This window comes from Crocuta crocuta, unplaced genomic scaffold (genome assembly GCF_008692635.1).
Source record: "Crocuta crocuta isolate KB4526 unplaced genomic scaffold, BGI_CrCroc_1.0 scaffold316, whole genome shotgun sequence".
Lineage (NCBI taxonomy): Eukaryota > Metazoa > Chordata > Mammalia > Carnivora > Hyaenidae > Crocuta > Crocuta crocuta.
The window spans coordinates 780,505-852,011 of record NW_027529682.1 but is presented as its reverse complement, the minus strand read 5'-3'; the positions used below and the strand labels follow the sequence as shown (position 1 = coordinate 852,011).

General features: G+C 46.1%; 1 protein-coding gene and 1 long non-coding RNA gene across 2 annotated transcripts; one reads left to right on the top strand and one right to left on the bottom strand.

Moving 5' to 3' along the window:
* Positions 1–2,038: 2,038 nt before the first annotated feature.
* On the bottom strand, positions 2,039–3,280 carry LOC144230718 (uncharacterized). The gene is made up of 2 exons (XR_013334848.1): positions 2,624–3,280; positions 2,039–2,240 (listed from the first exon to the last, which is right to left on the bottom strand). It is a non-coding gene; the product is annotated as an uncharacterized LOC144230718 (long non-coding RNA).
* An 18,686-nt stretch (positions 3,281–21,966) lies between these two features.
* UBASH3B (ubiquitin associated and SH3 domain containing B) lies at positions 21,967–63,817 on the top strand. The gene is made up of 15 exons (XM_077763052.1): positions 21,967–22,084; positions 24,656–24,722; positions 28,355–28,408; positions 28,968–29,154; positions 30,481–30,679; positions 34,007–34,176; positions 39,306–39,514; positions 42,947–43,079; positions 44,378–44,498; positions 45,103–45,225; positions 46,467–46,559; positions 48,218–48,362; positions 55,650–55,756; positions 57,869–57,978; positions 59,448–63,817. The coding sequence occupies exons 1-15, from the start codon at positions 21,967–21,969 to the stop codon at positions 59,583–59,585; spliced, it is 1,974 nt and encodes a 657-aa protein (XP_077619178.1). The 3' UTR covers positions 59,586–63,817.
* The last annotated feature ends 7,690 nt before the right edge of the window (positions 63,818–71,507 follow it).

The following is a 71,507-nucleotide window of genomic DNA, read 5'->3' as shown; positions in this document are numbered from 1 at the left end:
TAACTTGCCCACGATCACCCCATGGCACAGCTAGGATCTCAACATAGGCCACCCTACTTGAGGGTCTGTGGACTCTGAAGCATCGTGGCAGGCGAGCTGGGTGCTGCCCCCTGCAGGCGGTGGGGCAGCAAAGCAGAGGGCAGAGGGGGCATGAGGCCAGACACAGCGTTAGTAGGTCCATCTTTGTTTTTTGTAAAAATGGAACTGCATGAATTTTAAGTGAAATAGACGCTATATAGACACTTTTTTTAAGTTTATTTTTATTTTGAAAAAAGATACAGAGAGCGAGTCAGAGAGAGGAGACAGAATTCCAGGCAGACTCCACGCTGTCAGCGCAGAGCGCAGAGCCACATGCCGGGCTGGAACCCATGAACTGCCAGATCATGACGAGAGCCGAAGTCAAGAGTCAGACTGACCTAACCAACTGAGCCACCCAGGTGCCCAATACGTGTTTTTAGCCTAAGTCCTGTTTTAGTGGGAGATCATTGTATAAATGAGACAAGAGGTTAGGGACAAGAGACCTAACTTAAAAGCCGGTTGTTCTTAGAAATTTTGATTCCTACTTACTTGAAAACAGCTACTGACACCCTTGATTTTCAGTCATCAAAGTCAATCCCAACAAGGTAAAAAGTACTTCGAAGTCGTTTACTCTTTTCACCTTAAAAATTATCAAATGTGCCCTCCAATTAAAAATCAAGAAACGAAGATGGGCTTTAACCTCCAGTTAGTTTAAGGATGAAAAGTTGTGACAGAATTCAGATTTCTACAAAAAAAAATAGCTGTTGAATATACTCTCTGGTCACAGAATATTTTCATGCTGTGAGTTTTGCTTTGCTTTGTTTTTTGCCTCAGAGTGAATTTTAAGAATCATGAATTCGACTGTAGTACCAATACATTCATGAAGCGTTTCAGAAAGGAAATGAACCCAAACAAAGAAATCGACCACAAAAATAGCATACTTGTGCTGGTTGTTTACTAATAAACAAACATCGGGTTCACGGCACTGTTCAGCTGATGTGTATAGCTAGGGACCGAGCCCTTCACTTTTAGAGCTAACTCCATTCATATAGTGGTTTTTCAACCTCCCAGTACCCAGGACCTACATTAGTAATCAAATAGTCCAGATTTGAAACCTTGGTTGGACTCCCAGTAGGCGTGCTGATCTCTTTGGCTGATGAGACTCTGTGACGCTTTGCTTGGAAAAGCACAGACCTATCGCAGGGAACCCAGCTGTCCCCCTTCCCTCCCTCAAGGCCCCACGAACATGAACTTGCTGAACTTGGGTGGCCAGGCTTTTGGAGTGAGCAGCCCAGTTTCTTTCCCTCCCACGGGTTCTGCTTCCTGGACCCTTTTGCTGACCGGCGAAACCAGCCAGCCTTGAGCAATTCCTTGGTGGGTGACCCAGCCCAGTTCTTTAGGACAACTTCCCTAGGACTACTGTCCTCCCCTCTGGCCCAGATCTCTTCTGGAACCGGGACCGCATTCACCACCCACACAAGCTAGGGTTTAACCTCTCCTGTCAGACACCAGAGCACAACCTTGAGAAGCTGCTCCCCAGCCCCGGCAAAGACAGTGATGACAGACCCTCAGAGTCGGTGGGACCCAGGGTCTGTCTAGGTGTCCGCTTTCTCACTGTCAGTCAGCCAGGTCTCTAGGGTCACGTCTCTGGCCTCAGGGAGCCCTGAAGCCTCGAAGGGTCAGGAGAGGCTTTCAAGAAAAGGATGGGACTTGGAGAAAGAGAGATTTGGACGGCATTCCAGATGGGGGCGGGGGGTGGGGGGGAAGACAGGCCAAGGAACAGAGCAAGAAACCCTCCCGGGGGCAGGAGACTCTCATTGGAATCCTGAAGATCTCCAGGAAAGGAAATTCCAGGGCATCCCCTGAGTCGAACCCATCCTTTTTCCTGTGACCTGCAATGTCCCATTTTATGGGTCCTGGCTGCTCAATCTGTGAAACCTGAAAGGGGAGGGCGCTGTGAAAATGAGGTTGTGGTCTGACGGAAATGCTAGCCTGGTGGAAAAATCCAGCCTGGTCTCAATTTGTTTTATTTTTATTTTTATTTTTATTTTTTTGGTCCCCTTCTGTCTCCTTCCAGCCACACACATGCTATCTCCTGATTTTATTGTCCTGGGTTGGCCGGGAAGGGCATCCTGGGGACACCCGTCCTCTGCCCTCCATGGCACCCTCTGGCAGGAACACAGCAGCTTCAGTGAGGGCCGGTTTCCTCTACAAGGTCACTGCTGAGGGAGAAAATGGTTTTACCCCTTCTCTCAGAGAGCCAGAGAAAGCGAGAACAAATGTCATTTGCCCCCAGAAATGTCCTGTAAATATGGCTTCCCCTCAGTCTTTCTCTGCAAGTTGTTGGCATCAGCCCCAACCACCTGGGGCAGTTAAACTGTATAAATGGACCTACCCCCTCTTGGTGCCAGGCTGTCTAGGATGTGTGTGTGTGTGTGTGTGTGTGTGTGTGTGTGTGTGTGTGTGTGTGTATGTGGTTTGCTGCATGTGTGCTTGATGGAGGAGAGATGGGGTAAAGCAGAGACCTCCCTGGCTCAGGCTGTGCCTGGTTGTTCACCAGCCCACGGGTGTGCTTTGTGCCCCCTCGCCCTTCAGCCTGCCTTACCTTCACTTTTCGCCCTGGCTGTTCTGGCGTTCCTGGCCATCGTAGACATGCCTTGGTTCAGAGCCAGGTGGGAGAGAGGACTTGGGACTGTCTTTGGAAAGAAAGAGTTGAGGTCAGAAGGTCTGCTTCTGGAACGCTGACGCACGTGGCTTACTCTCAGTTTCCACCTCTGTAAAATGGGCACGCCGTTCGCCACCTCGGAGGCCGTCCTGAAGACTGAAGGACATGCTGATTGGAGACAGCTTTGTAAAACATCAGGCGCTGCCAGGGTTTGAGACTAGAAAACCTGGTAAATTGCATGTTGGAGTGGAGTGGAGACGGGGCACCAGACAGAATATTCCACTGCAAAGGTGCGTGGCTGAGTGAAGTAGCAGAGGGCCTGAAGGTCGAGGGACAGCGGCACACAGGAGTCAGTCCTGGAGGGCTCCTGAGGAGGTGGTTTCCAAAGAAGGGGCTCTGCGTTGGCAGGCAGGAGGGCATAGGGTGCTCCTTTCTTCCTCGCAGAAAACCCCTGGCCCAGGGAGAGATGTGTCTCCGTCACCACCTGGCCAGCTGGATAGTCAGACCCAGGCCCCGGCACAATGCAGGCCGGAGCCCTTCCTGTCCTTGGAGACCCGACTCCGGCAGGCAATATCTCCCGCCCGAGTCCCGCCCATGCACCTGGGCCCCTTTGCAGCAGCTCTCCCTTCACCGACACCTCCCCCCTCCCCACCGAGGCTTCCTGTTTTGAAGTCAACCAATAAATGGAAATGTGAGTGCTGTCACTTTAACAGCTCAGGCTGTGTGTAGGTGTGCACACGTGTGCACGCCCCATGTGCATGTGTGTGAGCCTGTGTTATGGGAGTAGGAGGAAGGTGCGTGAGGATATATGTATGGGCGAAGGGACAAATGTGTGTGTTTGTGTGTGTGAGCGTGTATTCTGTGTGAGTACATAGCCATGGGTTGTGTGTGATCATATATGTGTGTGTGTGTGTATGTGTGTGTGAGCATGAGTGCATTGCATGGCCTGGCAAAGGCGGCTGAGGCAGAGGGCTCACCCTCACAGGGGATGCCACTGCAAAGGGGCATGGCTGAGTGAAGTAACAGAGGGCCTGAGGGGCAGGGACAGTGGCTTGCAGGAGTCAGTCCCTCCCACTGACTGGGGGTTTGCCCGCCCAGCAAACCTGGGTGCCTGAGAGACCAGAGGAAGACCCACTGTAAGATCAGTGTCTGCAAGCCTGCAGAGGATGATTGCAGAGGCCTTTCCTGTCAACTGGAAAACTCATCTCTCAGCTTGTAGAAAGATCTTTTTATTAATTTATTTTTTTAACGTTTATTTATTTTTTGAGAGAGAGACAGAGACAGAGTGTGAACGGGGGAGGAACAGAGAAAGAGGGCAACCCAGAATCCGAAACAGGCTCCAGGCTCTGAGCTGTCAGCATAGAGCCCAATGGGGGGCTTGAATTCACAGACCACAAGATTATGACCTGAGCTGAAGCTGGATGCTTAACTGATGAGCCACCCAGGTGCCCCAAGATGTTTTTTTTTTTTCCCCAAGTTGTAAAGCAGAAATAATTTCTTACCAGTCCAAAACTGGCTTCCTAAAGAACTAGAGCATAGTAGAGTGGTTTCAGCCCCCTCACTTAGAGGGCAGGCAATGGGTCTAGACCCTTTCTCTACCCCAAGTACCTACTGTAGTTCCTGGCAGCCAACAGGAAGTATTTATGGGGTGCTTACTGTGTACCCCATAAAGGCTATTGAGAGTCAACACAGATCATTCTAACATCTCTGCCCTCAGGGAGCTTACAGTCCCTGGGGGGAGACCATTGCAATCCCACAAATATGTATGTAAATATGGCAGTGCTCTTGGCATAGGATGAAAGAATAAATTGTGTTTCTTTCCTTAGCTTTTTAGTTGCGGCTCTGGCTTTTTCTGGCTATTGGCAGAGGGAAGGGCATAATCAATATACCTTTTCATACTGAATGTTGTCACTCGGATAATATTATTGACCCACAGTCTTTCGGGAAAAAAAAAAGTTCCCCCCCGTGAGACCATGAACATGGGTAAGGTGTCTTTCGCCTCCCACGCCCCCTTCCTTTAGCCCATTGTTGGCCACCTTGGACCTACAAGTCCTTTCCCTCTTTTCCACACTGCTCTTCCTTCTCCCTTCTTGTCTGGATGGCAGATTCCACTCATCCATCAAGGCCCAGTTCAAGTCCTGCCCACTCTGGGGGCAAAGTTAATCTGTAAACAACCGTGTACATGCATCACTGAGCATTGTGATTGTCTTCCGTCCCACCTGAGCTCCTTGCGGCCAGGAATTATGTCTTGTCTATCACTGAATTTCCCAGAGCCTGGCACACAGCCCAGACCTTCTCAGATGCTGAGCACATGTGGGATAGATGAATGGATGAATGAACGTTCCCTCTCTCACCTTTATGTAATGAAGGGCACTAACCAGAGGCCTTTTAGAATAAGAAGTGTAGACCAAGGCCCAAGGACCATGCAGGAGATGGAGTCTGAACAGTGGTTGATGCTGGTTCTGAGTTCCTTTCACACTTTTTAAGGGTGTTTAAAGATCATCCTTATTGGGGCGCCTGGATGGCTCAGTCTGTTAAGTATCTGACTTTGGCTCAGGTCATGATCTCATGTTCGTTGTTCAAGCCCCGTGTCGGGCTCTGTGTTCACAGCTCAGAGCCTGGAGCCTCCTTTGGATTCTGTGTCTCCCTTCTCTCTCTCTGCCCCTCCCCTGCTTGCTCTCTGTCTCTGTCTCTCTCTCTCTCGCTCAAAAATAAATAAAAATTTTACAAAATCTTTTTTTAAAAACGATCATCCTTATTTATTTATATTTTTAAATTTATTTATTTGAAAGAGAAAAGATAAGGAAGAGAGAAAATCCCATGAACCATGAGATCATGACCTGAGCCAAGATCAAGAGTTGGACATTTAACTGACTGAGCCACCCAGGTGCCCTAAGATTATCCTTTTTTAAAACTGAAATATGGTTGACATTGAGAGTTATCTTAGTTTCAGGTGTGCAACATAGTAATTGGACAATTCTGGACATTATGCTCACCACAACAAATGTAGTGGTTACCATCTATCACCGTACAATGTTATCACAACATTATTGACTACATTGCCTGTGCTATACTTTTCATCCCCGTGAGTGGGCTTCCTTCACATATTTATGAATGATCTGGATATTGAAGTTCAGAGTGAAACTTCCATATCTGTAGATGACTCAGAGCTCCTTTGGTAGCGAAGTACCCTGCCAGCGAGGTAGACCATTGAAGGAACTCCTAAGATAGGAGTTGACATGCAAATGGGATAGGGCTTCAATGTGAACAGATTTAAGGCATTGCATTTAGGCAGAGATTATCTGAGATATAAGACGGTGCCTCTCCATGGTTAGCATTGGCAAGAAAGAACAAGGACCTGGGAGTCACTCCATGCAATGAATTTTAAGTTCATTAGACAGAAAAGAGGATATTTCGGGAAACTGCGGGGTTCCAGCGGCAAAAGCAGATCCGCCTCATAGAAAGGTAACAGGTGTGGGGGTAACAGCAGGAAAGGTAGCTAGGCTGATGGGAGCCAGCACAGGGGGCTGGGGGTCAGCAACATCATGGCATGATCCAGGTTAGTATTTTAGGAAGATTGTTCTGGCCTCAGTGGGGGTGTGGGCCAGCGATTGGGGAATGGAAGGGATGGGGAGCAAAAAAAAAAAAAAAAAAGGGCCAAGAGAACCTCTAAAATCATCCAAGCAAGAGCTTATGCACTGAGAATAGAATGAATGGATGGATGGACCCAGAGTGACTTCGGGGGTGGAATTGGCCTGGGGCATCAGCCAGTAAGCTTTGGGAATGTTAGTCTAGACATGCAGGACACCCTAGGGGACAGTGCTGAGCCAAGCACCTAGAAGCGGCCTTAGCTGGGAGGGGAGAAGGGCACTAGCAGCATGGGTCCTGGCCTGAGCCTGGCTCTGTGACCTGGCTGGCCTGAGCCCTCCCACCAGGAGCGCTGGGAGAACAAAATGAGATGACCCATGGCTAAGTTCTGTGTAAACAGTAGGGTCCGCTGCTGGGTGACTTGGGCTCCTGCACAGTGAGGGATAGAAACCAATGCTGGAGAAGTTCCAGAGAAGGGCATTGGAGTGACTAAGAGGTTAGACAGGTTTCTTTATAGAGACGTGATGAAAATATTGGAGCTCCCCAGGCTGGAAGAACACAGGGAGTCTGCCAGGGTTAGGCTTCACAGCACAGGAGCAGACAGAGACTCAGACCAACTGCCTGGGTGCAAATCCTGACTCTGCTCCCGGGGCGCCTGGGTGGCTCAGTCAGTTAAGCATCCAGCTTTGGCTCAGGTCACCATCTCACAGTTCGTGGGTTTGAGCCCCACGTTGGGCTCTGTGTTGACAGCTTGGAGCCTGGAGCCTGCTTTGGATTCTGTGTCTCTGTCACTCTGTATCTCTGTCTCTCAAAAATAAATAAACATTAAAAAAAAAATTTTTTTTAAGCCTCCTATTAGGGCCCCTGGCTGGCTCAGTCAGTAGAGCATGTGACTCTTGATCCCCAGTCATGAGTTGGGCATAGAGGTTTACTTAAAAACAACAACAATAGGAGCACCTGGGTGGCTCAGTCAGTTAAGCGTCCGACTTTGGCTCAGGACACCATCTCATGGTTCATGAGTTCGAGTCCCGTGTCAGGCTTTGTGCGGACAGAGCCTGGATCCTGCTTCAGATTCTGTGTGTGTGTGTGTGTGTGTGTGTGTGTGTGTGTGTGTGTCTTTCTCTGCCCCTCCCCCACTTGTGTTTGCTCTGTCTCAAAAATAAATATATTAACTTTAAAAAATAAAATAAAATCCTCCTATTGCCTTGGCCAGGCTACTTCGCATCCCTGAGCCTCCATTTCTTTATTTGTCTAAGGGATGATTGCCCTGAGCTGACTGTTGTAAGGATTGACTGACACAGGAAGGTAGAGAGCTTCATGCAAGGAGTGACTCATGAGAAGCACTTCCTGTCAGCTTTCATGTTAACTGGGAAGAGGGAGTCTCCTCAGTGAGTCCCCAGATCGTGGAGATGAGGGAAAGAAGGCATCTCTGTGCTTGAAGAAATGCACGTGGCATATAAGAAAAGGTAGAGCACTCACACACAGTGGTTGGCAACTGATGAAATCCTCATTCCAGAAAGCAGTGGGTAGCTCTGAACCCCCATCCTGCAGGTCAGAGGATGGCCAGAGGCGAGGGGCTACCACCCCATTCCCAGCAGGCCCACACCATGGGTCACTGGTCAGCAGGTCACTGGCGCACCCTATTTGCCACCTACCAAGTTCTTGGCTGTCACTGAGGGATGGAGCCACGGGGAAGAAAGAAAGGAGGGAGGGAGGGAGAGCCCTCAGCTTTCTTTGCTGCCAGACAGCCTGGGACAGCTGCGTGTCCTCCTGGTCCCCGAGTGGTCCCCACACAGCGCACACCCCAGCGACACGCGGCGGTATGTTTCTCCTCTCTGTGGGAGGAATAGTCTTTGCTGACACATCAACAGTCCCAAGGTCGGATCCCTTGTGGCTTTCGCTGTCACCAGAAACCCTCCCCCGAGCTACAGCCCAATCATGCCCTGCATATCTTTAGTCAGTCTAATTTGTAGGGCTGGCAGCCTGGAATGTAGTTAACTGCAAATGATACTAATCTCTGAACCGAATTTCAGAGTGAGGCTGCTGCTAAGGCTGCCATAATTACACGGAGCAGATACTCATTACACATTTACTCAATGCTAAGCGCTGCACATATTGGCCACACTCGCCCAAAGCCTGGAAAAGAACCACAATTGTTTGCATGTGCATTTGTGCTTTTACATCTTATGTCTGCAGTGTTAACAGCGAGAGTTTACGGAGGGCCCCCGTGCGCCGGACACCGTCTATGAAAGCCTCCACACAACACTCGAAGTATTACTACCATCCTCTGGCGCCAGGCAGGAAAACTAGAGGTTAGGTCTATGCAGTAAATGTTAACGAGTGAGTGGTAGGCCAGGATTCAAATCCAGGTCTGTCTCTGGAGGCCATGGGTCTGACCACTATGCTGCCCACCCCATCTCTACACTGTAACAAGAGCTTTGTGATGTCATTATTATCCTTCTACTTTTATGGATGAGATAGCAATGGCCACAGAGGTTCCCTCCGAATCTCGGTTAGTAAATAGCAGAGCGAGGGCTCAAAGCCAGAGCCTCCGAGAACCCAGTGCTCAGTGTCTTTGTTAGCATGACTCTCGTCCCTCAGTCAGAATGCTGGTCTGCTAATGAAACAGGCTTGCCAGGATGGATGCTCATTACCGAGACAGGGCTCATCTGCAGGGCCCCCTTCCTGGCCTATTGCTTGGGGCTGGTTGGGAGGGGCAAGGTGTTTTCTCCACTCGCAGGCATAACGTACCCTCAGTTACAGCCAAGTGACATTGTTTTTAGGTTTTACCTAAGCCCCCATTCTCCACCAGACTGACATGTCTGTTCCTCTTGTCAGCCTCTTGGGAAGGTTGGACTAACAGACAATGGTGTAAACCTGCTTTGAGGCCCTGGGAGGAAAGATAGCGCAGAAACTCATGTTATATAGTAGCACTGAGAAAAGCACATTAAGCACTATGTCATGATTGAGGTAGAGTTGACTCTATCTCATGAGTCAACTCTATGAGGGACAGTATTTCTGTGCCTGGCAGGAGGGGTGAGGACCTGCAGGTAGGAGGAGGAGTTGTATTTTGTGCTCAGGTTATGGGCCACTGCCGTTCACATTTTTGCCTCCTGCTTTGGGAGGAAACATATAATCTAGTGCAGCATTTAGCCACAGGCAAGGAGCCTTAAAGTTACTCGCAACAGCATTTATTTCTTAGTAACCCTGTGAATTATATACTACATTCTATAGAGGAGGCAACAGGATCCCCAAAATGTAAAATCCCAAATTCTCTTGCACTGAGGAGCATCTTCGAGGAAGCCGCCTAGATGCTTCTCAGCCGAATACCCTCCACACTAAGAAGCTCCTTCTCTGTCCCTCTGTCCTTCAGTCCATCTATCCACATGGAAGGTTGTTTCAGTCTGAAGCCAGTTGTGGCCCATCGGGGAGATGCTGGCAGCCTGGCTGTCATCAGGCTTCAGAGCCACCAACAAAGTCCACCTCCTGGTTCGAGCCTGCCCTATAATTAGGTGTTCTATTTGGGCCCTCTGTTTATACTCAGCTGGAATTGTTGTGCTGGCGTGGGCCTCACACAGGCCACGGCTGCTGGGTGTAATCCTGACTCCCCCTCTTCCCCCTCCCGGGGGAGATGGTATTTATGATGAAGGTGCTGAAGTCTGGGGCCACACACCCAGGCCTTCTACAGGGGCTTGGGAGCCTGGGATCGTCATCTGGGATGATCTTACCTCAAGACAAAGCTCTGCTTTTCCCTGGAATACCGTCTTAAGTCCCTGAGCTCCACGTGACAGCCACCATTGCTATACCTCCTCCTAGACCAATGGGGGTAGTCTCCAGACAGATAATGGGAGTCCTAGAGCTTTGATCCAGGGTACGAGCAATTGCTACAACCAAAAAAAGTCTGGTCTCTACAGTAAAGCCTCAACTAACCTAAAATTTTATGTTCTTTTGACGGACCAAAAATGTAACAACCCCTAAAGTATAACAAATGGAGAAAAGAATTAATTATTATTGTAAACACGAGGTATTTGAAATGTGTGTACTAAACCATGGAATCCACTAAAGGAAAGAAACATAGTCCACCATACAAAGCTAGTTGGATGGAAGTAATGAAGGGGGTCATTTGGAGAAGGCAAATACTCTTAAAGGCTGAGGCAATGAGACTCAAAGGCAACTTGAGGTCAAGGTTAATAATACAAACATCCAACTCTTTACAGTTTTCCTGGTGCTTTCTGTTATATTATCCCATCTGGTTCATACAAACAGATCCTGGGAGACAGTATTATTAGTCCCATTTTATAGCTAAAGAGACTGAGACTCAAAGGGGCCAACTCTCCCCCACTTGCCTTTCTGAATGCAATCTGGACTAGAGCCTGGGTTTATCTTTCCCAATCCTCTGCCCCTTCTATTACATTTGACTACATCTTCTCTTAGTGGTGGTGGTGCTCATATCCCTCCTTGGGAAGCATGAATGGTTGCTCAGAAACTTCTTAGAGAACAAACACTGGGAACAGTCAGTTTCTTAGAAATCTGCTGTGAATTTTGAATTACTAGCCAAATGGTGCGGACGCTATACCTTATTCTCTGCCCCATCCAACCTGCTGATCCACGAATTCAATATATGCATCCAGCAGATTGAGTGCCAGTTATGTGCCTGGCACTTCCTAGGTACTCGAGATCCAGAGTGACCAAGGCCAAGTCCCTGCCAGAATGGAGTTTACATTCTGGAGTCACGCGTTCTAGGACGGTGAGAATGCTCACGTCTGCGCTTGCCAACATGGCTGCTATGGGCATGTGAAATGTGGCTGGTGTGACCAGGAAGTGAATTTTGAGTTGTATTTAACACGTGGCTAGTGGCGAGCATGTTGGCCAGCACCGTTGTCATGGGATGCTTTTACAGGCAGTGGTGAGGGGGATTCCAACTGGTGAGCTCAACTGCCGAGAAAGGCAAAGCAAAAGGGGAAGAAGGCTTTTTCGTGGAACAATGGAGCCTGCCCTTCTGGTGTGTCGCTGTCACCCCAGAAATGGAGCCGACCCCCTCTTAGCTTCCTCTCTTCTTAAGGAAACTGTCTTGCTGATAAACTAAAAATAGCACCTCATTTTCCTGAAGAATTATTCTCTTTGGGTCTTAACCACTGAACCCAGAACAGTAATTAGAGGAACCTGACCAGCACGGCTGATGGGCAAGCGGCTGAAGGGGTCAGACAGAGCCTGAAGGGCTTGGAGAGAGTAAATGGGGTCTTCAGGGCGGGATGAAGCAGAGTCGGGGTTGGGATGCCCCCTCAAGAGTGTACTTGAAAGTGGCTGCTTTGTGGCGGCTTTATAGTTGGCTATTGTAGGAGTGACCTGGGCTTTGGTTTCCGGTGTCAGTTCCCACCAAGGACTCTCTCAGGACCTGCACCCTCTCTCGTGATCAGCCTGCACCTGGCACCTCTGCTTTATCCCTTTATCCTTTATGCCTTGTAAGGTGGGTGTTTTTTTTTTTAATCTTTATTTTTGAGAGTGAGAGGTGGAGTAGACACAGATCCAAAGCAGGCTCCAGGCTCCAAGCTCAGAGCCCGATGTAGGGCTTGAACTCCCGAACCATGAGATCATGACCTGAGCCAAAGTCTGCCGCTTAAGCAGCTGAGCCACCCAGGCGCCCCTGCCTGGTGAGGTTAAGCACACAGCCCAGCCATCCCAGCATCTTTGCCCGGTGGCTAGAGGAGTATCCACAGCACATACAGGCTGTTAGAACTGGAAGGGCCCCTGCCATCCATCTAATAAGTCTCTGCATTTTTCCATGGTCGCTGGAGAGTCAGGGGACTTGCTCAGGGGCACACGGTGACAGAGCAAGAACTCTAATGCTGAGCTCTGTCCTTCCCCCCAGAATCTGCACAACAGACCATCCAGAGGTGGGAGAACATCTAGGTCATGGTGGAGGGAGGGGTACATGACAAGGATTTGTCCTTGTTCCAAGTCCTGGGTTCTATGTTAAGCTCTGCACCAACTCACCATGACCGCAAAGAAGCCATTTTTCTTCTCTACACCTCAGTTCCCTGCTCTATAAAACTGGTGAAGTTCAGACAGCATGATTTGTCCCCCTTCCCAGTCCAATAGGAAACATCGCCAGTGAAGCCACAAAGCTCTTCAGCATATTTCATGAAGTTCATACCCACTATCACCCCCAACTGCAGATCGCTATTGTGGAAAAACAAAATTCCACTGAGTAAATTAAAAGATCTAATCATGGGGCACCTGGGTGACTTTGTCTCAGGTCATGATCTCATGGTTTGTGGGTTCAAGCCCCACGTTGGACTCCGTGCTGACAGCGCTGTTTCAGAGTCTGTGTCTCTGGAGTTGCTTCAGATTCTGTGTCTCCCTCTCTCTGCTCCTCCCCTGCTTGTGCGCTCTCTCTCTCACTCTCAAAAATAAATAAACATTTAAAAAATAATTTAAAAAACTAAATGGGAGACTCAGATAACTTTAGGTAGCAGTTGACCCTTCAATGGAAAGAGTCGGAACATTTTATACCTTTCTCTTTTTAAAGACAAATAAAGATCAGGCTACGGGTCGAGGGAAGCAACTAGGGTTATAGAGTGGGGCTGCCCCTGGTGATGGTCTGGTACCTCGGGGGCTTTGCCAACTGTGTTCAGAAGAGCCTACAAGGACAACAAGAATCATTCTGCCGAGAAGGGCATGCCCTCCACAGCTGAATAATACCAAAGTGGTTCTCAGCCCGGAGCTCCTTATCTCTCCCTCCCACCCAGAGCAGAGGTTATCAGACAGGCGGGAGGCGAGCCACTCGGGGTCCTCTTCTGAGCTGGGGACAGTCATTTCAGCCTTTGTCAACTGAGGCTCGAGGTACTATGATTCTAAGACTGGACTTATATGTAGAAAAAAGAAAACAGACCAAAAGGCACTGTTGTAAATCAGTGGTTAAAGACAACCGGGGTCTAAACGTAGGCAGCTTAGTGATAATCTGCTTTTGGGTTCTTGACTCACTGGTTGAATTTGATTGTCGGTTTCCTGGGTTTGGAGATAATCGCAGGAATTGTCTGCAACCAAACATTGCGGTGCCCCTCTCTCGCTGTCACCACCGAGGGTGCTGGACACAGGAAACGGGCGTTCCTGCATGACTCATGAGCTGGTTAGGGAAGAGCGTTGGTTAATGAGGATGGAAGGAATCAGGCCCGGCATTCGGGCCAAAGCAATACCATGTGTTGGCATAAGAGGACTCAAGGCTGACTGCATTCGGGGCTGCCATTTGAAGGTGGCAGGAAGAATGAACTGTGTGAAACATTCGTCTGCGCTTTCGGCCTTGAAACCTATGCAGTTATGCACAGATGAGTCAGGTCTCCTTGGTGCTCCAGACACGCCAGGCGATGTCTCAGTAACTGGAACCAGTGACTAGATTAGATTCTGGCATGTTCAGAAGCTGAAGCCCTAATGACTGTCCTTGGCTTTAAAAAATACCTCAAACACCTGCCCTGAAGCTAGAGAAGGTGTTGTCATGGGAGCAAAGGAGCCTAGGCCAGTTCCGGACACATCGTCTTTTCTGGAGCCTCCTCCTTTCCCTGCCTCATGCCTCCTGCACACCTGTCATTTCCAGTGTCTAGTCCCTAGAGCCCAGGGAAGGGGGCATGGTTGGCTCTTTGCACGCTCCCCCTGCCCTCACATCATGGGTGGTTCTAAGCCATTCTCAAAGGTTGTAGCGCCCCAGTGTGGAGGGCTGAGGTAGGATCTGGGGCAACCAGGGGTGGAGGAAGTCAAAGAGGGGAGTGGGACCTGGGTCAGGAGGGGGAGGATCCAGGCAGCAGACCTGACTGTGGAGCCCAAGGCAAGCTGAGAGGTTTCTTATATGTGTATCATAATGGGATCATGGGAATGGCACCCAGCACCTTGGTTGTATTCTTTTGGACAGGAGCAGGTCTTGGGTCTCATCCACACACTATGGGAGGGGGTTATACAAAGGAGCAAATTGCAGAAGGCAGAGATTGCTAGAGCCTATCTGCCATGTGGGATATCCGTACCTTTAACATCTTCATGCAGTTTATGCTTTTAAAAATAAAAAAATGTATGTAGGAGCACCTGGGTGACTCAGTCGGTTGAGTGTCCCAGTTCAGTTCAGGTCATGTTCTTGTGGTTTGTGAGTTCAAGCCCCATACCAGGCTCGCTGTTATCAGTGTGGAACCCGCTTTGGATCCTCTGCCCCTCCCCTGTTCATACTCTTCTTTTGTTCTCTCAAAAATAAATACATTTGGGGGGCACCTGGGTGGCTCAGTAGGTTGGATATCTGACTTTGGCCCAGGTCATCATCTCGCAATTCATGAGTTCGACCCCCACGTCGGGCTCTGTGCTGACAGCTCAGAGCCCGGAGCCTGCTTCAGATTCTGTCTCCCTCTCTCTCTGCTCCTCCCCTGCTCGTGCTCTGTCTTTCTCTCAAAAATAAATGAACGTTAAAAAAATTTTTTTAATAAATACATTTTTTAAAATGTATTTATAACCTACTCTGTGCCAAATACTATAACAGCCGTTGGGCTACGAAGAAAATAAGAAATGGTCTCTGCTTCAAGTAGCTCACAGTCGACTGTGGAAGACAGATGCTTAAGTAGAATGTAGAAGGTGCCATGATATAGTTATGTCCAGGGTGTTTTGGGCCAGACCAGTCAAAGACCGCTTCCTGGAGGAGATGACACCTATATAAGGTGTTAAGGGTTAGTAAGCAGTAGCCAGGTACCTGACAGTAGAATTGGCCTTGCAGGAAAAGGAACAAACAGGAGAAAGGTTTAAGTGTGAGACAAGAGTTGGGGAACAGAGTGCTTGAGGGTGGAGTAGAATCCGTGAAGGGCTTGGTGTGTGTGGTAAGTAGTTTATACGTGTTCTTGGAGATGAAGATCTTTAAGAATTGAACAGCAATGACTTCTACTGGATCCCGTATGGCAGCAGGTGTCTACAGTAGCCAATCCACTTTGCTCTGAGTCCCTGCACCCTTACCGGCTCCTCTCTCTGCGCCTTCACATGGCATATATAACTGTATTGATCCTTGCTTCATTCGGTGAACTCCGAGAGTGCCCACTTCTCTTGCTAGCTTGCATTTTGGTCTCCACAAATATCTTGAAATAAGGGGTCAGCAGAATGAGATTTGACCTGGGAGAGATTGGCACTCTCTCCTCCATGCCTGCGACACCTGTAAGACTCAGTGGTAAGCCTTTGTCTTACGTTCTCCTTCAAAGTGCACCCAAGAATCCTGTGATGATAATCCATCCTCCTGGTAGAATTCTTCAAATCCAGGTCTCACTGTTGTTTCCCTACACATACTCCGTTTGAAACTGACCTCATTCAATGGAGGGAGAGACAAGGAGTGGATGGGGGTGTGCGGACAGGCATGTGAGTCTGAAAATAAGCCCTGTTCTGACCTTACTTCATGGGAATTTGTTGGAAGCAAAGCTCAAATGAAGTCAGAAGATGGAGTTCTGGTTGGGCCTTGGTACTGATGTGCTGGGTAACTGTGAACCAGTTATTGATCGGAATCTTCCGCAAAAAGGTTAGATTACATCACTGTGAAATAACTTAATGGTTATTGGACATCAGGGTTTGTTTTTTTTAAATTTGTTTTAATGTTTATTTTTGAGAGAGACAGAGCATGAGTGCAGGGGCAGAGAGAGATGGAGACACAGAATCCAAAGCAGACTTCAGGCTCTGAGCTGTCAGCACAGAGCCCAACGTGGGGCTTGAACTCACAAACTGTGAGATCATGACCTGAAATTGGAAGCTTAACTGACTGAGCCATCCAGGCGCCTTAAATGTTTATTTATTTTTGAAGAAGAGACAGACAGAGTGTGAGCAGGGGAGGGTCAGAGAGGGAGACACAGAATTCGAAGCAGGCTCCAGGCTCTGAGCTCACGAACTATGAAATCATGACCTGAGCTGAAGTTGGATGCTTAACTGACTGAGCCACCCAGGCACCCCTGGACATCAGTTTTTAATATGCACATGTGCCAATTGGCAATTGTAATTGTATGATCATTTATTTTGCAAACATCTGTCAATATCAAACCCTGTGGATGCAGCTAAGGTATTTGGGGGTGGGGGAGGAATTAACAAAATCAGAGTCCCTACTCTTGATAACTGTATTTTGGATTTTCTGTCCTGACTATTCTGAGCCCTGCCTCTGCCACTGACAGCACTTATGGTTTCTTTCTTCCAGGAAATGTGAATGCCTCGCATATAGCTGTTCACTTAGTGTTAGCCTAAGCACATACAAGGAAGCAGTCTGTGAAAGAAATTAAATATTATGTTCTTATAAAAAATTAAATACGACCTGTTTTGATCCCAGAACTGTCACTACCTGAATGCCTTAAACAATGTCCTTAATCTTCTTACACCATAGTTTCATCATGTTTAAACTGGAGGCAGTAATACCCACCTCACCAAATGGGCTTCTGGATCAAGTAAGACACCTATAAATTGCACAGCACATTCTAGGCACTCCATTTATGTTCACTTCCTTCTCTTTCCAAATATCCATCCATCTGGGTTTTTAAAAAATATTTATGTATTTATTTTTGAGGGAGAGAGGGAGTGTACCAGTGGGGGAAGGGCAGAGAGAGAGCGAGAGAGAGAGAGCGAGAGAGAGAGAGACACGGGATCCCTAGCGGACTCCACACTCTGAGCTGTCAGCAGAGAGTTTGATGCAGGGCTCGAACCCACAAACTGCAAGATCACGACCTGAGCCACCCAGGTGCCCCTCCATCCATTTGTGAAGTGGTCCTATGATAAGCTCCCTTATGGGTAAGGGCCACGTTTTCCTATTTTTGTGTTCACAGGCCCGAATGCGGTATCTGGCAACAGATCTTGCCACCATACGTGCTTGTTGAAAGAATGTTGAATTGAATGAACAAATGCATGAACCGTCAGGTGTTGGGTTTTATAGAAACGTTCCTATGAAAGACTGTCACCGTGCCTCACCTCACCACCATCCAGAAACAGCAGCTGCTGCTGGAGCTGACATCCATCCTCTCAGGAGGACAAGTGGCCCAGTGGCTGAGCACACAGTTGAATACCATGCCTTCCTTTTTTAGCAGAGGGACCAGACCAAGTCCACGGTCCCACTAAACCTCACTTTCCTCAGCGGCTCAGTTAGGGAGGCGATGGCCCCAACCTCACAGAGTTGAGTAAGAACCCAGTGAGCTCATTTATATTTACAATGTGTAGCGCGGTGCCTGGCGTCTAGTACACACTCAGTACCTGGTAGCTAATACACTGCTTATGTGGAGAGGCACAAAATGGTGACTGTGACAATGGTTCGCTCTGGTCTATGTGCTTGCCCCTGACCCACCAGTGTTGAAATAGAGCCTCTTATGTAGCTTTGAGTTGAAACCATTTCAGAAGCACTAAATACCATCCATGTTTAAGTATTTTTAGCTGATTCTACGGGGCTTAGGGAGAAAGGTAGTAGAAATGGGAGAAGAAAAAGATGCCCTCAGCAACCTGAAATGACTCCTCATTTTCATCTGCTTTACCCAGATTTGGGGGAATGGGGGTCGTGGTAAAGGAATGGGGCTGCGCCCTCTCTGTGTTTGAAATCCCACTTGCCAATTGTTGGAGCACAGATCTGTCCTGTTGCTTCGCCCCCTGAGGCCCCCGGGTGACCTCTAAGCTCCAGACTAGGAGAAGGGGGTCAGAGGCCCAGTCACAGCTCCACCCTATGCCCCTGTATGAGCTGAACACATCTTTTCACCTCTCTGTTGTCTCCTTTTCTTTTTCTGTGAATGAAAATCATGGGGCACCCAGTGGCTCAGTAGTTGGTTGAGTACCCGACTCTTGATTTCGGCTCAGGTCATGATCTCACAGTTCGTGGGATCGAGCCCCATGTCCGGCTCCATGCTGACAGCGTAGAGACTGCTTGGGATTCTCTCCCTCTCTCTCTGCTCCTTCCCTGCATGAAGCTCATGCGTGTGCATGCACTCTCTCTCTCTCAAAAAATAAGCTTAAAAAAAACATAACAACAATGATTAGTCTATTTCTCAGAGCTGTTAGGAGGATGCTTGAGTGATTACATAAAAGTCTTAAAAGCTTCTTTATTACTGTGGCACTGGTACTACACACCATTTTTATCAGTAAGCCCCATCCTTTTCCTGGGCACACCCTGTGTTGGGCACATCTGGAAGCACTTCTGCACTGGGCAGCCAGCCTGAGAGGCACCGGGGGCCGCCCGTGGCTCTAGATTCACCTCCTGCCATCCACAGTGCCCCACAGGGATACACCCTCTTTTATACGGTGGACACCTTTGCCTTCAGCCAGCTGGACTTTCCTCTGCAGGGACTCAGAGACTTCACACAACAGACACTGCCTCTACAGGGGTGCCTCATTTCCCCGGTTTTCTAAAGAACCCATAACCTAAAAACAGAACCTTCTGGACTGAATACAGAGACTTGCCACCTGAAATGTGAAACCGAGCCAGGCACAGCTAGATAGGGCACTAACCTACACTCCATTCTCAGGTATGTTTTAGGAGAGGAAATGGGTAGGAACACATACAGAAATGGTAAAGTCCTGGAGAGGGGGCTGGTCATAAAAATAGAAACATGGCGGTGTTTACCATGCACCTGTTATTGGCAGGGGACTGTGCCGAGCATAGCTTACTATATATATATATATACTTACTATATAACGTTCATGATACGTTCAGTCTGTCTCTGGGATCATTGGGTCCCTTGCTGGCTGTGTGTCCTCAGGCAGAACAGTGGCAACCTCTGATCCTGTTTCTTGGGGAATAACTATGGTTCATCATGTACAGTGGATTGAACTTTTGAAACTTTGATCTCGTTCTCTTAGGAAGTACTTCAGGCAGAGAGAGAAGAGTGGGTCTCCGCAGCCCCACAGGGAACACTAGTGACTTAGGATCTTAGAGGAAGAAGGGGAACGCCGGCCAGCCTCTCCCCAGTGCATGATCGTTGACCCCTGCCCCCCGCCCAGATCTGCCCCTCCTCTCCTTGGATAACTTCAGTGGGTGAAAACTGCCCCCTCTACTGCTCAGAGCCTCTCAGGGACTCCCAGCTTCTCTCCTGAGCCCACCTGAAATCCCCTGCCGGCCTCCCCTGCCTCCTGGGTGGTGTCCCCCTCTCCGGTAGACTTCCTCCACAATAGTCACACATCACTGGCCCATTTCCCCGTAGCACCCTTTCTTGTGTTATTGCCGTATCTGGAAAGCTTTCCTTTCGCCTCAGATCCCATACATTACTTCGAGACCATGCTAGATGGTTTTAGGACATTTTTAGCAGAGAATGACTCCAGTTCTTTGGATGCCCAGTCTTGAAATATTCCCATTAGCACGGAACTTACACGTATTCTGGGAAAATTGGCAAAGTCGTTAGATACCGTGCATAGGTGTATGTGCAGGTGTTATTTTTAAGTGCCTAGTAGATGCCGGACGCTGTGCCGAGCTCTTTAGATACAGGATCTCATACTGCTAGGGATTACCATTCTACCTTGCAAGGTGTAGGTACTGTTATCCCCACTTAAGAGACTGGGAAAATTAATATTCAGATAATTAACTTGTCCATAGTCCCACAGCTAGTAAGCCCCCCAGAATGTGTTCTTTTTATACTACAAGCACGCCACTTGGGTCTGTCAACAAACTCTTTGGTTTTGGGGGAAGGCACGGTATTGTCCAGATCCTAGGAGACTTATAACAGAGGCAGAAAACAATGTGTTTTATGATGTCACCACCCAGGGTCTAATGGCTGTTTTCCCAATCACAAGCTGCAGAGAGGCCAGGATTGGCAAGAACAAACCAAGGCCTCTCCATCTGGGCTGCTGGGCCCTGCCACATAAACACATCGGGGAACCTAAGTGGCATTTTCCCTGCTAACCACCCCCTGAGGAGAGCTGCTTAATGGGCTCTTGATGGGTTGGAAAAGAGAGTCTTGTTAATAGAAGAGAAAGAGGGATGTCACTGCAGGTTGGGTTTCTTCAACTAGAAGGCCTCCTTAAAGCTCCCCAATAGCTCAGCAATTCCCCCTCCCCCGCCTTCTCTGATGAGCCTTCTAAAAGAGCCCACAGCATTTTCCTTCCTGTTGGCCAGCCCTTTGGTGGTGGCGTCCCCAGCCCCCTGGCAGGCTTGCTATCGCATTGATTGTTAGATGTACAGCTCTCAAACAGGCCCCAGCAGCTGAAAGCCTGGGCCATTAGCCCCAGCTAACTGAAAGGGTTCACCACCAGGAGACTGATTCTGAAATTGGGTCTCTATGATCAATATATCTTCCTCCATTAGGTTCATTTCCTCCAAAGGAAATGGATAGGGCCATTATAGTTTATGTTTATTGACAGGCCACTCCACTGGCCTTCTTCAACTTCACAGGGAGGAGGTGGAGCCTTTGGAGATGAGGTTGTTCATCAGAACTGCCCAGCCTCATGCAAGGCTCCCTGACCAGCCTTAGTACCACAAAATAGCTGGGATTCCTGGGGCAAAAGTGACAGAATATGTTATTTTGTTATGTAGGAAAGAGCGGTCAACCCTACCAGGTACAGAAAAGGTGGACTGAGTCTGGGCACAGTTGGAAAGAGTCTGGACACATGGAAAGAACTCTCCGAGCACAGGGGCCAATACTTTCTATAATCAAGAGACATTGTGGAATACCCTTAAGACTTATGAGAACAGGAAAGATTCCTTAAAAGGTGCAACCTTGGAGGAAGTACAGCCTTGTCTAGTCATGAGGAAGAATGGACCAGCCAGTCTCGAGATCCTTTGCAACCACAGAATCATGGTTTATTATTTATGGTTGCTTCTAAGGACCTCGTAACACTTTATAGAAGTCACACCTTTCTTTCCCAAACTCCCTGAGTGGGTGTTCATCACTTTCTCTTTGAAGATGAAAAACTAAAGCATCAAGTTGGGATGTAACTAACATTGGGGAAAGAGCACCTGAAAACCTGTGCCCATGTCTCAACTCCTGCAAGGACCCACTGGGGCCACAGCATTTGGTCAGTCCTTGATTTTACTTCCGCCAAGAGGGTTGGGCTAAAATAACCACCTCTGCCCCCTCCTTGGCCTTTGTGGGTCTTAGCTGCTACTCAGATGTTCCCCCAACTTTCATTTGGCTTCTGACCATCAGTTGTCGTTGGGACCAAATCTGTATGGATCTTATTGGCCACTGGTAGCTGAGAGGGTACTTCAGTCAGAAAATGAAGTATCGATTAATGGGCAGTGATGGATGACAAGAGCTGTATGTGAGTTCAGGGTATCAAGTTGGTTGCTCTGTAAGCATCTCCCATCCTTGGCCCCTAGAGTGTCCGGACTCATGTCTGCTCCATATTCTGTGTCCATCCCATCCTCACACCTTTCTGCTCTGCATGTGGACGATACCCCTTCGCTGGATCAACCAAACCCAACAGAAGAGAAAACAGAAGCAGGCTGATTATAGTTTGAGGCAGAAGCAAACCTTCACCAGAGGAGAAGGCTAGAATCTGAGAGGAGTGGGTATTAAGCAATAGCCCAAGAAGCAAGTCATTTCTGATGCATAGAGAAAAGATATTAAGGTAGGGGGATCTTCTCCTTTATAGATTAGCAGGGGTTTGGGGAAGGGATTTTTTTTTTTTAGTCATAAAAGCTTTCTTCATGTCTAGACTTGCTCCTTCAAAAAATAGGTTTGGTTTGACTCACTTTTATGTGGAGGAAAAGAGGGAAGACTCTGCTGATTGAGCTGAGGTAAATGCACAAGAAGACAGATGCTAATATTCTCAGCATCTCCACCTCCCTCTTCTACCAAGAAACCCCCTTCCGACCTGGAAGGCAGGAGCAGATGCCCACGGCCATTCCCAACCAGCAGGGTAGGGGCCACTCCACCCTGGGCTTCCAGAGAAGAGGAATTTTGGAGGCAGTTTGCAGAAATGCTTCCCAGGGCCCTAGGCTCAGGGCGTCAGCTATTCAGTATACTTCTTTCACTGATTCAGAGCTCAGCCACAGCCTGTGGAAGCAACCCCTGGATTGGGAAACCACAGAGATGACCGAACAGCTGGCCTATCAGGCGAGAGCTGCCCAGTTCCAGGGAGGCTCCTTAACAACACTGCTTTCACCATTTTTCATGCGGGTTTAAAGCCTGTGAAGCACCCAGTGCCTGGAAGGCCTCCAGTCATTATTGACTACTTTTCGCCTGCTGGGCCAACCTATAGATACAGAGTCACCTGCTTGGCTCTATTCTCAGGATAGCCGTCAGCCTCAGGCAAGTCGTTAAGCCACCTCAAATTCTCTGCTGAAGGTCTGCACTGTGGAAGACATTCTCCACACAGCACAATAAAAGCCTCTGATATTTCTACCTAAAACCACACTACAAAACAGTGTCTATTTTTCAAATATACCCTAAAAGAATCCCTCAATATTGTTTAGGGGGACCAGTGGTCCCTTGATAGGACTGGACTCTCTGACCAGGAAAAATAGAAGCTAGGTTCTCCCTAAGTTTGCTCGCTCCCCAGTCTAGTGCAGATCATTAAACTAATTCTGAGGAAAGAGAATAAGGTATCTGGTTAATTAGGTCATCGTTTAATTGAATTCAAAGTATTAGATGTGGAAAATTTAAGAACTGGTATCCTGGAGGTTGAAAACTTTTTTTTTAACCCTACAGCTAGCATTAAATATTTCTAATGTTTGAGATTATCTTAGCCAATGGAGGAACGATAGAATTTTCATTGCATGGGGAGTTTCATCCACTTGGAGGATTATAGACGTGACCTCCTGTCTTCTCTTTTCCTACATAATGAAGTTTTCGGTCACAGGGAACCAATGTAAGAGCATATACAATCTGTAGGCCACAAGATGTGCTGACCAGCAATGCAAAGCCAAGGACAGAACAACTTCACTTAATTGGAAAGCCCCGCTTCATTGAATCAAGCTCTTACTACTTTGAGGGAATATACTTCCTTTTCTAGTAGTATATATGTTGCTTATTGTTTTATTGTGAGCTGTCCTCTGCCTACCTTTCCAGCTTCTTGAACCTTCTTTCAGATCTACCATTTTGCTCTAGTGTCCCCAAGCTAATTTCCCTGAATTCTTTGCCTTCATACCTTAGCTCCTATCATTCTCTCCATGTCAAATGCCCTTCTCTTTTTCTGTAACCAGCTCTTGCGGTACCTCTAAGATCCTGGCGAGTGTCATTCTTTCAGGACATATTCCCAAACTTTTCTGACAACATTCCTGTACCATCTCAGTAATAAATACCTCATAGTTCTTTTTATTTAGCTGTTGGATCCAAACAACATAATGAGTATTTATCCCCTAACAACTTAAGAGCCATGTGAAAAATACACAGAACTGAAAGAAAGGGTTTAAAAAATTTTTTTAGTATTTACTTTTGAGTGGGGGTGGGGGTGCAGAGAGAGCGGGAGATGCAGAATCCGAAGTAGGCTGTCAGCTTCAACACCATCTGTCAGCACAGAGCCTGACTCGGGGCTTGAACTCATGGACTGTGAGATCATGACCTAAGCCGAAGTGGGATGTCTAACTGAGCCACCCAGGTGCCCTGAAAAAAAGTATTTTTAATTCACTCTGAAATGACCACAACTCCTTATTAATGGTGTGTGTGTGTATGTGTGTGTGTATTGGGCATGACACACCTGTTCAAATTTAGAATCAGGTTGGACACTGCCACTCGTTTCCTGCTCCACATTGGTTTTCCCTGGGTACTTCCTATTACAGCAGTTACCAAAGTTCCAGCTTCACAAAGAAATGACATCAAGAGGAATGCAACACAATTGAATCGTGAAACTCCCTCTCTCATGTTAGTGGCTTACGGGATGTCCAACAGATGATGAGGCTGGCTGTGTTTCCCTCAAAAATATAGAAGATCCCATGGCACCTCTTATAGTTTGCTGTGGGGTCCCCACCTCAGGTAGCTTGGCGTACAGTTTAAGCACCCCAGTCCCAGAAACCCCCGTTCCTCTGCTCTGTAAGCCCAGTGATAATACAGTGCCTGACATGTGGCTGGTGTTTGGCTGAGGATGGCTGCAGAGGAGACCGGCCGGAGGGACCAGAACAGTCCAGTCCAGTCCAAAACCTGTGCTTCCGAGAGGGAGCAGGAGTCATCCTGGGACACGGGGCTGGCCTGAATCCACACAGTCAGGCCTCAACCCAACCGCAGGACCCAGAGGCGAGGGTCTTCCCAAAAGGACCCTGACAAAGCTTTATTGAGTGGAGCTTTCTGATCTCAACCATTGGTTTTGTTTTCGGTTTTCATTTGGTTTCCTGGTAAGAGTTGCTGGGGAAGGAAGCGAAGGAGGGAGGAAAGAAAGGAAGGGAGGAGACAGGGAGGAAAGAATGCCCTTTGTCTTAGGCAAACCGGAAAGGGATATTTCCTTTTCAACCTCTTTTAAGACTTGAGGGCCTCTCTGTGACCCTGGTGGTGGCAGGGTCGAGTGGTGGCCCTGGGGCCAGACGGAGCTGGAACCTAAAATCCAGGAGAGCTGAGGGCAGACGGTGAGAGGGATCCCAGGCAGAGTGAAGCAAGGCCATCGGTGGGGTCTGCTGGTTCCTCCCATCTGAGCCAATGCCCTCGCAGATGCTTGCCTGAGTTTCCAGCGAGCCATCGTTTTGATTTGATTGGTGGTCTTCTTCCCCACCATGAGTAGGACAGCAGAGTTTGCATTGTTTTGTTGTTGTTGTTGTTTGGGGTTTTTTTTGGTTTTTGTTTTGTTTCTTCCCACCTTCTGCTAAGAATGAACCCTAGACATAACGGGGAAGGTTAGGACACGGATCAGAGGTGAAATTTGTGCTCTCTGGTAACAGAACTGCAACATTTCCCATGTCCCACCAAGTCCAATCACAAAGGTCTCATCTGAATAATCGGCTGCTATAATCTAACGGCTGGAGCATTCGCCTTTTAAAGTTTAAACCCTGCCTTGATCTGCCCAGGGTTCTCCGACAGTCTGCCAACTTCTGAGTCACCCCAAGGGTAGCAGCTGTTCAGGCTCAGCCTGGTGTTTGGGGTCCTTACCACACACCCCACTGTTCTTGGCATTGGCCCCACTGATGGGCCGTGGAGGTGGGAGCTCTATGGCAACAGTCTTTCTGCGGCAGGGGGGTGGGGAGGAGATGTGCCGTACCACTCCCCGTGTTCAGTCTGTTCTGTGGGCAGAGTGCTGGGAACAGACTCAACCCAAACCGTTGTCAGCCTGGCGGTGCAGGAAGGAGCAGCAGAACCCTGCCTATGGCTCGTGACCCTGGGGAAGTGGGGATTTTACTCCTGTCGCCCAGAGAATCCCATGTCTCTGCTTTAGATCAGTAATGGCTTTCTGGAAACTTTCTCCCCACCGCTACCAAAAAAATAAACAAAAAAAACAAGGTATCTCACTTTCACACCTTGCTTCCAGAAAGTTCTTTTTTTTTAATGTTTATTTTTGAGACACAGTGTGAGCAGGGGAGGGACAGAGAGAGAGAGGGAGACACAGAGTTGGAAGCAGGCTCCAGGCTCTGAGCTGTCAGCACAGAGCCTGATGTGGGGCTCGAACTTACAAACAGTGAGATTCATGACCTTAGCCGAAGTCGGACACTTAACCGACTGAGCCACACAGGCGCCCCTCCAGAAACTTCTTTCAGGTATCCAGCGTGAGCCCTTTGTGCTCTAGCCAAAGCTGATTTTACTTTGGCTCTCGCTAGAGAAGGTACATCAGATACGAGAACCATCCATAAAATTGAAGATTTCTCAGACTTGTCTTCCTCAGAAAGAAGAATTTGGGTTTTCTTAACCTTTCATCAGAGCCCTGTCACCCAAACCTTTCATTATCTTTCTCGATTATATCTTCGAGCCCTCCCCAAAAACTGTTTTTTGAGTTACGGGACCATAACTTAATTAGATCTTTCATTTCAAGAGGATACTCCTGGTGCTTAAGGAAAAATGAATTAAATTGCAGTCAGATATATTTCACTGGAGGAAGGGCCTGGGGAAAAAAAAAAAAGAACTTGGATCCTTTATATAAATAGGACATTGTATCACAAATGAGTTTTTTCTTTTCCTGGTTCTTTGCAACAATGGGTCTTTTTTTGGCAAATTTAATTCCTCAGAGATTCTAACCTAAAAGACCATGATTTGCATTCTTTAGTGGGTACGTGGCTTATGCATCCAAAAAGAAAAAAAAAGTTATAAGACGTGTGGCTCTAATAAGTGGGCACCATGGCAGCAATTAAGCACCTTAAGGTGTGGGGAGAGGGAGTCCCTGTGTTTCCAGCCTTTTTTTTTAATGTTTTTTTTTTTTGTTTTTTTTTGTTTTTTTATTTCTAGGAGAGAGAGAGAGAGAGAGCATGAGCAGGGGAGGGTCAGAGAGAGAGGGAGTCACAGACTGAAACAGGCTCCAGGCTCTGAGCTGGCAGTCAGCACAGAGCCCGATGCGGGGCTCGAACCCACGAACCGCAAGATCATGACCTAAGCGAAAGTCGGACGCTTAACTGACTAAGCCACCCAGGCGCCCCTCCAGCCTTTTCTGCACCAGCTTCTGTTCTGAGGGGTTCAGATGGGTCTGTCTGGCTTGCTTCCGTAATGCTGTTATACTTACCTGTGTAGATGTCTTAATCCTGATCATACGGTGTTCGTGCTCAGAATTTCATGCAGGAGAAGGTGTTTAATTGATCTTTGGGCTGTGGCCACTGCTAGGGCCAGGCTGCTTTGAGCACATTACATTACATCATGACCTTGCAGTTTGTGGGTTCAAGCCCTGCATCGGGCTCTGTGTTGACACCTAGTTCAGAGCCTGGAGCCTGCTTCAGATTCTGTGTCTCCCTCTCTCTCTGACCCTCCCCTGCTCACGCTGTCTCTCTCTCTGTCAGAAATGAAGAAAAAACTTTAAAAAAAAAAATACTCCCCTCACCTGAGATCCCCCTGGGTAAGAAAGAACCTGAATCTGTAGCATATAAGGGATGGGAATGGCCATTTATTGATCACCTCCATGGGGTCAGACAAGAGTTCAAGGGTCCTTATGTACACACCTATGGAACAGATATACTAAGCGGCCACCACCACAACCACCCCACCCACCCACCACTGCCCAGAGGAGTCTACACTATTCAGATCCCACTCAAAATGTCACTTCTTCTGTGAAGACTTCCCTGACCCCGCAGCCCAAGTTCAGTGTCCCTGTCCTATGTTCTTAGGGCTTTCCATGCCTTCCCTTCATTGCACTCACCACCAATGTAATTATCTGTCAAGGTTTTCATGCCAGCTCCGCCCAAAGCTCCATGAGGGTTGGGACCGTAGTTTTGTCTGTCACTGTATTCTTAGAGCCTAGCACAGTGCTGACAAAACAGTAGCACTTTAGGATGTATTTCTCAGCAAACAGAAGTATGAATGCAGAACGAATGGATGGATGGCAAAGCTGGATACAAACACAGAACTATCTGGCTCTTAGAGACCTGAGATTTGAGACACTCTCACTTGCGTGCTTGTGCACAGGGCCTCACTGCTGTCACCTTCCTGTGACACCGCCCCCTCCAGTAATAGAGCTTTGACTCCAGCAGGGGGAGTAATGGAGGCACAGCTCTGGCTACACTCTTAACCTGTTTGTCCCCAGAGGCGTCTAAAATAGTGGGGAGATAAAAGATCTAGCCTGAGGCTGTGGGTGGTGGCCGGAGGTGGGCAGGAGGAGTCACTGAACTGGACCAAAGGGAATGTCCTTGTGGGTTTCAGCCCCAGCTTCTACCATGCTTTGCCAAGGGGCTGCAAATAAAAAAGCACTTGGGGGTGGGAGTGGGAGGGGGGGATCTGGGTCAGTAAGAGTGGGTGAAAAGGAAGGAGGGGATGGACCAAGACATGCAACCTTTAGGGAAGCAAAAAGAAAATTCTAATGTGGAAACTGCTGAAAATAGACTGCAGGGCTGTCGGGCCACATGCAAATCCAGTGCTAATTACACGGAAATTAATTACAAGCCGTAATTTCCATACGCCTTGCTTTGACCCTGGTGGAGGGAGGGGGTCCTGCTGCAGGTGTCTCGTCACCCCCACCCCCACACACCATTGAGGAGGTTCTGACGTCGCCTCCTTCACACTCTCACCACAGCAGTGAGAAAAGCTGATAGGAGGCTAAAAATACTAACAATAGAAATTTGATTTCTTCTTCCAGACAAAAAGCCTTGGCATCCACAGGAGGGAGAAGTGTTCAGGCAGCATGTGACTGGTTGGTATGAAATAAATAAATAGAGAAAATAGCATATAATTAACTCTAAGTGTATGTGGATGAGCAGAGATGTGCAGCCTCTCTCTAATGGACTGGGGGGGGGCGCGGGGGAGTCAAAAGACCGTGTGACAAGCCATGTGACACGTGACATGTTTATCAAGCCTATTGCCTCCTGGGTCTTGGCTGCAGGGCATGCTTCTCCTTAAAGCTGTTTACTTCAAAGCATTTCCAAGATAGAGCCCCTAACACAATATCTGCGCCCCCTCCACTCACTGAAAGATATACCTTAAGTGTATGGGTGCTTCCTGAATCAATTTCAAAAGCAAACAAACAAAAACCAAAACACCTTACAGGACATCACTGCTCAGGGCAGACTCCTTCTGTCTAGAGGCACTCGGGTTTCATCCTAGGAATGGATTTTTCAAGCACAAAAACACAAACCTGTCCGCTCACCGTGCCTGGGGCATGGAGCCTTTGGAGGGCGGATCTGTCTCTTTGGGTTTTCCTTCCCTTCCATTGTTCTCCAGCGGGGGCTCCTTGGCTCCCTTTTCTCTGGCAGGTTGTTCTCCCACGTCGGGGACCCCTTCCTGGATGACCCCCTGCCCCGGGAGTACGTCCTCTACCTCCGACCCACCGGCCCCTTAGCACAGAAGCTCTCCGACTTTTGGCAACAGTCGAAGCAGATCTGCGGGAAGAACAAGGCCCACAACATCTTCCCCCACATCACCCTCTGCCAGTTCTTCATGGTGAGCCACAGACCCCACCCTCAGCTCCCCAGCCCCTGCCCCCGGGAGCCTGGCTGCCGCACCCCAGCCAGCACCTTGTGACCTGGAGTCAGAGTCAGGAGTCCCCCAGGGAGCTTGCAGAAAGAGTCACGGGCTCCTAGGCTTGGATGGACCTTCAAGGAATATGTAGGGTCCTAGCTCCTCTTTGTGATATCTGTCGGGGCCCAGGAGCACCCCGGGTTGGATGTACCATCGCGATGACTGCTGTTCCTTGGGACTCTAGGGACAAGCCTGACCCACTGAGTCAGGACTTGGACCGGCAGCCACAACAGTGAAACTAAAGCAGTCCCACCCTTGACCACGGTAAGAGTAGAAATTAGAGAGCTGGGAACAAGAAATGTGCTCTACAGACACAGGAGGTGACTTTAGCCTCACAGACCCTCCTGTCCACAAGTTTTGTCTCACCAGGTACTTCTAGAGACAGCAGAGATACCTGTGACCCGCCGTAGTTACCTAATCTGTAATCCTGGCTATCACAGAGCTTACTTAAGGACTAAATTAAATCCCCCTCGGTATAATAAATATAAATACTTCTCATCTACTTGAGATCTCTGGGGAGATGGAGCAGAATTGGCTTATCCAGGTATATTCACGATGAGGCAGAATGGTAACACTTTAAGAAACATTTTTGAAAAGTATTTTGAGGTATTTTTCCCCCAGATTGTCTCTGCCTCTTTGAGACCAAAAAAAAAAAAAAAAAAAAAAGTGTTCCTCACACCTTCTTTCTTACCGTTCCCTCTGCAAATTAAAATGCTTATCACTTCCTCCTAGTCATCCCCGGATCTTTCTCAAAAGCATTCAGAATTTTAGAGGCACTCATTTTCCCCCAGCGCTCCAAGAGGGTGGGAAGATGATGTCACAGCTCTGAGCTCTCATGAGACTGGCAGTCGAGTCAACTTCCGATCATCCAAGATGAATAGAAAAGGCACAGATGATTTGAAAGCAATGGAAAGTTCATCCTTTACCCTGAGACGCTTGTTTTCTCTGGGCACATCCCACCCATTCTTCCTTTCTTCCTGGACCAGTCGCGCATCCTGGGTGCGCCCAGGGGCACAGCAGGGCAGGGCGGGAGGCAAGAGTTAGTCCATTGCCCCAGTTGCACTTACCAGTTAGATAACCCATTTGCATATAACTGGGAGCCTGCAGTTCTCCTCCGTCCTCACAAACATAAGTGATGGGTGTACGGATGGCGTCCTTGACCTCCAGCCCCGGGCAGAGGATGCCAAATGTCCAGTAGCGTAGACCTCTACCTCCCCTCTGAATGAAGCATCTTGTTTCCCCTGCCAGTGTGAGGACAGCAAGGTGGATGCCCTGGGAGAGGCCCTGCAAACCACGGTCAGTCGCTGGAAATGCAAGTTCTCAGCCCCGCTGCCCCTGGAGCTCTATACCTCCTCCAACTTCATTGGCCTCTTCGTGAAGGAAGACAGTGCCGAGGTCCTCAAGAAGTTTGCCGCTGACTTTGCTGCTGAGGCTGCGTCCAAAACCGGTGAGCTGCCAGCTGCCAGGCCAGCCATGGGTGCTCTAAATCATACATCAGGAAGGAAAGGGATAGGGAGTTATGGAGGGCGGGGCTGGTGCCGGGAGGTGGAGGGTCCTCTGCAGGAATGCACAGAGCCAGACACGGGCCTTTCCTGTGGCACCTGATTGCTCCCTTTTAGAAACAGCAAACTACTGTTCTGCTAAGCCTTCTGAGAGAACGTCCAATGTCTACTCCCAACACCCAAGTTGAAGGCACACCCATCACTGTTCCACATTGAAGCCACAGTGCACCCTCCGTAGCACCACTGTCTCTTTCTAGTTCAGAGCTAACGAACCTCTCTTCCCTGCCAACCTCCCTGCCATGAAGACCCTTGTCGGGGTCTCCCAGTTCACTCTGTGAGGACCCAGGGCTGCGCTCAGGGGGGTAACATGGCACAGAGAACAGAGTGGAGCTGTTTCATATCAGATGATAGATCTGCCAGGCCCATGTCCCACAACTCCCGGAACCCCATTAGATGGGCCCCTAAAGCTTTGATAGTCTATCCAGAAATGTCACCCCTTCCAGATGTTTCTTGCTCTTTCCACGGCAGGTCTTAGTTCAGGCCAACTGAGGTTTCCCATCAAAGGAATTAGCTTAAGCGATACTACAGATGTGGTGTTGACTTAGAGGTGGGAAGCATGGAGAAGGGACAAAGGGGAGAACTTGCCAAAGCTTTCCTGTCTGCTTAGAGGTACCGACAAGCTCACCTGGGTCAAGGTGAGCCTTATGTGCAGTAGGCCAGACAGATGGTGGGGTCGAGAGGAGGAAGAGTTGGCAGAGGGTAGTGTTTGCTGGCTTCCTTGAGAAATCACCATCAATGGGTGTTTATTAGGGACCGTGGTGTGTTCATCCGTGAAGAAGCCAATGAAGTGATTTCTCCAGGCCAGAGGTCCAGGTTCAAGTACCTGTGCTAACAGAACTCTGGGAAGAGAAAGGCCGTCATAGGATGGAGTGGCTTCCCCTTCACAGAAAAAAGGATGTGCATGCTGGGCTGGGCGACGGTGATCCCTACAGTGGAGAAAGGGTTGCACAGACTGGCAGGGTAGGTGAAGGGACAAAGTGTGTGCAGAGGCCCCCCTCCTGCCCCAACCAGAGCAGAGCTGGGTGTGAGCAGACCAGCTGAATCTGAGCATCAAATGCAAACTGGAGGAGGCCCTGAGTTGGCCAGCACCCCCTGCACCCCTCCCCTCTTTCAAGGAGGGATGAAGATGGGAGAGACTGGAGTAAAGCCACACGGTTTGCCCCTTGGTCTCCCAGCCTTTGACCTATACAGCTCACCTGCTATTTTGCTTAGCGTTCTTCACCAGAAAAACCCCCATCAAAGAGTGTGGCAAAGGCTCAGTGTCACTGAGCAGGATTGCAGGGGGGTCTCTCCTCTCAGAGGAGCTCTGGCCCTTAAGATACCTCTTCTACTTAGGGAGGGGTACTCCTTAGAGCCCCTCCCCAGGCACCCCTTCTTCTCCCGGGACCAGGCTCTGCTTTCTGACTTTGCTTGAGCCTGCCATTTCAGAGCTTAATGTTTCAGAGAAATGACATAATAGAAAGGCAAATTACTTCCTGTTCCTATCCCTCCACCTCAGGGAGATGACTCTTTTTCATCCCACAGTAGCTATTATCAAAACCACTAAAACTCCCACAAGACACAAACCTGGTATCAAAGCCACAAAACCCAAATCCTGCACAAATGTAAGAAGCGGGTGTCGGCCAGGGCTGTGGCAGCCTCTTAAGGCACATAATGAGTGAGAGGTGGTGAGGCCCTTGCTTGCTTTCCTTGTAGGCAAAAGCCACTGATCTGTGGCCACTCTCTCGAACTTGGCCGGCCCATTCGCTGCCCCCATGTGGCCCCCTGGTGGTGACTGGGAGAACCAGGTGACCCTGCCTTTTGTAGCTGGTCCAGCTTCTTGCCTGTGTGGACAGCGGGCCATCCCATCTTGGCCCTAGATCCTATGCTTCAATATTCTAGACTTTTTTGCAGACCCAGAGTCCATGAGCAAGTAGATTTAGTGTTCTCCTCCATCCTAAGTGGCATAAGGAGATTTATCGTACATGAATATTCAATCATTGACCGAATACCAAAAGCTTGTATCATGAGCCGAGCACTGAGGATACATTGCAAATGAGACACAGAAAGCCTTGCCACGCAGGGCTTACACCAAAGAAAATACGATGTAATATAACAGAAAAAGATCTGACTGCTAGGTCTGTCTCCCTGGGACATGAACTAGCCCCTTACTTTCACAAATTCCCTACGTTCCTTCTGGTTATATCTTCTGCAGTGTTCTAGCTTGGACCGTAGATGGATCTCCCCCATGTAAAGGTGTACAAAAGAGAAATATAACTCATTGCCTCGTAGGTTTGTTTCTTACAGTGTCTTACAAGAACGGCCTATATGCTTTAATTTTATTTATTTGAGAGAAAGAGAGAGAGAGAGCACAAGCAGGGGAGGGGCAGAGAGAGAGGGAGAGAGCATCCCAAGCCAGCTCCGTACTATCAGCACAGAGCCTGATGCAGGGCTCGAACTCATGAACCGTGAGATCATGACCTGAGCTGACATCAAGAGTCAGACATTTAACCGACTGCATTACCCAGGTGCCCCCACAGCCTGTATACTTTAAACCAGTGGCTTCAGCTGGGGAGATTTTATCCCCCAGGGCACATGTGGCAATGTCTGGAGTCATTTTTGGTCGTCACAACTTGGGGGTGGGGATACTACCAGAACCTAGTTGGTAGGGGCCATGGATGTGGCCAAAGACTGCACAGTGCATGGGGCAGCCCCCACAACAGAATTATTCTGTTTTACACCCTGGAAAGCCCTGATTTAGACTTGGAAAACATTCCATCTTTTCCCCTGGCTCCTCTGTCAGAACACCTAGAAGCTAGACCTGATTTCAACAGGAAGGTGATAAGCTCTCGCATGCACACAATTGCTGAATCTCTGTTTTGTCATGAATTTGCTCATCCTTCTAGGTCTCGGTTTCCTCAGTGGCAGGCTGCTGGTAATCCGTGTGTTATTAGGAGGAAAAGTGGACCCAAACACTCACCTCTCTGCTGGGTGGGAGCCCAGTGTGGCTCTTTCCCTCTCAAACTGAGGGCTGATTCAGGATCTGTTACACCCTCCTCTCCCATGATTCTGCTGCTCTGAAGGAGAACAGCAGCTTTTGTCTGGCCAGGGGACTCCCTCCTTAGTCATTTGGGAGGTGGCATTTATGAGGCACCCTTCCGTGTTCATCCTGGTGTCTCCGTCATGGCGATACAGACTGCATTCCAGTAACGGTTCCCTTCCTCCTTTTCCAGAAGTACGTGTGGAACCTCATAAGAAGCAGCTGCACGTGACCCTGGCTTACCACTTCCAAGCCAGCCACCTGCCCACCCTGGAGAAACTAGCCCAGAACATTGATGTCAAACTTGGCTGTGACTGGGTGGCTACCATATTCTCACGAGATATCCGGTTTGCCAACCACGAGGTAAGGTCTCCCAGGGGCCCCTGACACTACCAGAGGCACAGGGGTGCGGCCAGAACCGGGAGCGCTTGTGGCTCCCTGTTGCAGGGAGATGGGGACCAAAAGAAATCAGCGGAGTGAGCACCAGACCCGGAGTCCACTGAACCCACAATTTCCTCCGGACTCTGCCTGCTTCCTTGGGAAGTTGAGAGCTTGCACCCTTCCTCCCCGGGTCCCTAGTGACTCCTGGGCATAACAGTCCCATTGCCCTGTCTGCCCTGCCAACCTTCCTGGAATGATACAGAGGTGAGAAGGGAGGATAGAAAAGTATGTTGGGAAAGATTTTAATTCTATTCGTGGTGTTACTAGAAGACCTAATCCAGGTCTTCGGTGAGGACACAGAACACACAAAAAAACAGCTCTTAACACATAATTAACAGATACTTGTTAAGTATCTATAGCCTGTAAGTTACCATGGAACATACTAGAATTTTAAAATGTGGTTCTGTCCTCAAGGAGTTTGAGTCCAGCAGGGGAGAGAGAGTAGACACATGAGATAAAAACATAGTTGACATGTTGTGACCCTTTATGTGCAACTGCTGGGAGGCAGGAGTGGGACCACGGACTCCCAGTGCACGTGGAAAGGTTGGCTTACTCCTAGCATCCTTCCTTTGAGAGAATCGGTACTGATTTCCAGGACAAGCTTATGCCACTCTGAAGAGTAATATTGCCCTTTGTGTTTTTTTTAATATAGCTTATTGTCAAGTTGGTTTCCATATAATTGCCCTTTGTTTTAAGGAAAAGCTGGTCCAAAGCTGATTAGCAATTTAGGACCAGAGCTAAAGGCAGAACCCAGGGATTCTGACGAATAAAACAAGTAGCCCAGCTAAAAAGACCACACAGTTGAATGAAAAACTTGTCATCTAGTGTAAAAGTTGTCATCTAGTGTAAATACATTTATAGGAAACCGTATTTCATTTGCTTCCAATTTTTCAACAGCAAAAAGACAGATATTATTCTTAGATTAACTAGCCTCTTAATATCACTGGCTTTTTGTCTGTTTGGAGAGAGAGCGCATGCCTGTGTGAGCAGGGGGAGGGGCAGAGGGAGAGAGAAGCCCAAGCAGGCTGGCACGGGGCTCGATCCCATGACTGTGAAATCATGCCCTGAGCAGAAATCAAGAGCTAGCCGCTCAGCTGACTGAGACACCCAGGTGCTCCCCCTCCTACCCTTTTATAAAATATGAAACACAGGGGCACCTGGGTGGCTCAGTCGGTTAAGCGTCCGACTTCGGCTCAGGTCATGATTCTCACGGTTCGTGGGCTCGAGCCTCACGTCAGACTCTGGGCTGACAGCTATCTCAGAGCCTGGAGCCTGTTTCAGATTCTGTGTCTCCCTCTCTCTCTGGCCCTCTCCTGCTCATGCTGTCTCTCTCTCTCAGAAATAAATAAAACATCAAAAATTAAAAAAAAAAAAAAGAAAAAATGAAACACAGTTGAAATCTCAAGGTCTAGACCAGCTGATCTCATCACTGTCTTGGAAGTGTCCAGAAGAGCTGACCCATGAACCAAAGGTCTGGGCCAGGGCATGGGGCCTGTGAGTGTCAGGGACACGCAGCTTTGTCCAACCCTGCTGACAGGATGTCCTGTCCTCCTTCCAAGTCATTTGATGGAACTTTCTGGAAAGACACACCAAGGAGACTGGGCTTGATCTTGCTTAAGAATTCTGACACCTCCTGGAATTGCTTAGGATGAGCCCTAAATATAACGAGAGAGGTATGGCTGACTGGACTCCTTACAAGGACGAAGAAAAAGAAAGTCAAGGGGTGCATGCAGATGGACTGTGAGAAGTCACCTTCCTCAGAGAGGGAAGGTGGCAGTGGAATTTTACAAGGAATATCTTCTAATCAACACTGCCCTCCAGTTAACTCAGAGGGTAATTGCTTTTCTGCCTGACCCACATTCAGCACAATTGGCACTGAGGGAAAGAGGCAGCAAGCACCCACACGAATTATTTTCTAAAAATAACTTGGCCTCTTTTATCTCTTATTTGTAAAAGCTCATTTATTACTGTTCTTTCTGATACAGGCCCCCCACTCTGAGGTCATTTGGCTTTACCTGAGCCCCCCTGCGTATAAAAACCTTTCCTTGCCTGCCTCCTGTCCCCAGGAGATGGGTTTGATTGATCGCTCTAGTGAGGCAACAGATGTCCAGAGAAGGAAGGTGGTTTGGACAAGAGCACTCAGCAAGCCATGCGTGGGCAAACTCCTAGGTCTCTTCCCTCTCCTGGTTTTCCCTTTGATTCCAACTTGCAAATGCCTCTTTGTGCTACACACAGTCCTCCGTGTTAGGGATGGCATTGGGCTGTGCCCAGTTCACATACCAAGCGATAGAAATCTGAAGAAGGACAAGAAGCACATGTGGCTCCAGATCGTGGTTCTGTTCCTTCAGCAGTTGTTAGGTTCACTTCCATAGCTTCTAGAACTCTCCCATCCTTCGTTGTATCCTACAGACAATGGCAGTAGTATTTTGCTAGACTCTTGCTGTCATGCAGGCTACATAAGATTATGGAAGGGCCCTAATACATAGCCCCAGGTGGGTGCAAGATGAAATTGTTGCAGCTACTGCTGTTGTCAGGAGCATGAAGAGCTTCAAAGGCAATGATGTTAGGTTCCTACCCTCGCATAGGATGGCAGCTGCCATGCATGAGGGAATGAACAAACTTGAGATAGACCTAACAAGTCTTCCAGGTCAATGCTAAACATAAAAAGAGTAAGTTTAGGGGCACCTGGGTGGCTCAGTCGGTCAAGCGTCCAACTCTTGGTTTCAGCTCAGGTCATGATCTCACGGTTCGTGGGTTTGAGCTCTGCGTTGGGCTCTGTGCTGATGACACACAGCCTGCTTGGGATTCTCTCTCTCTCTGCCCCTCCCCTGCTCACATTGTCTATGTCTCTCAAAATAAATAGACTTAAAAAAATGTTAAGAAAAGTATAATGTAGTACAAACCTAGGCATGTATCCGGATATCTCCCAAATGTAGGTTGGCTTTCTGCGTGAGCTTTTGGTGAGCAGGATGGTCTGTGGGGACATGGGCACCAGTTATAATCTTAGATTTGCTGCAACCTCTTAATTATCATACTGCTTATTCAATAAATCAAAGCTCTTTGTCGCCTGACTACCCGGTGCCTAGGACACACGGTCTCCTACGCTCCTCTGCTGTGCCTCGATTTCCCTGGAGGTAACCTGTAGACAGAATACTCACCCTGCCCCCACCAAGCAATAGGAGGAATGAGCACTCTGAATCACTTTGAGTTTCTCAAAGGAAAGACACTTCTGGGCCAAAGGCATAATTAATTAGTCAAAACTATGCTATGCCTGAGTATCTAGGAGACAGAAGTTTCGACTTGTTCCCCCATGACTCGGTGCCTCTCTCCACCCAATTCCCGGAGAAGGAGCGTTCCTTTTGGTGAAGCATCACATACCTAGCTTAGAGAGTTTCTGTCTTTCTTTAAGCTGTTTTCACAATGCAGCAGAAACTATCTCCCTGGCTAGTTCGGAAATGGTGGTTTGAGCATGACTGTGACAGAGGCAACTATCTTGAGCTGAAAGATACTGGAAAAGAAACAGAGGAAGAAACGGGTGGCCTAAGGGAAAGGAAAATCAGAATCCAGCAGTACAATGGGGTTCTGTCCATTTCTACTTCAGTTCTCTAGAAAAAAAATCACATCTTTTTGCCAGCACCTTTTCTTAGAGACTTCCAGAAGGAAATTCTTTAAAACATGTTCTGATGTGTCACCTTGCCAGACACGAGGAGAGCTGATTAGCTCACGAGCATACAATCCAAAGGGTCAGACTAGAAGGGAGATCAGACGTCATGGTTCAATAGACATAATGATTCACCTTCTGGATACAGGCTTCATCCTAAAGAGTTTCCTAGATTGTCTCATTAACATTTATAAGCCAGGCATTATTTTGCAGATGAGAAAACAGAGGCCAAAGTTAAAAACCTGAAGGTGGAACCAGAATATTTAGCCTGCCGGTATGACTTCAGAACTTCAGGAAGCTGTTACATTATCTCCATCTCAGTGTCCCATGTGAAATAAATAGGGTAGGAAGTTTTCTCCTTACAATTGAGGGCACTTACTGTTAATGAGAAATCAGGAATGTGTTTTTCCAAGGTATCTTCATGCCAATGATGTTTATGTATACCTGGAAAGAACACAAAACCTAGGTAAGTCAGCCAAACAGTATGGCCTGTGGTTGGCTCTGAAGGCTCTTTATGAGCCCAGAGAAGAATCATGTGGTCTCCATCTGGTTGCTGATGACAGCTGGTTACACAACCATACTGTATACACTGATGGCAGTCAAAGATATTTATCTTTCAAGGTCTTTGTTAAAAATGTAGGTTTAGGGGCACCTGGGTGGCTCAGTTGTTAAGCATCTGACTGGTTCAGGGCATGATCTCACAGTTTGAGTTTGAGCCCCGCATCGGGCTCTGTGCTGACCATTGGGAGCCTGGACCCTGCTTCTGATTCTGTGTCTTCCTCTCTCTCTGCCACTCCCCCTTCCTCTCTCAAAAATAAACATTAAAATTTTTTTAAAAGGAAACCTCCTTGAAGGCAGAGACTTGTCTTGTTGAAGCCCCAGAATGACCTATAAAGGGACATGCTTCGGCCCCAAAGCCTTCCTACAGGAGAGTGCCTCCACCCAGACTGTCTGTAACCGATGTATGGAAGACTGGCTTTCCATGAGTGGGGTTTCAAGTGTCTGTTAGGTTGTCTACCGCAGCAGACGGAGAAGGGGAGATCAGGTCCAACCAACCCCATTCAGCAGCTTAGTAAGCACCTACAGGCTTTCAGATACAATTCTGAAACCTGTATCTGAATCCTGACAGGAAGAAATGCCTGAAGGGAAGTCTGGAAGCATCTAGCAGCACCAGGCATACATCCACAATACCCTGAGATTAAAAAAAAAAAAAAAAAAAGACACGCTTTCTGTTCTGAGTCCCAATCTACTCAGAGCTTGCAGACCCCAGGGGCACCTGTAATGTCAACATCTGGATGTGTGCGCTGGGGTAGAACACATAGACGTGCCCCCAGGGGTGCTCAGACTGGGTGCGATGTGGCTCTGACTCCTCCCTCTCTTCCTTTTCCAGACGCTACAGGTCATCTACCCCTACACTCCACAGAATGACGATGAGCTGGAGCTGGTCCCTGGCGACTTCATCTTTATGTCTCCAATGGAGCAGACCAGCACCAGCGAGGGCTGGATCTACGGCACATCCTTAACCACCGGCTGCTCTGGACTCCTGCCTGAGAATTACATTACCAAGGCTGACGAGTGCAGCACCTGGATATTCCACGGGTAAGCAGACCCATGTTCCTCACCCGCTGCTTTGGAAAGACCACAGCCGGCTATGAGCAGGTGCTGGGAATGCAGACTTGGTCCCAGACACCCAGGGCACCTGGAACAGGAGATTGAGTTTGTGGCGGGAAGAGAGCTGTTGGTTCATGACCTTCAGGAAAGGGCTGACCTGGGGCATGGGAAAAGGAGGGATGGGTCCACTCTGCTTTCCTCTGCCTGCCCCAGTTGATGGAACTGACTGGACTCCTGATCAGAAGCTAAACTGAGGCAGCTTGGGGGAGTCCCTCTCTCTGGCTGGAGTGTGAGTCATCCCAGGGCCGAGACTTCATGGCATTAGGGCTCCCGTCCACTCTGGTCTTGGGTCATTGCTCAAGCACGGTCTGACTCCCTACAACAGATAGGCAGGTTCCCAATAAGCCAGCCAGACCAGTAGTGGAAGGCTTTGCAAGGATCAGGAGCCCTAACTGCCCCTCACTTGCTAGGTGCCCTTGAGCCAGTCCTCAGGCTTGGCATCTAAGAACATAGATGAGCGAGACTAAGGAAACAGGCAACTGCCAGAACTGTAAAAAGACAGTGGCACCCCTGGGTCTCCTCTAGAGTGGTACCTTTCCACCCATCCCTCATGGCGGGTTTGCCCCCGAAACAAACCAGGGGTGCGCTCAGTGTGGCCCGGGTTGTATGGCCAGCGTTGTCTCGACAGATAAAACAGGGACAGGAGGCACCTTCTCTTTCTTAGTCAGAGAAGCTCAAAGCCAGCCCCTCTCTAGTGCGCTCGGGCACCCTGCCAGGGTGCGCGTGCTGGTTTGTTTTTCCTCCCTCTTGTTCTTGCCGTGTGCCAACGTGGCTGAGAGCCGGGAGCTCCATGCACCAGCTGCACGGAGCGTCTAACAGTGTTATTACTGCCATGAAAGAGAAGCAGAGAGGGGCAATTTAGGGAGTGCTTTGCCTGGAGGGAGAAAAGAAAAGGTTCTCTCCCCCTGTGAGCAGCAAGCAGACAAACCCCAACCCTGAAGATGGGAAAGAACATCTTCTTCCATAACAACCCCCCCTACCCAGCAATTCCTTCCTCCTTCTGCCAGTCCACCCCCTCACCCCCACCCCACCCATGGGGGCACAGTTGGAAGGTCAAAGCTGCCTCTTATTCCCCAAACCTTTGCTTTTTCAGAAAGGCTTCTGAACATCTAAGCTGTGTTTCCAAAGTTATTGTTTTATCCCGATAAAAACAAGTGAAGCATGATATCCGTGAATACGCTGAGCACTAAGATGGTCTGTCTCATGATCCACAGCTCTTAGACCATTTAAAAAAAACTTTTTTTAATGTTTATTTTTGAGAGAGAGACAGAGTGTGAGCAGGGGAGGGGCAGAGAGAGAGGGAGACAGAATCCAAAGCAGGCTCCAGGCTCTGAGCTGTCAATCCCAACACGAGGCTTGAACCCACGAACCATGAGATCATAACCTGAGCGGAAGTGGAATGCTCAACTGGCTAAGCCACCTGGGTGCCCTGAGGAAATCTTTTCCTACAACCCTTCTTTGGGCATCTTGCCTAGTTCCGAGAGTATCTAGATACTTCTCAGTTGGTGAAGCCCCACTGTGTCCTTTGACTCATGGGTGGGGACTGGCCGGTCCTTCTGGGCTTACCCCCAAGACTGCTGTATCTGGGGAAGTTGAGAAGACGTCCTGGGTATCAGGCTCAACTTCCTCCCTATGCGATCTCTCAGCACAAAGCATCTGACTATTGTCACTGGAACTGACAGCACCAGGCTGTCTCAGAGTCCGGTTCTTTGATTACAGTGACAGTTAAGAAGAGAAGGAGGTTGGCATTCTCCTTGCCAACCAAGCTGAAGGGGGAAGAGAGAGAAGGGATTCTGCCAGTGTCTTTACAGCTGTGATAAAGAAAAGAAATTAAGGGATGTGTACAAGCAGGATGTCAAGCCGATTCCATCTATCCAAACACTTCAGGCCCTGAAGCTTTGATGAATCAGACAGTGAAACCAAATTTTCTTTGACGGTGATGTTTGCAAAGGAGAACAGCCCGTCTCTCAGACTGTGAATGGCACTAGATTTTCTTGGCCTACAATTGCTTAATTTGTCCCGTTGGGCCCTTAGGCTGCACATCACACTTGCTGATACAGCTTTGTGAGATGGCGCTTCCCGGGTCCCACCCCAGATCTGCTGAGTCATGATCAGTGACAAGTCAGGTTCAGACGTGTATTTTTTTTTTAAAGCTCCCCTGGCGATTCTGAGATGCAGTAGGGCTGCAATATCACTTTTGCAGGGTAGGAGGTTTCTGAAGCCTTTGTGTGTAAGTAGGAGGGATCTACTGACAGCCAAAAAAGAGAGTGGAAGGGGTCCTAAAATTACTAAAACCATAGCATTAAAAAAATCTCCTTTTCCTAACAACCAGTAGCTTCATTAGATCGCTGACTATAAAAAGTGCTTTTCCAGAATGAAATTCAAATATTTCTGTGTTAAAATGAAACAGTCCTGAACAGAGTGGGTCAACAGGTACAAGCCAGGACTATGGCTGAGCAAATTGAAACGTATGGCTACTCTAGCTGTAAAGAAGCAAGAAATCTAAAATTTAAATGCTGTCTCTTGAACACGTCAGTGATGCAGGAGGAGATGTTCATTGGATTTGCCTTGCAACCATATTTAAATTGGAATGTCTATTAGATAAAGCCTTTTGGAGGACTTACTCATCAAAATAACTCAGACACGGCATAATTTGCTGCCTCCCTGTCAGCAAGGCCTCTTTGGAGTTTCTGTAGCTACGGTGTAACACCCAGAAATGAGAGCTCTTGGCTCACAGCTCCATACGTCTGGCGAGAATGGCCTCCTCCGAAATAATTCTGTGTTTAATCATCTTGTTGGAGGTGTTATTGAGATGCGTAGGGGGTGGGGCGCCCAAAGAAGGTGGAAGAGAGGACAATGGCCATAAGGTTTCCTTGATCATTAGCAACCACAGGCAGAGTGGTGGAGACCGTAAAAATCCTCCATCTAATTTGTCAGTTCAGGTGAAAATCACCATGGAAAAGATGAAAGGCAACAAGAATTGTTTTTTCCTTTGGAGCCAGAAAAATCACTGGAAACAATGGTACAGAATTGAAAACTCATTATTCTTTAGCGAGCCTTTGGCACCAACCATGGCTGTGGCATCCTGACTGGCACAAAATCAGGGCCCCGTCCCTACCCAGAGAGATGAACACATCTGTTACAAGCACAGAAATCCATCTACCCCTAATTTAGTAACTGCAAGACTTAAGCATAAAACAAGATGTTCCTCTCTAGAAATGGGGCGCCCCCTCCTCAGCATTCCCAGCCATTGCCCTGGGTGTGTTTCCTGCTAATTCCCACACTCATGTTGAGCCCAAGGGTGAAGTGCTAATGACTTCTGGCCAAAACAGTTAACAGCTTCCTCATCTTCCCCTGCAGTTCTTACTCGATCTTAAACACAGCATCTTCTAACGCTGTCTCATTTGGTGATGGTGTGTTGGAGAGGCGGCAGTATGAAGACCAGAGCCTGGGGGAGACGGCTCCCCTGACTATCATCTGCCAGCCCACGCAGGTAAAGCTGACCGTTGGGGTCACACCCTCAACTCAGGATCATGGGGCGCTTCTTTGCTAAGGTTGAGGGCTTACCCTTGGTGCCCCAAAGGGTCCCAGATCTCTTGGGGGTAGAAAATGCACAAAATTATAAAAGATACACAGAATTGAAGGTTAGGGATAGTCAGATGGAGGGTACTGACCATATGTCCCAGCATCCAGGTCTAGGCTGGTAGAGCAGGAGATTCTTCAGAGAATAGGACATGTTATCTGTAGAGTCATAATTTCACATGCCGTTGGGAGATTAAAAAGAAATCCTAAGGCTTTTAGCACAGTGCCTGGCACACGTATGTATATCTGAATGCACAACATATGCCAGAAACATTGCAGAATGGAAAATGTGGGGGTGGGGATCGTTGTGAAAAATAGAGACAAAGGCAAGTTGAGGACCAAGAGACTAGATCACATTGGTTGGAGCCCAGAGCTTGAATTAAGGAAGAGTAGGAGAAGAAACGGGAAAGGTCATGCCATTATCCCACCTTTTAACCCTGTCAGGACAACTAACTGGCAGCAAATGTAAAGTGCTGGCCAACACGAAGGTGGCCACACTAAGCAAACTGGGAATAGCTGACCATCAGAAGGAAGGAATATAGAAACATCTGTAAGGATCCACCCAGCACTGACAGAACCCAAACTCATTTGGCCATGCCTTTGACTAGACTGCCTATTTCATCCTTCAGAAGTAGCAGCTGACCTCCCTGAGCCATTGGGAATACCAACATGGACATAGTCAGACAACAGAGCCAAAAGTAGGATTAGAATAGCCAAAGAAGAACTTCATTGCCAGAGGAGACCCACCATATGTTAGAGGTGAGGCGGACATAGTTGTGATAGAAGTCCTCGCTCTCTGAAGTTGAAGTAGCCCTGTGGAGGAGGACTAGGTGACTAGGTCTACGCACTGGCTAATTGTACCTCCGAGCTGTAACTCGAGTGGTCTTCGCATTTTTGTATCAGCCAAATGCTACTCCCATGCAGCAACAGCAACGGTGAGACGATTTCTACCACCCTTCTGCTTTTGCAGAACACATGCAGTTCATCTCATCTGAGCCTCAGAATAACTTGTGAGGTCTATAGGAGTCATCTTACTGCCCCCCTGTTACAGACGGGCCAACGTAAATCCAAGATCCTTATGGGGCTTGTCCAAGTCATATATGGGCAGAACTTGTTCTGGAACTCTGCTCTACTCATCTGGCACTTGGCTCCAGGACATGTTTGTTTTCTTCTCTGCTTCCCCCACTAATAGCCTTTCTTACTCTGCAGCCTCTGAGGGTCAATAACCAGCCTGGCCCTCAGAAGAGATGCCTCTTTGTGTGCCGGCACGGTGAGAGGATGGATGTTGTGTTTGGGAAGTACTGGCTATCGCAGTGCTTTGATGCCAAAGGTGAGTGGTTAGTTGGCCTGCTTAGCCTTGGCATACCTTTTATGGCCTCTAGGAGGCACTGTCAAGCTACATTTGTCTAGATTGGAGTCTTTCATGGTTCCTGTGCTATGGGAAATGGCTATAATGTGTTACAATCTAAGTCCTTCCTGATTGTCTTGAGTATTAACAAAGAGGTAAGTATTCTTGTCCCCATTCTATAAACTAAGACACCAGGGACCCAAGAAGCAAATGTCTTACCCATGGTCATTTGGCAGAGGAAGAGACAGGTGTCCTGATTCTGTGGCCAGCATTCCCTCCATTAAATCACCCTGGCTTATGTGGTTCCTGTTTCATTTGCGTGGCATGTCAGAGAGAGAGGCTTGCGTATCACAGACTTCTCCTGCTTTAGAGTGTATGGTTGTTACTTTCACATAAAAACTTATCTCTTGCCACTCCCGTCAGTAGAACAAAGGGGTGGATTCTAAGACTCTACCAAAGGAAAAGTGTCAGCCTCAATATTGTCTAGAAAGGTCAATTCAGTGTCTTTGGCCAAAAAGGAATGGAAGTGGAGGGCTGTCAGGATCGAAAACAGAAAGTCATCCTTTGTCTGACTTTGTTTCTCCAGGCCGCTACATACGTACCAACTTGAACATGCCTCACAGCTTACCTCAGCGGAGTGGTGGTTTCCGGGATTATGAGAAAGATGCCCCAATCACTGTGTTTGGATGCATGCAAGCAAGACTGGTGGGTAAGTGTTGTAGAGTGATTGCACAGCCTTTCCTGGCTGCTTCTTTGAAAGACTGGTTCCAGTAGGGTGCCAAGACGCTTCCCAGGGCTTTCTACAACTTTCCTACAAGTAGCATATTCCTCCAGTTCAAAAGGGATTTATTACATAACCATTAAGTTCAGGACACTGGGCTGGGCACTAGGTTGGTTTACCAGAGTCAACCAGGTATGATCTCTTGAGGGCTGTGTGGTGCGGTGATGGCGCAAGGTCAGCTTCTACTGCGCAGGGGAGGAGAATCCTGGGGTGGCTGGATGTAGAGAGGCCAACACATCCTTTGAGAATGGTCAGTTCTTTGCAGGTCTGTTTCATACCTGCCAGGCAGAGACAGCAGCCTTGTCCTATCCAGTCATTTAACATCCTCATGGATCACTTACTTTGTGCGAGGTCCTTTGCTAGGTGTTGGGGATCCAAGGAGAGTCCCCACCCTCAGGGAAACAAACTTTTAAGTCGATAAGTATCGACTTAATACTTACAGTATAGTATTCTCAAGAATAGAATTGTGTACAGAGTAATATAGGCGGATTAAAACACACACAGACAAGGGGAAGGGAAATCAGCTGGGTAGAGAAAGTGTAGGACCTGAGAGGAGAGGAAAAACAAAGTCATAGAGGTGAGAAGTAATATCAAAAGTACTTAGGAGAAAGCTCTCTTTTTCTAGAATGTGGTTGTGAGCCACACAAGAGATAAGGTTGGTGACATGGATAAAGACAAGTTTACAGAAGACCTTGACCCCCATATTAAAGTGTTTAGACTTTATCCAGTAGAGAAAAGAAGTGCTTTCCGTGAGGAAAGTGTTGAAGTATCAGGTGTTGGGATCTACTTCTGTTATCTAGAACCATGACAAGTTGAGATCTTGGTTGGCACAGGATGAAAGTAAAACAAGATCTAATTGTCGCAATATAAACCATCTCGCTTTTATCACAGATGCAAAACCAGAGCATTCTCAGGTTTCCGGGTCTCTCTTGGATGGATAATTTACTGCTAGTTAGCATCAGAGAGAAGGAAAGAAAAAGACAAGGTGGGGGGTCTTCCACTGGGGCTCTTTCATGGGAACACGGATGAAGGGGTGGGTCAGAAACAAGGCTGACACTGCCGGCTCTATGTGAGCCCCCTCTGAAAAAGAGGTTTGCAGGCTACCCCCTCCCATACCAGGTCCAGCTGACGCTGAGTGGATTCAGCAAACTGTTTGCCTTCCTTTGCAGGTGAAGCTTTATTAGAGAGCAATACCATTATTGACCACGTCTACTGCTCCCCATCTCTGCGCTGCGTTCAGACCGCATACAACATCTTGAAAGGTTAGACTTGAGAAAGGTCAACTAAGTCCATCCTTCTGCCTTGGAGGCAGCCCTCCACCCAAATCATCCTAGACTCCTGGGACATTAGCCAATTGAAAGCTTCAAATTTGAACTTTTTAGGGGCACCTGGGTGGCTCAGTTGGTTAAGCATCTGACTTCAGCTTCAGGTCATGATCTCCTAGTTTGTGGGTTTGAGCCCTCTACTGACAGCTCAGAGCCTGGAGCCTGCTTCGGATTCTGTGTCTCCCTCTCTCTCTCTGCCCCTTCCTCACTTGTGCTTTCTCTCTCTCAAAAACTAACTAAATAAAAACTTTAAAAACAATTTTTGGTATTTTTAGCCAGGATTCCTATGGAAGAGATCTTTGCAAATAGGGCCCAAATCATACTCTGGTGGCATCAGTAAGATGAAAGGAGGTACATAAACAATTTTTCTCTTGAAAACGTAAAGCCCTCTTGGATGAATGGTAAGCTTGTAAGATATCATTGTCTGGCAATAATTTGGAGCCTACAGAGTGTGATCCCCTTTTTGCCGTGAAACTGTGAAATCATTTCCTCCCACTCTGCTCTGTTTGCTTCTCGTTTATAGTAGCAACGGTGCTCTTGAGTGTCTACAAATCTTAATCATTCTTGTTTCTTTAGTTAATTGGATGACTTTAAAAGCACCATTGCTATAAAGACATGCAACTTTCACCCGAATATCTGTGGAAGCTTGAGTTACAGTGATCTCCATTCTCATTTCACTGGAATGAAGTCTGTAGAAACAGAGTGGAATTATTCATTTATACCCAACAAACAAAGGAGCCAGAAATAGCCAAACCAATGAAGAATTTACACTGTCTTTGAGCCTTCTATTCCCTAAGTAAACCAGAATGCATTTGTATATTAAAATACTGTATGTACTAAATTTGCACAGAAAAACTGGTGAAAGGCAATATAAAGAAAGTTAAAAAGGGATGAGTCCTACTCTGAGGGTAATTACACTTCGAAAAAACACAGGGCTTATACACTGGCACTTGCAAATAGTCAACATTGGATTTTCTGGTAGAGAAAATGAGTAATTTACATGATATTCAAATACAGTGTAAGCTATTAGAGAGCAATGGATGCTAAGAGAATTTCTGAAGTTTTGTTTGTTTTTGAGAGAGGCAGAGGGAGAGAGGAGAGATTCTTAAGCAGACTCGTCATCGCAGGGCTCGATCCCACAACCCTGGAGTCACACCATGAGCCAAAATCAAGAGTTGGACGCTCAACCAATGAATCACCCAGACACCCCTTAAGTTTCTTAGTAAGGCAATCTTGGGACTTACCTTAGACAAAGGAATTCTGGTAGTCATAGAAGTGTATACATTATATGGGTAAGGACTTGTGTTCTTTTCTGTAAGTCAGAGACCACTTAAAGCCAGCATACATCTTGCTGGTGTGTCCAGAGTATTAACTCATATGTTTGGTACATATGGAATTTAAAAAATTGTTCAAAGCCACATGCTTTCCACCTTCTTACAGCTGTAGAGAGCAATGGGTAAAAAAAAAAAAAAAAAGAGAGAGAGAGAGAAAGAGAATAGCTTTATCTGCATTGATAACAATTTGGCCTCTATTTTTACTTTTCCACTGAGAACATAGTGGTATTTCCTTCATCTTCATTTTATTTTACCTCTAAGGTTTACAACAGGAAAATCACTTGAAGATCCGTGTAGAGCCTGGCTTATTTGAGTGGACAAAATGGGTTCCTGGGAACACATTACCTGCGTGGATACCTCCGTCAGAGTTAGCTGCAGCCAACCTGAGTGTTGATACAACCTACAGGTAACCCTCTGCGCTATTTCCCAGTGTTGATGTGGAAGTACCTTTCCACACCAGGCCAGGCTAACTACGCAGAAAAGGACTAGCTGTAGCCCGTGGGCAGTTGTCCGTATAGATGGAAGTCAAGTTATGATTTTGAAAAACCCCAACTGGAAAAGCCACCCTTATATTTAGGGTTATATATATAACATATATATGATATGTTATTCATATATCATATATGTTGTTCATATATCTTATATATCTNTCCCATATCATATATATCATATATATGTTGTTCCCTTATATTAGGATTATGTCTATAACATACAATATATGAACAACATATATATATCAGATACAATGTATCTTATATATCATATATATGTTGTTCCCTTATATTTAGTTATATATATAACATATACATGTTGTTCATATATATGTTGTTCATATATCATATATGTCTTATATATGTTGTTCCTTTATATTTAGGAAAGCCCCACACATTGGGCTTTCCTAACTTTATTATATCTCTTCCAGGGAATAATAAAACCACTTTGCATTCCAGGATCATGCACTGGCTAGTGGTGATGTGGTTCTGGAAGCTTGTTGGGGCTGATAAGGGAAGTGACAAGGGTCTTGCCTTGGATTGTCATTTTTCGTTTTTCAAAGCATTTTTAATTCTCTTTATCTTCATTGGTTATTGCTGGAACCCCAGAGTGGAGGCAAGCCACTGTAATATATAAATAAGAGAGTCTGAGCAGCTTGCCTTAAGTCATACGTTTAAGTGGCCACACCTAACAATGACAACAACAACTAACCTCCACTGATCATTTTCTCCATGTCAAGCACTGTACAGTCTGCTTTGCCATCTTCCCCATTCCTAGTTCTTTGCTTTTTTTGCCCTGGGAGTAAAAAGAAATGTTTGCAGAGTGATCACAAAGGAATAATCCACATGTAAACAATTAATGTAACTATGTTACTGATGGTTCACTCTTAACTATCAAAACTCCACTCAGGCATTTTGTAAAATGTCCCTGAGAAGGGATATCCACAACCATTATGGTGGGAAATTAAGTTCATATTTTATAAGGCAGAATTTGACGCAAGTGACCAACGAAAGCAGAAATGTCCTCCTTGACATTTCATTTCAAATACCTACCCCAACCACAAATGAAGCAACGTGAGCTTCTGGCCAAGGTAGGAGAACGTATCTTTTTTCCATATTCATTTTCCTCTTCTGTAAATAAAACTTCAGGTTACTCCCTAAATTAATAGGTGCTACTTAATGGAATTTGCATTCCTCAAAAATACAATTAAATCCATCAAACCCCCTACTAATAGGCAACTGACCCTTAAACAACACAGGGGGTGGGGGGGCTGACCCCCACATAATCAAATATGTGTATAATTTTGATTTCCCCAAAACTCAACTACTCATACCGTACTGTTGACTGGAAGCCTTACTGATAACTGTCAATTAACACGTATTTTGTATGTTCTGTGTATTCTGTATTGTATTCTTACAATAAAGTAAGGAAGACAAAAGAAAGTGTTTAAAAAACCAGAGAAAATAAATGGACAGTACTGTATTGTATTTATAAAGAAAATCCACATATGAGTGGACATGTAGAGTTCAACTCTGTGTTGCTCAAGGCTCAACTGTACTTCATACTTTGTCTCTACCGTATGGCAACTGTTTTTCTGTCCTTTGGGGGAAATGGCAATAAATTGTAGTCCCCGTGTCAACAGCCCTCATCTCTCTGGCGGGAAAGAGGGTGAGTTATTGCCAATGTTGGTGAAATGACTTTCCTCACTCACCGTGCAGCACCTCCCAGACCATCCAAGTCTGTGTCTTGGGTTTCCTGTTAAACGCATCCTGCAGTTCCTCCCAAGCTGGTTTACAGAATTCTCCAGAATCACTCTGTCTGAACCTTTCAGTGCATACGCAGACCCACGCACCATTGGTAGTACGAGCCGTGCAGACTTGGGGGCCAGAACGTGATCCTTAGTCCACAGTTTCTATTCCCCTACAGAAAAACCAGAACTCCAGTCAATCATTTTGCATAGGATGCGGAGAGATGGATGAAGCCCCTAACTCTGTAAATCAGTTGTGAAACTCCTATAATAAAGCACGTGAGAGGTGTGGCCCCTAAATTCCCTCTGAAATTTATTGTGTCAAGCGAGCAGGCCTTTTAAGGCACATAGTGATGCCTAAATGATTGAATAAATGTGGTGGGTGAGGACGGATAGGGTATTATCAGTCAAGCAGGCACCACTGAAAGAGTCTCGGCACTCTGGAACAAGGAGGCAGGACAGAAGCAGATTAAGGAAAACCAGCCTGGTGACTAATATCGAAGCCTCATCCACAGGCACCAAGACAGAGCCTGGGGGCTGGGCTGGGTGTAGAAAGCAGCCCCAGTCTTAGGGAGCTGGGCCAGGAGGACCAAGGCAGAAAAAATGAAATATATACCAGTTGGATAGGGCTTTAGAATAGGGCTCTGACTAGGTGTGGTAGGCGAATGGCATGCAGATGGGGCAGAAACCTGGAGTGCTAGAGGGGCGAGTCATACTTTGGTGTGGGGCTCAAGGCAGAAGCCCGCACCATAGCCTAGATCAAAGTGTGGAACAGAGTATGTGCTGGTAAGAATTCTATTCCAGGGACGCTGAGTACCCAGTTCCTGGGCTCCAGGTCTAGTTGGTGGTCGGAGGCCTACCTGACTCTGAGCAGCATCTACGAGTCCTGCAATCGTGGCCGGAAGCATGACGCCTGCTTGTAGACAGGGGTGAGCAAGCATGGACTCCATCCTACTCCCGTCAGAACTAGTTCAAACATGGAAGCCTTTCATAGGTTCAACTTCAAGGCAAGAACAGACAAAGGCAGAAATTGACCAGGAGAAACTTGATCCCAGCATCCACCTACTCTTCCCTTAGACAAAATCTCCTACATTCCAATGTGGTCTCACCATGGAAAGGACTCCCTAGACTGTACAAAGTGGCCCTTTGTCACCATCTGGGGCTCCTTGGAGACCAGGTGACGTAAGTGGTAATGGAACTGGATGAGAGGTGGTGACAGAAGAAAGAGTTTGCTCCAGAACAATGAGGTACATCCCTAAAAGTGGTGATTCATGTCTCCCCTTATCCCCAGGGTATTGGGAGACACAGAAGGTTGTTTCCTAGGAGAAGTATGCCTGCTGAGGGAATGTGATTTCAATGAGGGCAGGTTTCCTTCAAAGGGAATGCCATCCTTCTTCTCTGGACAGTAAACCCAAATGCACAGAAGGGCAACCTTGAGGGGAAGAGGCACTTTCAGAAGCTATCCAAAACGGAGGATAAGTTTACCACTATTGATCTCAGCCCCAGGTTCAAATCCAGGCCCTAAGAGTTGCAAGTCACCTCTAGCCTCTCTGAGCCTCAGTTCTGTCATCCATGAACAGGATTTGCCAAATGGTTGCTGGGAGGGCTATAGTCAAAGAATGCAACTAGGGCACTTGGCACAGAGCCTGACCCATGGGAATATTTTAGTAACCCTCTGTAGTAGTAGTAGTAGTAATGTATTCTGATCAAGAGGCCATGCAAATTCACTTTGATAACCCACTACCACCTCCACCGACCATCCACTAAACACCAACAGTGAAAGACAAAATAAGACAGAAAATGGGACACCATTGTACTCAAAAACAAGATACACATCTCCTCAACTAGCAACTCTAAGGAGTAAATGGAGAGAGGAGCAGGCAGAAGTGGCTTAGATTGAAAACATGCAGGGCCGCCAAGGTAGGAGGGCCCTGTGTTGATCATCCCCTTATATCCCTTAGTACAATGTGTCATAATTATCATTTATATCAATAATCTTCTCACCCCAATCACACACTGAGGGCTCCTCAAGCACAGAAACGGGGTCCCTCTTCGTCTCTGTGTTTCCTGAGCTTTTCCCAGCTCCAGGTGGATGGTCTGTGTTCAAAATAAGAAACAAAAGACTAAGGAAGATTTTATAAGCTCACAGACCCAATGGACCCAATATCTGCTTTTAAAACCTAGACTTTCAACGCCCCAACTCATTTTACAAGGCCAGCGTTACCCTGACACCAAAGCCAGATAAGAAGACTATAAGAAAAGAGAGGTACAGACCAATATTCCTAATAAATATGGATGTAAAAATTCTCATTAAAATATTAACAAACCAAATTCAATAGCACATTAAAAGGATCATACACTGATCAAATGGGATTTATCCCTTGGATGCCAGGATGGGCCAACATACAAAAATCAATATATGATATCCTATATAGAATGAAAGATAAAAATCATATGTTCACCTCATGAAGAAAAATCATTTAACAAAGTACACCATCCTTTCATAATAAAAATGCTCAATCAATTGGGTGTAGAAGGAATATACCTCCACATAATAAAGGCCATGTACAACCAGCCCACAGCTAACACTATAAATTCAATGGTGAAAGACTGAAAGCTTTTCCTCTAATATCAGGAACAAGGCCAACTCTTACCACTCATGTTCAACAAAATACTGAATAGCCTATCCAGAGTAATCAGGTAAGAAAAAGAAATAAAAGGCATCCAAATTGGAAAGAAGGAAGTAAAAATGTCTTTGTTTGCAGATCATGTTATATTATATACAGAAAATCCTAAAGACTACCATATGATTGTCAGAACTCATCAATAAACTCAGTAAAGTAAAATCAACATATAGAAATCATTTGTGTTTCTATGCACTAACATCAACACATCTAAAGGAAAAATAAACAATCCCATTCCCACTAGCATCGAAAACAATAAAATACTTAGGAATAAATTCATTGAAAGAGGTGAAAGATCTGTATACTGAAATCTGCAAGATTTATGAAAGAAATTGAGGACACAAACAAGATATCCCATATTCATGGATCAGAAGAATTTTAATATCAAAATGTCCATTCTACCCAAAGCCATCTATAGATTAAATGCAATCCCTATCAAAATCCATATGGTGTTTTCCACAGAAACTAAAAAAACAATCCTAAAATTTGTATGGAACCACAAAAGATCATAACTAACTAGCCAAAGTAAACCCAACAAAGAACAACGAAGCTGGAGGCCTCACACTTCCTGATTTCAAACTATACTACAAAGCTACAGTAATCAAAACAGTATGGTGCTGGCATGAAGATAGACACAGACCAATGGAACAGAATTGAGAGCCCAGAAATAAACCCTCCAATACGTATTCGAGTAACATTTGATAAAGGAGCCAAGAATACTCAGCGAGGAAAAGATAGTCTCTTCAATAAATGGTATTGGGAAAATTGTATAGCAGCGTGCACATACACCAGTCACAAAAATTAACTCAAAATGGATTAAAGACTTAAAACGTAAGAGCTGAAACCATAAAACCCCCAGAAGAAGACATAGGGAAAAAGCTCCTTGACATTGACCTTGGCAACAACTTTTTGGATGGGACACCAAAAGCACAAGTGACAATAGCCAAAATTCATAATAAGATTATATCAAACTAAAAAGCTTCTGCAAAGCAGAATAAAAAAAAAAAAAAGACGGGCGCTTGGGTGGCTCAGTTGGTTAAGTGTCTGACTTCAGCTCAGATCATGATCTTGCGGTTCATGAGTTCAAGTCCCACGTTGGGCTCTGTGCTGTCAGCACAGAGCCTGGACCCTGCTTTGAATTCTATGTTTCCCTCTCTCTCTGCCCTTTCCCCACTCATGCTCTCTTTCTCTCTCTCAAAAATAAACATTAAAAAATTTTTTTTAATGAAAAAGTAACCTACGAAATAGGAGAACACATTTGCAAACCCTATATCTGATAAGGGATTAATGTCTAAAACATATGAAGAACTCTTACCCAAAAAAAAAAAGATTTAAAAATGGGCAGAAAAACTTTGATATTTTTTCCAAAACTGACATACAAATGGCTAACAAGTACATGAAAAGATGCTCAATATCACTAGTCATCAGGGAAATGCAATTTAAAACCACAATGAGACACCACCTCACACCTGTCAGAATGGCTGTCATCAAAAAGACAAGAGCTATCGAGTGTTGGTGAGAGTGTAGATTGGCACAGCCACTGTGGAAAACAACATGGAGGTTCCTCAAAAATTAAAAATAAAGTGACCATAGGATCCAGCAATCCCACTTCTGGGTATATGCTCCAAGTAAATGCATACAGGATCTCAAGGAGATATCTGCACATGATATCATATCACTTGTTTGCGGAATCTAAAATGCCAAACTCTGAGAAACAGACAGTAGAACGGTGGTTTCCACTGACTGGAGCCGGGGCAGGGATGGGGAGATGTCAGTCAAAGTGTACAAACTTCTAGTTGATAAGTTCTGGTGATCTAAGGCACAGTGTGGTGACTACAGTTAATAATAGTGTATCATATAATCGAAAGTTGCCAAGACGGTCAATCATAAATGTTTTCACCACAAAAAGGAAACAGTGAGTATGTGACGTAATGGAGGTGTTAGCTAACACTATGGTGGAAATCGTCTCATAATATGTGTATATCAGATCAACACTTTTATACCTTAAACGTTCATGACGTTAAGTGTGAATTATATCCCAATAAAGCTGGAAACAATTTAAAAATAAATAAAACCTATCCTTACATCTTACTGTGTATAAGGCTACAGAAGAAAGGCTTGGGAAATTTCCGGTGATCTAAATCGAGAAAGAGAAGGGGTGCCTGGGTGGCTCAGTCGGTTAAGTGTCCGACTTTTGGTTTCGGACATGATCTTATGGATGGTGAGTTTGAGCCTCGCATGGAGCTCTGCACTAACAGTGAAGAACCTGCTTGGGATTCTCTCTCTCTCGTCTCTCTGCCCCTCCCCTGCTCATTCTCATTCTCTCTCAAAAAATAAATAAAACTTTAAAATAAAAGAACAATTAACATGTTTAAAAATAAATGAATAAATATATAAAGAAAGAAAGAGAGCTAAGCTCTGCTTTGCTTCCTGTTAGTGTGACCTACCACTGATGGTCAGTAAGATTAGTCAAACTGCTTATGAGTTATCCTCCAAATGCCATCTGTAAATGAAAAATGTTTCATTTTTCAGCCTGTCAGCCTAACACCATGCGTGCACAGCCTTGATTTCCATACATTGTGTACGTTTGGACCCCAATTCCATCTAATGGAAATACTCTTCCCTATACTCTCCATCCCTTCTAGGGAAATGGATAAACAGAAATATGAGAACTCTACAAAAGTCTTGAAATAAAAGTTGAGAATAATATCAGTTGCTTTACCTTGGGATCAAAATGTTTTCATTGCCTTTGTTCATTTTTTTATTACAGACCTCACATTCCAGTCGGCAAATTAGTGGTTTCAGAATCCTATGACACTTATATTAGTAGAAGTTTCCAAGTAACAAAAGAAATTATAAGTGAATGTAAAAGTAAAGGTAGGTGGTATTATTTTGGACTCCATATTTAAATATGTGATCATTTTGGGGCACCTGGGTGGCCCAGTTGGTTAAGCGTCCAACTCTTGATTTCGGCTCAGGTCATGATCTCACAGTTTTGTGAGGTCGGGCTCTGTGCTGACAGCTCAGACCCTGCCTATGATTCTTTCTGTTTCCCATTCTCTCTCACTGTCTCTCTCTCCCCCCCACCCCACCCCACTCTGGACCCCTTCCCCACTTTCACTCTCTCAAAATAAACAAACGTTAAATATGTGATCATTTCTCCATCCTGGTTAATAAGCTATTCAAGATATTTCAACTGGCTTAATAAGAAAGAAAAATATTTCCAGACTGTCTTCTAGATGCTTTCATGTTCAATTTGTAATATCCTCTCTTGAGTACCTAAAATGGTAGACATTCCATGGGAATACACCAGACTTAGTCACTATATGAAATAATTCAGAATTCTGCATTACAGCTATGTATCTTGCACTCTGAAAAAAGTTCCTTGTTACAATTTCCAGAAGTTCTTTAGCATTGCCTATGATTTGATCCAGGAGCACGGGCACCCACACACACAAACACACCTTCACCAACACACAGTCACTGCTAGCACTGACCAAGAGCAGTGTCCTAGAAGACTCTATAACACTGGTCTGTTTGCTATTGAATTTTATAAACACTGAACTCAAATATTAAATGATACATAAGACAATTCACTATAAATTTTTAGATAAAAAGGGATTACAAAAGTATATGCACATTACCATTTCTTTTTAAGTTATTTATCTTCATAGAGCAAAGATTGGAATTATAGACACCAAAATGTGAACAGTGGATAGCCTGGGCAATAGTAGTGTAGGTAACTCCCACCTTTCAGGTCACATTGATAAGCTGGGGTGCCCGGGTGGCTCAGTCAGTTAAGCTTCTGACTTCAGCTCAGATTACAATCTCGCGGTTTGTGAGTTCGAGCCCCGCATCGGGCTCTGTGCTGACTGACAGCTCAGAACCTGGAGCCTGCTTTGGATTCTCTCTTTCTCTCTCTCTCTCTCTCCCTCCCTCTCCAGCTCACGTTCTGTCTCTGTCTCTGTCTCTAAAAAATAAACACTTGAAAAAATTGATAAACCACTCACTTCATTACAACTCCTACGCACCTACTGTAAAGATACTCATCAGCATATTCTATCAACCAGGAAGTGCTCACCGAGTTCTACAGAGGTAACATTGAGAATTGTTATGAGCCCTACAGACATAGAATAATTTGTATCTTGATTGTGGTGTTTATGAAGAGTTAACACAGGAGATCTAGTTGGATAAACCTGGTGGAATCGAAAGAAACCAAGTAGATTATATCAGCATCCATTTCCTGATTGTGCTAGGGTACCATAGCTAGGCAAGATGTTACCACTGAAGGAGGCTGAATGACTGGAATACAGGACCTCCCTGCTGTGCATATGTATGTCTATAGTATACAGTACACATATAGTTTGGTATATAGTGTATATACTGTACACACACACACAATATGTGTATATGTTGGTGTATATACATGTTACACAATACAGAGGTCATACATATAATATATAATTATATATATACATTATATAATTTAAGTATTCATATATTGTATATATACATAATTATAACCTTTGCATCTATAATTATTTTAAGATTAAGAGGGTTTTTTTTTTAATGATGTTAGGTGCCTTAACAGTACAAAGCATTTCAAAATATCACTTAGCCAAATTGTCTCATTCTTTTTTTAAATTTCTTTCAGTGTTTATTTTTGAGAGAGAGACAGAGACAGACCGAGCACAAGCAGGGGAGGGGCAGAGAGAGAGAGGGAGACACAAGATCTAAAGCAGGCTCCAGGCTCTGAGCTGTCAGCACAGAGCCCAACGCTGGCTTCAGTCCACACACTGCGAGATCATGACCTGAGCCGAAGTCAGGCACTCAGCTGAGTGAGCCACCCAGGTGTCCCCAAATTGTCTCATTCTTGAGAATGTTTGTCCCTCCCTGGAACATCTGTCTTCCAGTATTTACAGAGTTAACATAGGTCTTTACAGAAACGTCTTCCAAGTCTTTGCTTTTTTTTTTTTTTCCCTCCCCCAGGAAATAACATCCTGATTGTGGCTCATGCATCTTCCCTTGAAGCCTGTACCTGCCAGCTTCAGGGTCTGTCGCCTCAGAACTCCAAGGACTTTGTACAAATGGTCCGAAAGGTAATTCTCACTTACATTTCAGAGGCCTGTGGTGCCAAAGTAGTTTCAGCACAGTTCAATGACTGGTCCTGACTGGCCAGTAGCTAAGTTCTTTGAAGTGCATATTTACTCTGAGCCAGGAATATGCACGTATTGATTCACTCCACCAAAATGGACTGAGTGGTGCTCTGTGTAAGGCACTTTTGGAGGCCTTGTGGAAGAGAAAAAGATGTGTTTGAGCTAGTTTTAGTTGCTAAGAGTGCACATTTAGAAAGGAGCTAAGAATTATAAGCAGACTGTCTGGATTTCCCTGGGGGGTCATGGATTAGATGCAGAGGGGTGTGTGGGCCAACACAGAGCATCTGAAGGCTCAGCTGGAAGTGAGGGCCTAACAGGTAGGCCAGAGGAAGCAGGGATTTAAAACGATTGGGCTGCCGGGCAAACCAAGAACAAGGTCATGAGACAAAACCCAGGAGATTGACCAACACATCTGGCTTCTTCCTTCTCATGCCTTCCCGTCAGCCACCCTCCCACACACTTCCCTCCAGGCTGACTTATCTGCCCCCAGAGAACCTGATTCAAACTCAACTGCAATTCTTTTCGGTGTTTAAAAGCTTCTTTATGCATCTGTGTCTCCCTGTGACCCCTTAAAGCTGCTTGAGGGCAGAGATTTTTGCCATTGTGTTTAACTTCAGTTCTGGTCACACTCACAGAAATACGTTTCAAATTTAGGAAGGGCACAGCTCCCGCTATGAATGTTATAGGTGCCCATGCCAAGAAGAAAAAAAAAAGACGAAACTGGGTGAAATATTTTTAAAAATAGCATCATCTGTCTCATTGCCCAAATATTATGTCTGAAATGTCCAAGCTGCATTTTTAGCTTGATTTGCAATTAGGAATCCACTCTGAGCACCTCAGCTTTCTGTGTTATTGTCCGCTTTCCTCCCACACAATTAAGAAGCAATCTATAAACAATTACTTAATCACACTAGGGGAGCTCACCATTTAATGAAATTTTCTGATGAATGCCCTTGCAGTGTAAATACTCTTCCCTCTAATTTGTCCGTTTTGTCCATTTCTTTTTTTTCTTTATATTTTTATTTATTTCTAGGAGAGAGAGAGAGAGAGAGAGAGAGACAGTGTGAGCAGGGGAGGGTCAGAGAGAGAGGGAGATACTGACTCTGAAATAGGCTCCAGGCTCTGAGCTGGCAGTCAGCACAGAGCCTGACGCGGGGCTCGAACCCACGAACCGCGAGATCATGACCTAAGCGAAAGTCGGACGCTTAACCAACTAAGCCACCCAGGCGCCCCTATCCATTTCATTTTTCTTGATTGACTTTTGGAAGAGATGCAGGTCTACAGAGCCCCTAGTAATGCCTATGAAAATTCTTTGTTCTCATGGGCCACCTGAAGATTTTTGTGTCTAGGTAAAAGTTAAAGCATTAAACCTCTGTTTTCTATTTTCCCTGTCTCTACTACTCTGACCTCAGATCCCATACCTGGGGTTTTGTTCCTGTGAAGAACTAGGAGAAACTGGAATTTGGCAGCTGACGGACCCACCTATCCTTCCTCTTACCCATGGACCAACGGGGGGCTTCAACTGGAGAGAGACCTTGCTCCAGGAATAAGCCACACCCGTGAATGAGACGGAAAGGCTTTGGAAAGCCTTTGTGAGAAGGATATTTCTGTGTGTTTAATAACAGTGGATAAGTCTGCACCACCGTCTAAGTGGACAGCTCAGAATAATTTAGCATATTTCCTTTCACGCTTTAAAGCTCTCATGATGAGACTGTGTGAATGAGAAAAAGACTTGATTCAGGGATAAAATTCATTCTCTCTGGATGCTTACCTAGCTAACAAGGCTTTCAAGAATCGTCTTCACGAATGAGGCAGCTGCTACGGCAAAGGATGTTCTTCCTTCCTTCTGCGCATGGCTAAGGAGTCAGAGCACTCCCAAAGGGAGGAATCAGCTCGCACTAAGGAAAGATAGGGAGACAGGGAGTGAGTCCAGAATCCAGCTAGAGGGACACTCAGCTGCCATTTTGGTGACAAGATTTTCTTTTTAACTCCGTGGTCCAGTTAGGCAAAGCCAAGCCAAGGAATTCTTTAACCGTTCTTAGAAAACATGCCCCCACCGAGAGTTCTTAGATTCCCCATCAAAGTCTACCCTCACTATGACCCGCCCACCAGTGCTGCTGGCTCAAGACGCCTGCTTGAGGATTCCCATCCACCCTGGTACAGCCATGTTTTCTCTAGAACATCCGGCTACAGCTTTTTGCTACAGCCCTTCCCCCTTGCTTCTGTCTGTGAAATGGGGAGACAAAGCACTTTTGGATACTCAGGAGGAAGAAAAATGTGTGAAGTATTCAGTTGCAGGAGCCATGAACTTGCAAAGTATAAAGGGACGTGGAATTTTCCGTGTTACAGCACTTCCAAATGGCCACGATTCACTCGTCTTTGCCCGTAGAGTCTAGACTGTGGTAACTGGTTAAGGATGTCAGTGATTTGAAAGCATGTAGGTTCGATACATTATCTGAGTCAGCAAGAAGCTCATTCTTGTGCAATACGGACATCTTTACAAACCATTCCAAGGGTCAGGTTACTGTACACTTAGAGTACCTGTCAATCATAGCAGAACACCCACCAGTGTATCAGTTATACCAGGGATGTGTACTGAAGTCAGGGAACTAATTTAAAGGATGACAGTCACGGTTGCTGTTTGTGCTGTCGTTTTTATTTGTTTTCTTTTCTATAACTTAAAATACGTAGGTAGGGCTACTTAAGAAAAGGTGGGAGAGCCACATCCTGTGGTTTTTCATCACACCTTGCTTCCCGAATTCAGAGGTAGTATATTTAGAAGAGAAATAAATGACAATCAAACCAAAACATCAGTTATCAGTGTGTATTTAATTGTGTGACTAGCTGACTGTTGGCAACAGACAACGGTCTGGTGCAGTGTAGTTCCCTAGATAGAATGTGTGTGCAAATTCCCAGACATGTAAAGGAAACATTAGTGTAAAACAAATCTATAGACGTCGTAGCACTGAATAAGCTTCAAAACCCAAATATACATAAAACCCAGTATGTAAAAATAGATCTATGCTCCTATTTGAAACTGGAATTTGAGGATTCCTAAAAAGAAGTAAAAGGATGCTGGCTATGTATGTTCATGTTCAAGAGGACTACAGTTGGGCTTTGTTTTTGTTTTTTTAAGTCACTTAGACAAATATGTCATGAATTTTACATTTTAAGAAACCGCCTTGATTTCTTCTAGCACTGCACAAACACTGATCCCGCTCCTGGGTATAGAAGTACTCTCTGCTGATAACCATCGAGTTATAGAAAAGTTTTAACCTTATAATGGGGAAAATACTCCCATTAAAATGTTTTAAGAAAAAAATCAGGTTACAGCTGATGAAATGTCACTGCTGTTCGTTCTTTTATCTGTAATGAAATGAATCCACTGTTCAATCAGATCTGTAATGTTTATTTGATTCTCCACAAATTTCCATGGACTTCCAATGCCCAGAATAATGCTCGAGCACTTTGCATCCGATTTCCTTGAAAACTGTAGCAGTGTGTTCTGGGCAGGGTCTGGACTTGAACAGAACAAAGTTTAGAATAGGTCATGCCCTCCTTCCTTGGCTGTCTTGGTCGTAGATGACCTGATAGGCCAGGTTAGCTGGGCAACAATCCATTGTCCTTAGCCCAATAGGCACAGAGCCTTAGGACTGTCATCTACATGAGCAGGAGGCACAGATCTGAAATAATTTTCTGAAGAATTTAGGTGGAAAACCCTGAATTAAAGAATTTATTCCTCTGCTTTAATCATCCAGATTGTTTATCAAAATGGTCTGAACGGCTGGAATTCATATTAAATTCTCTTTTCACGTATACCTACTTTAAAAACTGAACTTGGACTTCCCACTGAGAAATTCTCTGAAAACCATGTTGAATCTATGTGTCCTAAAAGGAATGCACAGGTATATTCCATTATTTCATTTTCATCCAAAAATTCTAGGTTGGTATCACAACCTGAAGTTCAGCATGGTACTTTTTGATCTGAGGCTGATGTTTAATAAGAACAAAACAAGCTGGAGGGGAGGAGAGAGAAGGAAGGAAGGAAGAACATGCAAGATAAGAACCAAATGTTTCTGGTAGAGAGGAATTTTTTTTAACGTAGAATGTTACCTGAAATAAACAGAGGTGAAATTAACTAAAGGATTTAATCCAGGACTGAAACTCTTAAGCAGTGTGCTGCTTGCACTAGTAGGCCACATCTATCCGCCAATGCCCCAGGATTATTCATAGCTGGGACTTAGGTGTCGGTGATTTTAACATGCCACATCTATTCCTTGTGGACTAGAATAATTGGCACATTTTAATGCACAAGCTGGGAGTCTTACTTTCCCAGGCCCTCTTCTCCATTGCTGCATCGGTAGCTAGGAGCTTTACCCCAGTGTGGAGGGAGAATACAGTGTTTTCCATTGCATTTAGATTCATAGAATCTGAATGGCTGATTAAATGGCCATCTGATGCCTAAAAGAGGGGGGTATTTTTCACCCTGTATTGGAAGGCTTGGAGGAGTTTCTACTTTTTATTTGAAGTATACTTTAACCAAAGAATTATTTTAGGATAACCTTATATTTAGAAGATGATTTTGCAAAAAATAAATATAAAAAAACAAAAAATATCTTCTGGAGTGATGTCGGTTTGGTAAATCACTGTGGATAATTTTCTTGCATTTCAAGCTGATGCAGTCATTTTCCTGTCAGTGGTATTTGGAGGCACATACGTCGTCATCCAGCTGTGCTTAGCGTTACCATAAATGTATCTTTTCCACTCAACAAGCTGTGTTCCTATTAGAGGAAGTCTTCTATTTCAGTTACCCAGTGCCACTGGGAACTCACTGAAGAGCTATGGGAAGAGAAGTTCCTATCTCATTGCCTTTGTAGGAAAGCGTCCCCGTATAGCAAAAAGGGAGGCATTCCGCGTAACCTAGGCACTGCACAACTCCAGTGTTTAATTTGAAAGCAGTGATGAATCGCTCTTTGGAATCTACTCTAAGTTATGCGTGTGTTCGAATACAGATGAACCTCCTTTTATTTTCACAGGCAAAGTCACAACTGTACTGTGTCTGCACGAGCTTCTCAGATAATGAGGCACAGGGTTATTTGCATTTAAATTGTAGTCCTGCACGTTTGAGAACTGAGAGGCGCTAGCTGGTCTGGCTGCCTTGCCAGGAGGGATGCGCCTGGCCTTGGAGGGTAGGGAAAAGAGCTATTTAACATCTACTTAGGTTAATATTCACTTTACAAAGGTGATGGGGGGATATTTTGTATGGCGATGGTGGAAGCTTTTTAATCCTTTAAACATAGGATTCAAATTGGATTTACTTCTCTTTAACACTTCAACCTAATGAATTTTCCTAGGAAAGTTAACTAGCTAGAATGAAAATTCAAGGGAAGGGAAAGACACACCACTAAATACAGAGGAAATAACTTGATCTTTAAATACATATAATGTGCTCAGTGTATGTAAGTTTAAAATTATAGCAAGGAGTAGACAGACTTAATATACAATCAGCTCTTAGCAATGTATTACACAAAACCACTTAGCTGCCATGACCCACACAAAAATCAGAATGTTATCGCTGTTTTGAACTATTCTTGGGCTCTGTACAGGATACAGTTGTATAATGGGAAATGTGTGCTGGCTCTTTCTCTGATTGTCACTCAAGATGGGAACACCATCCCAAAGCCTTCTGGTTACGCATAGACCATTCTCAACCTGCTGCTTCCGGAGGTGTGTCCGTTTCATTCTCATTTATAAGGCTGTTGTAGCGTGTGTGGGTTTTTTTNTTTTTGTTTTTTTTTTTTTTTTTTTTTTGGTTTTTCTATGTGTTTCGGGTGTATTTATTTGAAGAAACAGGTCTGTAATTATACAAAAGGAAAACCACACCAAATTGTATTGCCAAGTTCCTTGTAAACTACCTGTGGCATCTGTGCTCTCCTGGCTGTGTGTTCTTTCTCTGGATACAGCTCTGGCACCGCTGTAATGAGATCATTCCATTCCATGAGCATCTCCGTTGAAGTGGTTCATAGATGATTTAATAAAGAGGAGCTGTGTCCTCAGTCCAGAGCAATCTCCTATTAAATTCTGAGTGGTCTCTGTTCCTTCATGTTTTTAGATGCTGCTGTGGTCATTACTATTTCATAAATGTCCATTAAGAGTGTTATTCTTCTCTCAGAGGGCCAGGGGGACATTTCCTGCTGATGGAAATGGAGGAAAACCCTGGCAGCACTGTGGGTCTCTCTGATCCCCCTCTGGTGAGGCTGCTCTCTTAGTCACCCAGGCTGGAGAGGTGGCACTTGCCCAGGAGTGAGGAAACAAGCTCCCTCATACTCCCACTGCCGATGGGCAAGCCTTCATCCATCACCCCTGCTCATGTTGAGGAGATAGGTGCACCAGGAATGATCTATTCATCTCAGGTCATGATCTCACAGTACGTGAGTTCAAGCCCCATGTCAGGCTCTGCACTGACAGCATAGAGCCTCCATGGGATTCTGTCTCTCCCTCTCTGCCCCTCCCTTGCTCATGAGCTCTCTCTCCCCCAAAATAGATAAATAAACATTAACAAAAAGAATTTGGGTAAGACAGAGGGGCAATCCAGCTCAAGCTAGGTTTATGCTCCTAAAAACCATAATAGAGCCCATTTTTTGAAGTACAGATATATTAAGCTGATATACAAGTTAGAACAAGCCACGTATGCCAACTTATGCTCAGGACATGAATGCAGATTTCCATGGACACAGCCAGCCACTCCCCTGACGCGGTTTACTGCCTAAGGAAACAGGAGCGCATGCTTGTACGTGACACAAGACCAGATGTGTTTAACCTTGTGGCTCGTCCTCAGTTGTTCTCTGCCTGACATCCACCCCAACGCATTTTGCCCTTTTGTGACGGAAGGGGAGCCTGCCTGCACATCCAGAGAAAATGAATTCATGTGCTCTGGATTTGTTTAAGCTGGAATCAGCAAAATATACTTTTTCTTTCTTTTTTTTTTAAGTTAGTTAAAGACTAAAAAGCAGTCTTCCTTTGAAGAAACAGAATGCTTCATTTTGCCAGAAACCAACATGTAAAAACCCAGGTGGCTTGCTCCTGACCACAGAAAGATACAGGTTTAGATAGACAACTGAGTGCCATTGTGCTGATAAGGCAGAAGGTCTGTGTGTCACTGGAGAAGAACTTCATGCTGTACTCCAGAAGAAGTCCTCATTCCAGGGTCAGAGCTGGGTTATTATCCTGGCTTAGCTGCTTGCTAGACCCCTTAGCCTATTTGCACCTGCAAAATGGGCATGTAAGTTTTTATAGCATGGTTGGATGAATATTCATTTCATGAATATGAAAAGCCTAGGGGCGCTGGGTGGCTCAGTGGGTTAAGCCTCTGACTTCTGCTCAGGTCATGATCTCACAGTCCATGAGTTCGAGCCCCACATCGAGCTCTGTGCTGACAAGCACAAGTCTAGAGCTTGCTTCAGATTCTGTGTCTCCCTCTCTCTGCCCCTCCCCTGCTCATGCTCTTTCTCTCTCTACCCCTCCCACACTCACAGTCTCTCTCTGTCAAAAATAAACAAACATTAAAAAATAATAAAAATAAATTAAAAGTCTAATAGGACATGCTAGTAAGAAGACACTACTTGTTAATAAATAAACAATTGCTTTTGCTAAAGCCAAAAGTAAAACCACACACGGATCCAGTTTTGAATCTGTAGAAAATATCAGGGGCAAAGAATAGAAGTAGCTTCATTCATACCGGCCTCACTTTACTGTTATCCCCATAAATTGGCTTCCGCAGTCAGAGGATGGTGCAAGGGGGTGTGTCAGTTGAATTCTGGACTGCCTTAATGACTTAACATCTTCTTTTTTTGTGTCACCCTTTATAGTCTTAAAAACACCTCTGTATTTGGTCCTCATAATTTAACAAGGTAAGGAAATCAGGAAATTATGAGCTCACCATATGACAGAAATGAAGACACTGGAGGCATGGATTCGTTCATCATTCCATAATATTGGTTGAATGCTACGTTCTTAGCGGGGTGGCCAGCTGGTGCTACAGTCGCAAGAACGGAAAGGTCCCTGCTCTCATGGAGCAGAGAGATAGACAGTGATTACATAAACAAGACAATTATAGCTGTTGATCAATGTTGTCTAGGAAGAAAACTGGGTTATATGGCAGTACCTCTGGGAGGGATGTGGGGCAGGGCGCACTTTATGGAAGGTCACATCTGGTGTCTCCTGGCAGCTGGTAATGAAACCCCCAGCTAAGGCTGGGTTGAACCTGGTCATGGTCAAGAGCTATCTGAGGAGGCTCCAGGAAGGCTGAAGGATTGCGGATGCCCCCAAGTGAAAAGGATTAGTTGGGTGAGAACACAAGAGGCCAGGGAGCTTTAAAACTGAGGAAGCATGGCAGGAGGGAAGGAACAAGGCTGAAGAGGCAATTAGACCTAGACACGGGGTCCTGTACCCCAGGGGTTAGTGAAGTACCAGTCCACAAGCAGAATCTGGCCTATAACCTGTGTTTAAATGGCCCACAAGCCAAGAATGTTTTTATAATTTTAAGTGGTTAAAAAACATCAAGAGAAGAGGCGCCTGGGGGGCTCAGTCGGGTAAGTGTCCAACTCGTCATTTAGGCTCAGGTCATGATCTCACAGTTCAAGAGATCGAGCCCCATACTGGGCTCTGTGCTAACAGGCGGAGCCTGCTTGGGTTTCTCTTTCTCTCTTTCTCTCCTTCTTTCTTTCTCAAAATAAACTTTTAAAAAGAAATCAAAAAAGAAATATTATTTCATGGCCCATTGCTAATTATATAAAATCCAAAGTCCAGGGCCTATCAATAAAGTTTTATTGGCACACAGCCCATGCTCATTCATTTACATATTGCCTAAGTCTGCTTCCAGCCCATGGCAGAGTTTAGTAGTGGAGGGCATATTAACTACTTGGTGATTGATAGGAAGAGGTCACCAACTTGTGTTGCAGACCATGGTAAAACATTTGGGTTTTATTCTAAGCCCAAGGAATCCAGCCCAGAAACTAGTTTACTTGGCATAACAAATTAATAGATTGGTGGTGCTCAGAGCCTAGCAAAATGATAGCATTTGTTGAGTGCTTGTGTATATCTGACACTGTTCTAAGTACTTAACAGATGTAAGCTTCTTTAATCCATTATTTCCAGTTTACAGAAGAGGAAATGGAGTCTCAGGAAGATGCAGTAACCCACCCAAAGTCCCATTGGCCACTACTCATTAGAGCCACGATGCCAGCCGGGTCAGCCTGGCTCTGAGGCCAGGCCTAATTGCTTAAAATATTTTTGTAAAGAAACTTTAAGGAAAATATCACCCAACCCTGAGGCACCTAGCAGATACTTCGTTTCTTCAAAACACCCTTTGGGAACCACTGCTCTCATTCAATCCCCTCTGTTTGCAGATGAAGGATCTCCAGGGAAGTCATTTGTCCTGGGAGAGAGGTGTGAGCCAGGGACAAAGGTGGCACTGACTTATTCTGTGGTGCATTTCCCCCAAACCACAGTTTCCTTGTGAAATTAACTCTTACTTGGGTTATTTTTTTTCCAGAATGATCCATGTGATTCAGTTCCAGGCAGAAGTCTTTAGAACAAAAGCTTAGCAGGCTCTCTCTTGTAGCTACATCTAGCCTCCTGCGGTTCCTGTGGGTATGAGACATAGTCCTAGCCACCCACAGTCTCCCAGTTGATGGAGGATCTTTTGTGGGCCACTGTGCTAGGCACTTGGGATACTCTACACTCAGTCACCTTCTGCAGTAGTTATTCTTCCCATTTTACAGATGAGGAAACTGATACCAAGAGGCGAGTACATTATTCAGGGCTACATAGCCGCTAGTGACAGGGCCCAGGTGATAGTCCAGGTCTGTCTACCTGGCTCCTACCCCTACCTCCACCCCATACTCATCCCACTAAGCTCTGCTACTGCTAAAAGAGCCTTCTCTCAGTAACTACAACAGGTGCTGCCCTACTTTAAAAACTCCACAGCTACTTTGTGTGTCTACAACAGAGCTCGAAGATTCCCTACACCAGGGGTAAACTACCCACCCCAAGGCATCTGCTGGGAAATGGAGGTGAGACCAATTCTGGCTTTGGTCTTGGGAAAGGCCACGGATTCCTCACAGTAGCCAAGAAATGTCAAGAAACTTTAGGCCCTCTCGTAATCACAATAAAAACCCCGGTGGCTTCTACACATGGGGAAATCCCCTATCTTTTCTGACCCTACATCAGTCCACCTTTCACGTACTTAAATGTCGCCTTTTTCAGGTTTTTTTCCCCTTCCTCTGGCAGCCGACGTTGACCAAGGCGATGGAAGGAAAGAGAAGATGTCTGTTTGTTTCTCTAAAATCTGTCCCCATGCCACCACCCCCTGAAATGGGACTTCCTATTAGTGCTGGGACACAGTAGGAAGATTTCATTAGATGAAGATCAGAATGACCCACCAGAGGTCGATTGCAAGGCCTCCCACATGCAAGGTGGCCAGTATACTCCCTTCCATCAGAGAACAGATAGCAGGCCACCGGTGGCCACTGCCCTCCAACTCTCCAACCTCATCTTTTCCTTCCACCCGGCTAAGCAGCCACAAGAGCCACTTTCTGCTGAACCCCTTGTGGGCTGCAGGGTGAAGTGGGGGTGGTGAGGGGAGTGGAAAGAACCGAGCAAACCACAACTGCATGTCACTCAGGGTCACTGCCTGCCTTCCAGCACTGCCCCCACGGACCATTAAACCTCAGACCAGTGGACTATCATGATGTGTGTCAAGATCTGAGACCAGTTGGATACCATACCAGTGGGTGAAAAAGATCATTGCCCACAGTGCCATTTAAAGTGAGGTCTCCTAAGCATGTGCAGGTGGCTCAGTCAGTCGAGCATCCAACTTCAGCTAAGGTCACGATCTCATGGATTGTGAATTTGAGCCCTGCATGAGGCTCTGGGCTGTCAGCCTGTCAGCACAGAGCCTACTTTGGATCCTCTGTCCCCCTCTCTCTGCCCCTCCCTCACTTGCTTTGTCCAAAAAATAAATATAGTAGGGCCTTCTTGGGTCACCTGGGTGGCTCAGTCGGTTAAGCATCTGACTTTGACTCAGGTCATGGTCTCATGGTTCATGAGTTCAAGCCCCGCATCAGGCTCATTGCTGTCAGCTCAGAGCCTGTGGATCCTCTGTCCCCCTCTCTCTGCCCCTCCCCTGCTCATGTTGTCTCTGTCTCTCTCTCAAACAAATATCAAAAAAATAAAGCTAGGTCTTCCTTAATGCTCTGGAAGAATGAGATGTCAAACATCCTTTTAGGTTTGAGAGCAAAAAGAGCGTCTCAAATGGAAAGTCCATCCCTTCAATTCGCTCCCTCATGTGACAATTTATTTCAAGTGCTGTTGTGGGTCAGGTTCCCCAGGTCAGGTATCGAGATGGAGATTTGTGTGGACAGGTTTATGGGAGACGCTCTTGGGGAGGACCCTTGTGAAGGAAGCAAGATCAAACAAAGAGAGATACTGGAGTGAAACACAGTGACGACCAAGGGCCCTCCTGATCCAGATCCTGCAGAGAGCTATGGAGCTAGAATGTTTCCCTCCAGAGTTGCTCCATCTTGGGACAGAGAGGACAGAACACTAAGTCCCTCCCTAAGTGCCCCATGGAAGAGGGAGGACGTTGGGTGAGATGGGTCTCTCCCACTGAAAGCAATTCCCAGAGAGGGACCCAGTAGGCATGTCCCGTCCCTTCAGCCACTGGGCGATCAAGGGAGAATTGGGGTGGCCCAAGTGCCAACCGAAGACCAGCATTTAACTTAATTAACTTGAACTTTGCTTTCTGAACTAGATCACGAAAAGCAAATATAGGAATATACCAGGTTCTCTTTGTTTACTCCATTGAATCAGTTAGAGGGTGACTCTAATTTTTAAAAACTATACCATGATAGGGGTGCCTGGGTGGCTCAGTCGGTTAAGCATTCAACTCCTGATTTTGACACCATCACGATGTCGCAGGTTGTGACTTTGAGCCCCAAACTGGGCTCTGTGCTGGCAGCACGGAGCCTGCTTGGGATTCTCTGTCTCCCTCTCTCTCTGCCCCTCCCCTGCTCACTCGCTCACTCTCTCTCTCAAGATAAATACACTTTAAAATAATTTAAAAATAAAAACAAAAAGTCTCTGCTATGGTGAACAACCCTGAAATCCAGCTACAGGTGAACAGGTAAACAAACCGTGATACAGTTATATGAGCCACCTCTCAGCACTAGAATGAATGAACCCTCAGCGCACGCTATGTTACAGGTGAACCCCAAAGTATGCTGAGGGAAAGCAGTAAGATAAAAGAAAGTGCACACTGTATGATTTCACTTATGTAAACCTCTAGAAAATTAAAACTAATTGATAGAGACAGAAAGCAGGTGGGAGGTGACTTCAAGGAGGTGGGGAGGGACAGGGGAGCAGGTTACACAACACCTAGGAGGAAACCTATGGGGGTGACGGGGATGGTCACTCTCTTGACTGTGATGGAGTTTTCACAGGCGTATGCGGCATATGTGACAATTTATCAAGTTGTACGCTTCAAAGACATACCATTTGTTATGTCAACAAACACCGTTATACACCTTAATACAGCTATTTTTTTATTTTTATATTTTGAGAGAGAGAGGGCACGAGCCAGGGAGGGGTGCCCCTCCCCCACTGGTTCTTTATTTTTTTCTCTCTCTCTCTTTCTCAAAATAAATAAACTTTAAAAAAGAAGGTATCTTCAAAAACATTATAAAAAAAACTAAAAAGACTACAACTATGAAAATGTATTATATGCCTGAAATACGGCAAGAATTTTCTATGAGTATATTTTGGGTCAGGGTAGAAAGGGGGGTTGAAAAGTAGATGGGGGCCGAGTGTGAATGGCCTTCAATGATTAGCTGAAGAGTTTGGACTACCATCTTCAGGCAAAAGGAAACCACTGGAAGCTTTTAAGTGGAAGAGTGTTTTAGAAAGAGAATGGGAGAAAAACAGAAAATCTACCTGTCTTCAGTTAAATGAACACCTGTTACATTTTATGTAAACCCATTCACAGGTATTGTACTAAAATCACGTTAAATCAACAGACCTGAGCTGGGCTACACTGTAATTGTAGTTTCAATCTCAGGATATTTTATTCTTTGGTCACCTGACTCATTCAGTTCATTCATTCCATTTTCACCTATATTTCCATACATTTTTATGCAACAGAGAAAATTACAGAAAACCACCACTGGGAAAGAGAGAAGCAAAGTGACCCTTCTCCAGGACCCTATCTGAATTTAATTCAGAGGTGGACCATGATTTTTTTCCACTGGCTTAAAATGAAACATCCCATGATGACATTTTTGCTTCTGTTTCCTGTAAAGGTGGTATTTGCCCTCCTCATACATTCATGTTAGAGGGTATGTTCATGATCTGGAAAATCAGTATCTAGGTCCAGATGCTGACTCCTTGATGGCCCATGTGACAACACCAGACGTAAA

Coding starts and splice junctions, on each gene's coding strand:
- UBASH3B (XM_077763052.1), top strand. CDS start 21,967: ATGCACAAGAAGACAGATGCTAATATTCTCAGCATCTCCACCTCCCTC. Junction 30,680..34,006: donor TGAGGCTGCGTCCAAAACCG/GTGAGCTGCCAG, acceptor CTCCTTTTCCAG/AAGTACGTGTGGAACCTCAT. Junction 34,177..39,305: donor TCCGGTTTGCCAACCACGAG/GTAAGGTCTCCC, acceptor TTCCTTTTCCAG/ACGCTACAGGTCATCTACCC.